This window comes from Trichosurus vulpecula, chromosome 5 (assembly GCF_011100635.1).
Source record: "Trichosurus vulpecula isolate mTriVul1 chromosome 5, mTriVul1.pri, whole genome shotgun sequence".
Classification (NCBI taxonomy): domain Eukaryota; kingdom Metazoa; phylum Chordata; class Mammalia; order Diprotodontia; family Phalangeridae; genus Trichosurus; species Trichosurus vulpecula.
Window position 1 is genome coordinate 271,281,480 of NC_050577.1, and position 72,089 is coordinate 271,353,568.

General features: G+C 40.9%; 1 protein-coding gene across 1 annotated transcript; it reads right to left on the minus strand.

Moving 5' to 3' along the window:
- Positions 1–2,057: 2,057 nt before the first annotated feature.
- SP1 (Sp1 transcription factor) lies at positions 2,058–39,647 on the minus strand. The gene is made up of 6 exons (XM_036759001.1): positions 39,588–39,647; positions 38,449–38,585; positions 36,470–37,982; positions 8,370–8,538; positions 7,199–7,398; positions 2,058–6,058 (listed from the first exon to the last, which is right to left on the minus strand). The coding sequence occupies exons 1-6, from the start codon at positions 39,592–39,594 to the stop codon at positions 5,745–5,747; spliced, it is 2,340 nt and encodes a 779-aa protein (XP_036614896.1). The 5' UTR covers positions 39,595–39,647; the 3' UTR covers positions 2,058–5,744.
- Positions 39,648–72,089: the final 32,442 nt, after the last annotated feature.

Consider the following 72,089-nt stretch of genomic DNA (forward strand, 5'->3'; position numbering starts at 1 on the left):
TGGCCAAAGCAGAATTTTTCCTTATTTCCATTAATTTATGGAACCCTGAAATAGGCACATGATTACAGTTAAAGTCTGCCCAAATAAAATTAGGGGAGAGAAAGGGCAAGTCAGCTAGATTAGTTAATGTGCAATAAACTCTCTTGTTCATAACCATAAGCTTTTGGATGAGAAAATCCATTCAATACCCCATTCAACTCACTCCTCCACACACAGAGACATGGCTTTTTATTAAAAAATTTTTAATTGGTTTACAAAGGAGCTACAGACTACATTGAAACTAATCTTTGTACAAAAAGGCAAAAAAAAAAAGTTCCCTCCCCCACCCCACCCAACCCAGACAAGAACAAGGGGAAAGAGACAAGAAAATGAGACAAGAGAAATATGAGCAAAAGAGAGAAAAGATTGATGGACAAGAGATAAGAGGCAAGAGAAGAGGAAAATAACGAGTAAAAAAAGGGCAGGAGTTCTAGATGAAATATAGAGAGACTTAAAACCATATTTCCCCATAGAGCTCTGGTGGTAATCTGTTGGAAACCAACAGAAACAGCATGATATTGAGATTTTTTTTAAAGGCAGTTGTGTGGTGACTGGTTATTACCAGTGTTAGGAGATTAAAAAAATATCATCTAAAGTTGTAGGCACAAGAAGTTGAGTCACAGCCTTCACAGGTGATGGCTGAGACTCATGAAGAAGCAGGTCATCCTGGGACAACTACCACAAGCCCATCTCAGCAGGTCCACCCCCCCATCTTTCCTCCGTCCTTGGTGAAGGCGGGGGAAGCCATAGGGAGAGGGGCTAAGCAGCAGGATAGAGGCTTACCTATGCCAACCCTTCCCTGGGGAGAACATCAGGTATTGCATGGGAGAACAGCTGGGTAGCTGAAGCCTGCTTCTTGCTCCCCAGGGGGAAGAAGGCACAGTAGCATTTCTGAGCATCGGAAGGACAAACACAGTCAAATATACCCCTTTTCCCCTCACACCAAGGGGAACCAGCAAAATAAATTCAATTCCTTGTTCTTCCTCAGCAACCACAGCCCTAGACCCAGCCTTGCCTGTGACTGATCTTTCTAATCCTGAGGTGAGACCTAGAAGCATGGGGGAAAGCCAAACAGACCACCAACATCCTATAATCTCTAGAATCCCTAACAGTTGAAGGCTAAGGCTGTTTTGGGGGTAGGGAAAAAGAAAAGTGTTAGGTTACCCTGCAAAATATTGAGACTTCAGCTACTAAGCAATATGCCCTCCATCCCTGGGTTGACCAGACCATAGCCCAACACCCTAACCAGTTTTGTGGAGAGTGATAGGGCTTGGGGAAACTGGTTTGGTGTTGAAGAACTGGATCAATGCTCACCTCAGACTGAGGGAAGTAAGCCAGGGAGTCCTAAAGCCCAGGTCTCAGGAAAGGGAATTAAAGCTAGATTAAGAAATAGGAGAGAAGGATTTAAGCTTAAGGCAACTCACTTCTGCCCTGTGACCTTAGCTAGTGCCTGGGTGCTGGTGTTCAGAGGAGAACAGAGAAAAGAAAGTGAATCAACCTCAAAGCTGATCTGCTCATCCTCCTTGGAAGAGGTCTGTGGCCCGGGAGCAGAGCCAAAAGAGGCACCAGGGAGAGTTTGGGCTCCCAAACAAAAAGTAATAACCTGCCCATATTTTATCAGCAATTTTCAAAAGCAACCTTTTCCGGGGTTGGATAAATGCCACATCCTCCTCCCCCTTCCCAAGGCTACTGCTGCCACCTTTCATCCCCTGATAAACTAACCCCTCTCCTTCCAAGAGAGATGGAACAGATTTCACTTTCTACCTTCCATTACCAGAGGCTTCCCAGCCCAGGGTAGGGTAGGGGTCTAAATGAAGGGGTCCCACTCTAGACAGTCAGACCATCCTCACTCTTTTTTTTGGCACCTGCATCTCCAAGTGCTTACCTTCACCCCAAGGCTTGACAGGCACAAGGGATGATTGTAGCTGGGTGGAAACTTTAATCAAGTAGCACCTAGGCTCCCCCAGAGCATGACAGGGACGTGGATAGCACCCCCAACAAGGTCCCTCCAACACCTGTACCCCACCAAAAGGTATATAAATTTATTGCATTTCAGCAAAGATCTGCAGCTTCCAGTATTCACAATGTGAAGATATTAACAATACAAAATATATTCTGAAAGTCAAATACCTGCAGTTTATAGTGCTTTCTCAGATTTGTTAAAAAATACAATGCTTAAAGTTTCCTATATAAGATATACAAAAGCAAAAAATATATATATATAGTAGAAATAAATCAACCATATTAATTTACAGCTTTTGTACCCAACCTTCCCCCACTCCTAAGCCCCATGTCCATCACTTCTGTATTTCCTGAAGTTAAGGGGGGGGTGGGGTTGAGAGTGGGGGGGGACAGGTTGTTTATTCAGGTTTGGGCTGGGCTTGGAAATTACCCATTAAACTGCACTCTGTTCAGAACCCACAGGTCAGGGTGGAATAGGACAGCTAGAAGGTCCCTAAAAAGATAGTATGAGATCTCTTACTAATTTGAGGAACACGGGAGGAAGCCAAAAGGTACAAAGGCCAGGCAAGGGAACGAATGTTATTAACATCACCTCTCCTATCCTAACCCCTACACCAAAAAAAAGCAAAAGCAAAAACAAAAACCCCAAACCCCACAACAACAGGATTGGTCATGACAAAGAAATGATCATAACATCTCATGAAAGAGGGGAGATGAGTCTCAGGATCAGTCTGACAGCTGGATTAATCTCTGATGGCTAAAACCTTAGGGAAAAGGGACTTTCAGAAAAGACCTATAGCTCCTAACTAGGCACAGGACTCCCTACTCCCTACTCTGGAGTCCAGGGGACTCAAGCTGCCAAGGGCCAACTCTCAAAAGTGCATGGGCCAAACAACACTCCCACGTTGGAACTTCCTTGGTGGGTAGAAGGCAGAACAAAGGGAAAGATGGGTCTGTTGTAAATTGATCCAAGGCAAAAATAACATATGCTTTCCAAGGAGTAAACCCATAGCTGTCCACTCAATAAAGAACCAACCTCAAATACCTTTGCCAAAGGCTCCACTGCCCCCAGCAGCAGTGCTGAACTGGTTTTCCCTGTAATCCCACATTGCTAGGGGAGGAAACTGTGCCTTTTGAAATATTCATTGGGGTGTCCTGCCCCCTTCCTTTAACGGATCCAAAAGTACATGATTATAAATCTACATCGAAAGAATTTGCTGAGTCCTCTCCAGGAGCTGAGGGGAGGTGGGGAGGGGAGGATGGGATGGGATGGTAGAGGATGATAGGCTGGGGCACAAATTCCTTTGTTTCAGCATAAACAGGATTTGGTCTGGGAAACAATCTTAGGTTACCTAAGACCCTTGCAAATGATTCCTGAGTTTTGAAAACAGCATAAGTCCTCACAGAATGGAGCTGAACATGCTTCAAGTTAATCTTTAAGATATTAACAGTCATTGAGTTTCAGGTTAAAAAAACAAACAAACACCAAAACCCTAATCTTGCTGGATTTTATATAAAATATAAGGCAGAATCACAGCATCATCTATTTGTAGCAACAGTAAAAAGACAATTTATGAAAAGGTCGAGGCCTCTGCTTATGGACTGGAACACTGTTTTCACTTTCACACACACATATATAGAGTAATTCCCCTCAAAAAGTGCAGAAGGAGCTTAGTATGTTTTATGACCCCTTAACTTGCCCTGTTTCAAAGCATGACTGTTATAAGCAAAGAAGTGACCTCAGGGACACACTCAAGGGTACAGAGAAAAATGGATTTCTACGGAAGGGGTCTTGAGGTGTTTTGATTCTAGAGCTTTCTGATTATTTTCAACAATTTCAAAATAATTTCTTTTACGTGTATGTAGATATGAACACGCACACAGACATGCACACATGCATGCGCACACACACTTCACTAGCTATCAGCTCAGGGTAATTTTCATTTATTGCAGGTCTGCTTTAACAGTGGCTAACAGAAACTTATCCCCCAACCCAACAGATCCACACAGACACATCCATTTCTACACCTTGCTCACAGTGAGTGAAAAGCTCCCTGATGAGAAACCAAATGGTCAAAAGACACAAAGCTTCAGAGGCTGGACCTTGAGGCCAATTCTAGTTGCTTTTGGATCTCTCAATGACAAATGAACCAAGAGCTTCCTGTTGCTATCATTCCTGGACTCTCCTCTAGATCTGGGCCTAAAGGAAATGGGAATATTTTGTTTCTAAAGACACTGGCACCTCCACTGAAGCACAGGAGTCACTCCTTTCCTGAGGTGTCATCCCTACAATCTCTCAAAGCAGATAACAGTGTGAGGAGAAAAAGTTCTTCTGACCTCCCACTAGTTTACTGAATCCCAGAACAATCCTACTTTTGTCCCCAAACAATTCTGAAGGACTGAAATTAGGGGAAAAGCATCAAATCGTGATAATCCTTAATAATGGAGTCAGAGGGAAATTTCTAGGGATGTTCTAAATAAAGAGCAGTACTGCTTTTCAGGCAGTATGAAGTCCAGGCTCTAAGAAAAATCAACCTAGACCAAACCTGGAAGCAGGTGAAACAAATTTAACGAAGTCTCCAACTAACCCCCTGAGGCTGGTTATTCTGAGTACCCTCCTGGTCTGGGCACATCCTTCATCCCCTGGTCCACTCCTCACTCACAACCCTACCACCATCTTCTGATGTTTCATATGGTGTGTACAATCTCACCACCTCTCCATGGCCTACTATCCTTTTTCCTAGAACCACCTGTGATCCTGGATGCTTGAACATGACAAAAAGGCACTGCCTCTGACTCTCTGGCTCCAGGGTGGGAGGAAGTGAGGGGAATGCCTCCATCAGTAGTTTCTCTGAATGGCTCTCTGACCCTGCCACTTCAAGCACTGGCCCAGGGCTTCTTTTCCCCTTCTACTGTCAGGACCAAAGATTACTCAAAAATATTGGGAGCCCTGGTCCAAAGAATATCATCTAAAAGATAAACACTAAATGATGAGGTGGAAGAAGGAAAAAGGGGGTGGGGGGAGGAGACTGAAAGGTTGTGATTGAGAAAGGTAGTATAGAAAGCTGCTCCCAATTAAAATGACAAAATGAAGAAAAAAAACCATATATATATAAAACCTAAAAGCAGAGTATATGAATGCTTAATCTCATGGGAGGTCAGGACAGCATCTGCAGAAAGGCCTGGTGAGCCAGGCCAAGGCCCAGCCACAAGGAGATAAGGCATTATTATAAAACTGACCACGGTATTTTGGTCACAGGATGTTCCTCCTCCTCCCTCTGAGCCTGCTCCCCACTGTGAATGTCTTTTATATACTTTATATATACACATATATATAATATAGAATCTGTCTTTTGTTAAAAAGTATTTCAATGATCATATATATATTTATCAAGGCATGATGGCTTTAAGGAAGGGGAAAGAGGGAAGGATCCATCATGGGGGAGGTAAGATAAGTAAAGCAGAAAGGGAGAGGTTGGGGAAAGAAGTTTAAAAGGAAACCGTCTGGGGTCAAATGCTCCATGTAGGGTAGCGGGGTCACATCAATAGCTTTCACTCATGTGCCCCATTCCAGGTAGGGTACTAGGGCACCAACTCATCTCCTGGGTCCCCCCCACACTTCCCATTGCTGTGCATCTTTAATGCCTTGTGGCTCCCTCTCCCACATGTCTCTTGGACCCATGCTACCTTGTACCCCAGGGTTTGTGGGTACAGCCCGTGTCTCTGGCACCGGGCACCTGATCTCAGAAGCCATTGCCACTGATATTGATAGACTGCAGGTCAGCTACCTGCATGACGTTGATGCCACTGTTGGCAAGTCGGGCAATACCCTCTGGGCAGATAGCTTCCATAGCTACCATGTTGGTGGTAATGAGGGCAGAAGGAGTGGGAGTGCCACTGCCCTCTGAGCCTGCCCCACTGTCCAGGGGCATGGTGCCTACGCTCAGGGCCACTCCTGGGCCTCCTTTTTTATTCTGGTGGGTCTTGATGTGCTTCGACAAATGGTCACTCCTCATGAAGCGCTTGGGGCATTCAGGGCAGGCAAACTTCTTCTCACCTGGATGAACAGAGAGAATAAAGGTGAGGAGACCTAACTTTGAAAAGGAGGTAAACAGGAAGGGGTGGTTGAAAGACTAGGGACCTTGCCCAAGCCTCTATCTTAAAACATCATATTAGAAGTACCTAGTGAGACTATCCCAGGTCATGCCATATTTGTAGGGTTAGCCTGTGTTTTTCTCCAGGAGGCATCTCTATTTTACTCCGACCTCCAAAGAACTGTGCTACTAAATCCCTGAACACCCAGTACACCCTGACATTAAGTCCTTCCGTGAGATAAAGGTAATCAGCAATCCCTGAGGGAATCATTCTAGTATAATAAGTACTGTTAGGGGAGATGAGGAGCAGGAAACACAAGTACCAGAACAAATCTTTTGTTTATTTGTTTATTTTTGGAGAGGGGAAGGGAGAAGCACAGCAGTACTGTGGTTGTTCTATTAGGAGAGGGATGGGAACATAGGAGGAGGAAGAAGTGGTTCAAAGGTACTTCCTTTACCTCCAAACCAGGTCAAAACCTTGGTCCTCCGGTCCAACCTATAGCTCTTTTATAACACCCTAGATCAGTGAATCTCCTACTTGAAGACCTTTTGAATCAGGGGAACCCATTCCCTCCACAAGCATCCTATTCTCCACTTTGAGAGAACTTAATTGTTAGTAAGTTTTTCGTTGTCTCAAAATCTGTAACTTTCAGCCACTGGTCCTGGTTCTGTACTCTGAAGCCAATCATAAAAAGTCTAACTTCTCTTCCACATGAATTAGCCAATGTACTCAAGTTTGCTCTATGTCAATTTTTTTGAAGCTATATTTATACCTTTTGCTTTTATGTCACATTATTATCCTAACATACTCCCATCTCCCTTTCCCATCAAGCATCTCCTTATAAAAACCCCACATTTTCTAAAACTTCTATAAAAATAAGTTCAGTTATACTTTTCTAGAGTATTTGAACTAAAATTGTTAAGTTATTTACCAGGCTTATCAGTATGTGTATTTCCTGAATTCCCAACTAGACTGCAAGTTCACCAAAGACTAATACTGGAGCAGAAGCAGTCTTGGAACAGTAGATATCTGTTTCAGGATACAGTTCTGACCCCCTGACTGGCCTCTCAGTTCATCTGCCCCTTGACAGGTGCTCACTCACCAGTGTGTGTGCGTTTGTGCCGCTGGAGCTCATCTGAGCGGGTAAAGCGCTTTCCACAGTACAGCCAAGAACAGATAAAGGGCCTCTCGCCTGTGTGCCATCGTAGGTGTGCCCGAAGGTGGGAAGTCTTGCCATAAACTTTGCCACAACCTGGCATGTGGCAGATGTGTTGCTTCTTTTTACCAGGGTCCCCAGAGCCCCTGTCAGAGAAAACACAGGCACCACCTGTCATCTTTTGAGATACAAACAAGGTGACCTCCTACATATTCTCACTCTCTCTTTCTCAATAATGCAAACCCTTCGATCCGTGAGGAGCTGAGAAATCGCACAGCCGGGGGAGCACTCTGGCTTTCCCCTAGGAAACAAGCAAGATTCAAAGTCACGATGCTCGCTGTTTCCTTGTATCTTTCTCTGGATGCCAGCCCCTTCATGTCCTATGCCAGTTTCAGAAGGGCATCGAGGGGATGCCATCATGCAGAGAGCACTGGACCTGGAGTCAAGAAGAGCTGAGCTCAAATCCAGCCTCAGACCCTCACGAGCTGTGTGACCCTGAGCAAGTCACTTAACCACCGTCTGCCGGCGTCTCCTCAGCTGTAACATGAGGATGATAATAGCATGTGTGTCCTAGGGTTGTTGTGAGATCAGATGAGACGAAAACTGTAAAGAGCTTAGCACAGTGCTTGGCACGCAGTAAGTGCTATATAAATGTCAGTCATTATCATCATCAAGAAATGATCCTTGGTAAGTGATTTGTGCATCTAAAAGGCTGTTTGTAATGCCCAACTCTAGATATTACTCATGGAAAACACTAGGATTTGGCTGGTTATTTACACAGGGAGAAGGACTCTGCTCTCCTTAAGCCTTTGGAATATTCCATAATGAGGGCACAAGTACTCTCCTCGATGAAGATACAGCCAGGGAAAACTGAAAGCTGGAGGAACTGATTAAAGAAGGAACCAAGTAAAGAACTGATTTTCTGAAGGATGAAAAAATGAAGAGAATATAGCCCTTGATTCACATTCTAGATATGTGGAAAAGTTTTTGACATATTTTTAATTTTAGTCCCTTCCCTATATATCACTGTTTCCAACAACACTTTAGGTTGCCTTCCTATCTTTCTCTCCTCTAAAACAAATGAAATTTATTTTGAACTTCTAGGAAGATGACTCACCTCCCTTCACTGTCTTTACAATATGGGCAGGTGCAAGCCTCCCGACGCGTCCTCCGACCAGGCTGGGGCTGGGGGTCTGAGCTGGACTCTCCTTCCACCCCACCGGCTGCGTCATCATGTATTCCATCACCACTAGCCCCGTGAAGGCCAAGTTGAGCCCCATGGTCTCCTGGAAGAGAAAAAAAATAACTCTTATTCCTGTTATCACAACATTAGCTCTACCACCTTAGCAACATTTTAACTCCCTGAATTCATGACACATCCCTTGCTTCAAAATTCTGAGTAGTATTCAAAATTCTAATTACCCAGGTTTGAAACCTTATAGTCACTGAATGAGAAACTTAAAGTTGGGTGGTCACTCAGTCCAAGTCCTACTTGGTGGTAATGAAGAAATTTTGCATAACACAAGCGGCTCATTTAATTTTTGGACTACTCCAATTCTTCCTTAAACTAAACTGAGCTCTATGTACTAAAAATATCGATCCATTGTAAAGATTAAATCTAGGAAGGCTATATTAGGAAATAGAGGTGATATAAAAACAAAAGATAATGATAAAATTTTAAAGAAGAATGCCTATTATTTCACATAACCATCCTTCAAATATTTCAAGATTAGTTATGTTAATCTAGTCTTCTTTTTCTTTTCCACGCTATCTCTAATTCTTCCAAATGTTCCTCACATGAGCTTAGAATCCTCATAGTGCTCTCAGTTTACCTGTATGATCACTCCTTTGTTGGATCAACATCCATGACCTAGGGCACTCCAAGGCTGTTCAGAGCTCTCTTCTTTTCTCTTTATAGCCTCTCTCTCTTGTTAGGTTTATAAGCTACTATAAGTTCAGTTCTCACGTCTACACAAATGATTCCCAGACCCAATATGCAGCCCTGGTCTAAGATTCAGCCCCATGTCACCAACTGCCTAATGGATATTTAAAGCTTCTCCAAAACAGAATTCACTAGCTTTCCCCCAAAATCACCTCTTCTTCCTAACTTCCCTATTTCTGTCAAGGGCACCAACCATCTTTTACCCCTCACTTTCCCTCCTATTTATCTAATCAGTGTGAACTCATCGACTCTACCTCCATAGCTTCTCTTGCATCTTTCCTCATCTCTCTACTGACACAGTTACCACACTAGTTGAGGACCTCCTCACCTCTACCCTAGACTATCAGCCTCCCAACTGATCTCCCTGCCTCCAGTCTCTCCTCTCTCCAATTCTTCCCTTACACAGAATGCCAAAATGATACTCCTAAAGCACAGGTCTCACCATGTCATTCCCCAGCTGAAGAAATTCTAATGATTGCCTATTGTCTCTAGGATCATATACAAACTCATCAGGCAAGAATTTCAAGCTCTTTACAGCCGCAACCTACCTTTTCAAGCTCATCACACTTCAATCTCCTTTGTACCCTCTACAATCTAGCCAAACTGGTGTTCTTATGGTTCCTCATTCACCACACTCCTTCTCCCTTCTCAGTGCCTTTGCACAGGCTTTGGTTACCCCAGCCTAGAATGTGCTCCCTCTTCCCAACTCTGCTTCTCAGAATCTTAAGCTTCCTTCCTAAATTTTTCATGGTGCCCCCCATTCCACCCTACCTCATGTGCCAGGATCTCCTCCCAAACATCTTTCTTCTTTGTGTTTGGGAAGGAGGAAAGGAGAAGATGTATTTTGTACATGCTGAGTATGGGCCAGGCATTACACCAAGCACTTTACAATTCTCTTATTTGAGCCTCACTACAAGCCTGGTAGGTGCTATCATTATCTCCATTTTACGGCTAAGGAAACTGAGGCAAACAGAGGTGACTTGCTCCAGGTCACACAACTAGTAAATGTCTGAGGCTAGATTTGAATTCAGGTCTTAGTGGTTTACTTTTTTGTCTCATTATTCTTAGTACCTGGCATAGTGCTGGCAAACAGTAGGCATTGATTAAATGCTTCTTCATTGGAAGTGAACTCCTACTTCCTTGGTTCCTGATCCGTACTTCTGTAAAAGTTGCCTCAGGCAGCCCAGTTTTTCAAGCCTCTGAGTCAGGCCCTTTCTTCACACGCTGGAACTCGAAGGCCCTAGCCTCTTCACCTGAACTGGCACACTTAGAGAAGCCTCTTCTAAACCCCAGCTAATTTTTTAAATCTGAATTTAAAGCTTTTTACATTTTCCCTTAATGAATGTTGCCTTGTTAATTTCAGGCGACCCTCTGACCTCTGGGGACCTTTCTGGATCCTGTTCTTTAGTTGGTTTAGGATTTGAATTCATCTAAAATGACTGCTCTTATATCCTCATTCATCCTGGGCTTAAACTGGCTCTCAAATGTTTTTCTTCCTTTTCTGTTTGAATATCCTTCTAAGAAGGTCTGCTTCAGTGTCATCTGATAATATCACAACATCTGCCCTGAGCAAGGAGTTTGTTTATCCCTCCTAATTCATGGAATTTCAGCAGTTGGCACCCCAGACATCATCAAGGCTAGATGTTCTTAACCTGGTATCTTTGAATTTGTTTCACTTCCTCTTGTAATATTTTGATAGCTGTATCCCAATATGATTTGTTTTCTTTGCAACCCTGTGTGTTATATTCTATGCATTTAAAAACATAATTCTGAGGCAGGCTCCATAGGCTTCAACAGACTGACTGTCCAAGGGGTCCAAGAACACACACAAAAAGTTAAAAACTCCAGGTCTAGGTCAACCCATGCCTCAATAGTAATTCCATCTAAAGTATCCTGATGCCTTCCTTTTTATAAGGCTCCAAAACACTACAAAGGCTACTCAGGTGACAGCTATACACGTTCCTCCTGTTAAAATTCTATGGCTAAGTCAACTGGGGAGAATCCTTAAGCAATATAGACAGACGATGTTCCCCAAATCCAAGAACATGTACACCATGACTGGTGGTAGGAAAACAAGGATGACCACCAGAATAAATTCCTCTAATGACACTTCCTCTTCTGGAATACTTTATAAACCCAAACTGCTTTACAAAATTGCAAGCTCGAGTATTGTGTCTTATTTATTTATCTTTGTAAACCCAAAGAATCTATTTTCTCATAGCAGGAGCTGGCTGAATACTTACTACCAAAGAACCAATGAATTTTGCAAGCAAAGATAGGATATATGACTTATCTAGTCAGAAAGAGAAAATAAGCTTTCTTACAGAAAGAGAATGAGATTTCATTCTAAGAACCATAGTTCCTGCTTCTAATACTTCTTTTGACTTGTCTTTCTTTCACCTTTAAAGCCACATACTTCTCTAGGGCTAGACTACAACAGAAGCAATGGTGTCTTGAATAACTAAAATGAAATTTCCCGGGACCTTATTACCAGAAACCTCATTAAACCTAGGAAGCATTTAGAGTTTGGAGATTTTAAGAAGAAACTTGAAAACTATGCTCTCGGAACGCAAGCAATGCTGTGGTTGTATGGAGAAAATATCCTGGTCCAGTGAAGGGAAGAAGGAGATGGTATTAGTGACAATAACTAGAACTGAAAACAACTATGAAGTTACAATTCAGGGCCAACTACTTTTGTTGATACCATGGAAATTCAAGTCAGTTCAACACATATTTAATAAGCTTCTATTATGTGCAATGTACCATGGCAGAGAAGAAATTATCCAGGATATGTGGATGTGACAGATATATTATGTTACTTAATAGCACTTGTAATTAAAAACCAAATTTGTGAGAACTCATTACAATTTCTGAAATACACGTTCAAACAGGCCGTGAAGCTCCTAAACCAATGGAAATACCTGGCATTTTCTGAGATTGGATGACAGAAGCATGTAATATTAATGCTAAAAAGAACTTAAGAGATCCTTTGGTCCAGCCACTCATTTTACAAACACAGAAACTGAGGCCCAGAAAGGTCAGTTCGTGTCACAGTCTAAGGGGCACATGGTCATTCCATGTTGCTCAGCACAGTGCCTAGCATGTTATGAATAACTCAAATTGAAATAAATGCAGATGACATTTTTGGCACACTATAGTTCTGGCACAAACCAGATCAGAACTTACAGAGGATTCATCAGAAGGCATTCATGCTTCAGGTAGAGGTTAGACTAGCTGATCTGTTAGGTCTTTTTCTAACATTAGAATTCTAAGACTAAGTAACTTGCCCCAAGGTTACTAAATGAGCTGGTGGCAGAAGCAGGACTGGAGCCCAGGCCTTGTCCTCCACTTCAGTATTCTTTCCTTATATTAGGCTCTTTCCATCATTGTATTCATCCACAAAATAGTTTAGAGACAAATCAGGGACCCACAGTGATAATTCTATAAGGAAACAACAGTGGCTACTATTCTGGCTGCTCTCTCTGCTTTTCAAAAAAAAAAAATGGAGCGAGGAAAGTGAGGCCTACTTTAGTTCTGTCACTCATCCTGAGTCCTTTTCAAAACTAGCCTGCCCTTCCTTATGTTATCGATATCTTCAAGTCTTCCCTAGCTATTGTACTTAGCATTGCCAGACTTTTGAGATACAATGCCCAATATTTGTTTGGGCAGTTCTGTAAGTGCTGTAGGGCAGATTTTTAATTTGATTTGAATTTATTTATTTATTTAACATGTTTAGTTTTCAGCATTGATTTTCACAATAGTTTGAATTACAAATTTTCTCCCCATTTCTACCCTCCCCCCCACTCCAAGATGGCATATATTCTGGTTGCCCTGTTCCCCAGTCAGCCCTCCCCTCTATAACCCCTCTCCCCTCTCATCCCCCTTTCCCTTCCTTTCTTGTAGAGCAAGATAAATTTCTACACCCCACTGCCTGTGTATCTTATTTTCTAGTTGCATGCAAAAACTTTTTTTTTTTTGTTTTTGAACATCTGTTTTTAAAACTTTGAGTTCCAAATTCTCTCCCCTCTTCCCTTCCCACCCACCCTCCCTAAGAAGTCAAGCAATTCAACCTAGGCCACATGTGTATCATTATGTATAACCCTTCCACAATACTCATGTTGTGAAAGACTAACTATATTTTGCTCCTTCCCAACCCATCCCGCTTTATTGAATTTTCTCCCTTGACCCTGTCCCCTTTCCAAAGTGTTTGTTTTTGATTACCTCCACCCCCATCTGCCCTCCCCTCCATCATCCCCCCCCTTTTATTTTTTTTTTATCTTCCTCCCTCTTCTTTCCTGTGGGGTAAGATACCCAATTGAGTATGCATGGTATTCTGTAGGGCAGATTTTTAAAAATAAATTTACATGAAGTTTGTTTTTGGAATTTAAAACTTAATAAATAAATTCATACCTATGGATAAATGAAACACCCCCCCACCCCCGCATTAGAAAACAGGGCTGGAAGTCAATGTACCAGGTAAATAACATGTTATTAATTAGCCTTCTAAAATAGCTCAAGGAGATTGCTTTTGCTAATGAATAATGGCTCCCCCTCGTGGTGATATAGAGTTTGTCCTTGAAATAAGCATACGTGGCTCAAGAGATTTGCTGCTAGCACAAGTCATGGATAAACAAGCAAAAAGTTAACTTTGGAAGAGAAATTTTCCATGTGTTTGCAGAACTCTGTCTACTCTGAATCTTCGGTCAAGGAGAAATGAAGGATCTAAGTAAACCAACTTCTACATATCATTCCAAATCCCAATACTTCAATCTGAGAAGCTGGGTAAATAATTCCTTTTTCCTCAGTTTCCTCCCACCTCATGCCCAACCTTTACAATTTAATGGGAAATAATTTTCCACTGTTTTACTTAAATGTAATTACGGACTTTTGGACCCAGTGGAGAACATGACTTATACCTCTTCTCTATTCCCCTCCCCTTTCTTTTTCAAACAGATAGACAAGATAAGCAGCCAGATGATTCGGCCAATTAATTGCCCCTCACAATAATTTCAAACTTTTTTTTTGTTTGGAAGAACACTAAATTGCCACTTAATTAATTTAAAGCTAGGTGGGGTGAAATGCCAGCAAAGCACCAAATGAACTGTTTCCAACTCCCTTTAATAACTATTTCAGAAAGAGAATGGTTGTATCTTTAAATGTGGTATTGGTTAAAGACAGAAAAAGATTAAAGAATTTTCTTTCCATGATGAAAAAAGCTAGTAAACCAAAGGCACAATTTAATGACAGCTTTGCTCAGCCCAATGGTCCACCTCTAGCATCAGGCTATAGACATTACCCATACTTCTCAGTTTACTTGAAATGACAAAACGTGCCAAGGCCATGAACTTCCAAGGAAGACTACTATGCTAGGCCAGGCCAAGACAAATATATATTGTTCTCTGAGAAGGCATCTGTAAAAAAACACCATGGATAAGGGAAGGATATAGGAAGGCCACAGGGAAAACAGCAAAAATGGCTACAAAGTTTGGTTAAGATCCAAGTCACCCCCATATACTTCTAAAGTCACTGGCAGATCTAGCATCCTACCTTCCTACCCAACTGCCCATTACAACTGTTCACGGGCATCATCAGGAACACTTATGAACATTAAATGAGTACTATTTCTTTTTTTTTTAATTTATTTTTTTTAAATGAGTACTATTCCAACAAAGAATGAATTAAACCATGTACCACATTTATAAATACACATAGCACTGTACCAGCTCTATCATTTTGTATGTACTGTATCTCATTTTACAGAAGGATCCCTGAGGAGTAGCAATCATTCACTGGATACAACCTGCTCAAACCTGGTGCTGCACTGTGGAGCACAAAAATATTACACCACCATCCAATCTCACCTATGCAAAATATAGTCAAAAATAAAAACAAAAAAAGTGAGAAGTGAAAAACCAAAACAGACGTTGCAAAGTCCCAGCATCTAAGCACAGAAGCTCTGACTTAAGTTTATTTATTACTAAGTACAGTTGCTGACCTATAGGCTTAATGTTAGCTATCAATGTTCTTCAATAAAGGTTGGGGGGGAGAGAAAGAGGGGTTTTAGGAGAACTGAAAAGGAATAGCGTCCTGCCAGAGGCAAGTGCATTGACATCATAAAACAATTCAGGATGAGAGAGAGGAGACACAAAAAGACCCAGCAGCGTAGGGCTATTTAGTAAAAAAGCAGTCCTACATACTCAAAAAGCCCACATACTCTAAGAGTTCACAGCTGTACAGTGGTTGTTTCTCAGCCCCTTGGAAAGAGCCTGCTCTCCCACCACCCAGCCAGCTCTAGGAGAACCAATATACAGTGGACTCTCTTCCCTTTTGGGGGCTCCCCACCCCTAAGCCATCCACCACTGGGCCTGGAGAAGCAGTCAGATGACCAAGGAACAGCACCTCTGGTCTTTGCCCTCTGATAATTTCAGTCAGTGAAAATAGTGACTAGAAGTCATCCTGAATTTTCTGTTAAGATGGCATCTAGAAAGACTATAATAGAAGAGCCCAGCTTTCCCCACACATACTCCAGCAAGTATCTGAAATGGACCCCAGCTAGAACAATGATAAAGAAAACAGATTAAGTTCCACCACACAGTCCAGAACAGCACAAAAAGACTGCCAGAAGTCAGTGAAGGTTAGGAGGGACTTGTGCCAGGGTAAGCCCCAATGATCAGACCTGAAGACTGAAGTAAACAGAAGAAACCCTGGAAATATCATGAAATAATAATAGAAGCCCAAGAGAAAAACACCCATGGAAAGAGTAACTCTACAGCAAATACCAACAGAGTCTCAGAGAAGTAAAAATGGCTTGGCCACAAGTTCTATAAAAATGGATGGAAGAAATGAAACTGGAGATTTGAAAAAATAAAATTCGATTTGAGAAAAGAATTCTGGAGGGGAAAAAAACTGGAGAGATCTCAGAACAAAAAAGCTTATCCAACAATCACAACTCAATGATTCCAGGAGAACAATAAGAAATATTATAACAAAACCTAAAGATTGGGGAAAAAAGGAAAATGTCAATCTAATATCAAAAACAAATGACCAGTCAAATAGATTAAGGAGAGATATTCAAAAATCTTTGGAGCCCCTGAAAACCATGACCCAAAGACTTGGATACTGTATTTCAAGAAATCATGAAAGAAAACTGCCTAGCTCTATTCTTAAACAAAAAAACCCCATCAATTACCTACTGAAAGAAACCCCAAAACGAAAACACCCATGACTGTTAGAGCCAATGTCCAGAGCTTCAAAGTTTAAAAAACCATATGCACCAGGAAGAAAAAGTCCCAAGCACCGAGGAATATATAACCAAGGCATCTAGGTTATATAAAGACACAGCAGCCAACTACTAAAAAGTTAAGAAAATCTAGGAATACAATATTTTCCTAAGAAAAGATAATAGCTTACAACTAACTTACCCTCCACAACAATATCCTATCCTACAAAAGAAAAAAAGGACCTTTATGTACAAGATTTGTAAGCATTCTTGATAAAAAGATCAGGATTGAGTAGAAACTCTGAAAAGAAAAACAGAAATAAAGAGAATCCTGGATATGTAGTTAAATGAAGGTCAAAAGAAAGATTACGTTCCTCAGTTCCAATGAGAGAAGGATCTCTTGAGAATTCCACTGTTTTCAAAGGACACAAAGAGTTAAGTAACATACAAACACAAAGATTCACTGTGGTTTAAGATCTGTTTTGTTTATTTTAAGAAAGTAAAGAAAAGGACTAGGGAAAAAAGACTGTATCCAGGAAGAAATAAGGAAGGGCACTTACCATTTCCCATAACTGAAAGAAAACTGGTGAAAGATGGAAGAAATGGGTTTACAAATGGGGTTACAAGTGAATTCTATCAAACATAAGAAACAGAAACACAGAAAGAAAAATTACAAAACTACAAAATTAGGGAAAGGCAGGATCCTCCCAAATTCCTTTTATAAGACAAAGTCCAGATAACTAAACCAGAGAGGGATAAAACATAAAAACCTAAACCAGTATCTCTCCAATGAATACTGATGAAAAAATATTGAACAAAATAATAGCAATGAGGCTATAACAATATATTTAAAATATCACATACATTATGATCAGATAGGAAAAAAAATCATGATTATATCAGAACACACAGAAAATACTTAACAAAATAAACCACACTTTATGCTAAAAAAAAAAAAAAGGGAGGAGGGACACGGTTCTTAATTTGGTAAATTGTATCTAACCAAAACAAAGAACTAGAAGTATCTGTAGTGGAGAAATGCCTGAGGTTTATCCAATAAGATTAGGGGTAAACTAAGAATGTCCAGTGTCACCATTATTATTTGATATAATTCTAGAAATACTAGCTATGGCAATAAGACAGAAATAAAAGAAATTAAGGAATAAGAACAGACACAGTGAAAATAAAATTACCACTTCTTATAGATATTATGGTTTAGTTACAGATTCAACTAAAAAGACCTACTTGAAACAGTAACTTTAGTAAAAGGGCAGTATATAAAGTAAACCTGTATAAATCACTGGCCTTTCTGTAGAATACCAACAAAACCCAGGCAGAAAGAAGTGACGGAAAAAAAAATCCATTTGAGATAACTGAACAATGTATATAATACATGGGAATTCACCTACCAAGACACATAAGAAGTATATGAATATTAACTATGAAATCCAAATTACTGAAGATATAGAAAAGACAATACTACTTAAATTAACTTGCAGATTCAATATCAAATGATAAAATTCATCTGGAGTAACAGAAGGTCAAGAAAACACAAGGTAAATAATGAAAAGAGGAAAAGTTAGGGGACCTACCAGAGTACCAGATCTCAAAACTGTACTACAAAACAATAATCATCCAAGCAGTCTGGTACTATTTAAAAAATAGAAAAGTCAAAAAAAATGGAAGAGATCAGTTACCTAAGATTCAGAAGCAATCAAAAACAGTAGCATACTATTCAATAAACACAACAACTCCAGCTACTGGGGATTCCTAGAGGAAAACAAGAAAGCAGTCTGGAAAAAATTAGGCTTAGGCCAATATCTCACACTATTTACCATGATAAGATCCAAATGGATAAATGAACTAATTATAATTTATCCAAATGGACAAATGAACTAATTATAAAAGGTTATATCATATACCAATCAGGAGCTATCTTTAGGAACTATGAATAAATAAAGAAAAAGTTCTTGACCAAATAAATAGCAAGAAACATAGGAGATAAAATGGCGAATTCTGATTACATAAAACTGAGAAGGTTTTGTACGAATAACACCAATACAGTTAGAATTAGAAAGAGTTAACTGGGAAAAAATCTTTACAGTTTATTTCTCTAATCAAGGTCTACTATCCAGGATATATAGGAAATGTATTCCAAATGTATAAGAATAAGATCTGCATTCCCCAACAGCTAAAGAGTTGAAGGAAATGAACTGGTAAGTTCCCTAAAGGAAGAAATCCAAGCTATCAACAACCTTATCGTAAAATATTACAAATCACTAATAATAAGAGAAATTCAACTATGAAGTTTTACCTCACATGCATCAGATTGGCAAAGATTTTTGGAGGGACCTGTAAGAGGAAAAATACACTAATGCACCTCTAGTGAATATGTGAAATGGTCTAACGATTCTGAAAAAAGATTTTTTAATGTATCCAAAGTCACCAAGTTGCATCCCGTTTGATCAAGGGATTCCAATACTAGGCACATACACCTCAAAGACGGCATAGGACCAATATGTCCAAAAATATTCATAGAAGCACTTTTTATTGTGGTGTAAGTATTGGGAAAAACAGTACGGACCCAACAACTGGGGAATGGTTGAAAAAATTATGATATTAACATACTACAATTGCACTGTAAGAAATTATACAAGGGACAGATTCAGAGAAACCTAGGAAAACATGTATGAACTGATGCAGAGTGAAATGAGAGGAGTGGAAAAAATTATAAAATGACCACAAAACTGTAAAGGAAAACAGTAAAAGACTTAAGAACAATGATCAATGCAGTGATCAACCACAACCCCACAATACTGATGATGACTCATTCTTTCCATTTCTTGGCAGAGAGGTAATAAGACTTGTTTTGTGTGACTATATTTTTTTTGTTTTTTGGTAGTAGTGAGGGTGGGATGGGATAGTGGTGAATTAAGAGAGGTAATTACAGCAATTTGGAACTATGCCCAAAAGGGCAACCAAACTGTGCATACTCTTTGATCTATCAATACCACTACTAGGTCTGTATCCCAAAGGGATCATAAAAAAAGGAAAAGGACTTACATATATAAAAATATTTATTATTGTGGTGGCAAAGAATTGGAAATTGAGGGAATGTCCATCAATTGGAGAATGGCTGAACAAGTTGTGGCATGTGAATGTAACGGAATTTTTGTGCTATAAGAAATGATGAGCAGTATGATTTCAGAAAAACCTGGAAAAACTTACATGAACTGATGTTGAGTGAAGTGAGCAGAACCAGAGGAACATCATACACAGTGACGACAACATTGTGTGATGATCAACTATGATTGACTTAGCTCTTCTCAGCAATACAATGATCCAACACAATTACCTAAGACTCATAATGGAAAATGCTATCCACATCCAGAGAAAGAACTATGGAGTCTGAATGCAGATCGAAGGATACTATTATCACTTTTTTTGTTTTGTATGGCTTTTCCCTTTTGTTCTGATTCTTCTTTTACAACATGACTAATGTGGAAATATGTTTACATGACTACATATGTATATCCATCTTGGGGAGCGGGCATGGGAAGGAGAAAAAATTTGAAACTCAAAATCTTATACAAAATGAATGTTGAAAACTAGCTTTACATGTAATTGGAAAAAATAGAATACTATTTACCCAAAAAGAAAAAAAAGATGCTACAGTGAGATCAAAAAAAAAAAGAAAATATTAATGAAATATTTTTAAATACATAGAATGGGAAGTTTTCAGTAAGAATCAGGTGATTGGCAATGAGGTGGTCAAACTGGCTTTCTCCAGCAGGTGTCAGTGTCACCACGGGATAGATGAGCAGGGGTTTGGAACTGATCAACTAAAAGTTTCAACTGCAAGTTTGAGACAGTTTAAAAAGTTCATTCGAACAAAAAGGTTTGAAAAGTGGCTATTGACAAAAACAGGCCCAGATTAAAAATAAACAAAAAACAAACTGAAAAAGTCTGAGTTGTACTTAATCTATGTTTTGGAAAACACCAGAACTAAGTCAGCTATCCTAACACTCACTGTGCCTTGTGCTATTGGCCTTGGGCTAATTAATCGTAAGCCCAGAAAGGAACAATCGGATTCCTCCATTTTACCCTGCAGTTAAGATCTGAACATTAATTTTAATGTTCCAAAAATTAAATAAATACCAAGATTTTCAGTTTCCTCCATTTCCTGGAATTTTCTTCATCCTGAAAATTCCTTTCCCACATTTTAGCCTTTTCTTTCCTACAATCATATATCTGAACACTTGTCTGAAGAAATCCTTTCAGGTTAACATTCCTCCAAACTAGCTATAATTATTACTGTTTAAATGATTTATATTAAACACCTATGTGTTAAGAGGGTAAAGTCTGGCTTGGTGATAATTATCTTCAGGGGAAAAAAAGTCAAACTCATCTTTAATTTTGTATTCACATTTCCATCACTTACTAGGTTGTAAAAGTATGAAACATCTCAATTTCTCCCTAGGGAACTGAGATAGGGGTTTGATACTCAAATTCTTATAATTTAACATCCACATTAACTTCTGGAGTATTCAGCTTCATCAATTATAAATCAATTACTTAATATCTTCAAAGCAGAAAACATGTAAGTAGGAAAAAAGGGAAATTTAATGTGGTAGGAAGAAGACAGTTTCTGCTTATCCTTGCAATGTAAGTTAAAAGTGGAATGTTTCCAGGGTATAGGCTAGAAAAATGGTTTCCACATTACAGTAAAGGTGTCTAGTGGTATAAAAATGGTACCTGGAGTCAGGAGACCAAGGGTTTGAGTCCCAGTTTTATGACATACTAGCCTTGTAACACTGGGCAAGTTATGCTTTCTCCCTGGGACTCAGTTTCCTAAACTGAAAATAAAGAGGCTGTATTAGACGAGGTTCTCTTGCAGTATTAAAATCCTATAACAAGAGAGCCCAATAGAATCATAGTAATGGTTAAGTGACAATAGCTTCAAGAAAGGAAAACCTATTCAGCTGAAAAAAATAAAGGGAAGTGGGTCTATGCAAAATCCAGTTTTTTTCATGCCATATGGCCAAAATGAGAGAGAGAAGCTTCTTCTGAGTTTCCTCAGCATCCTGGCTTAGGGACTAAATTATTGCTAAAGTTCCTCCCATTTCATCTTGAAGAAACAAAAATATAGTTACAAAACATTTAACTAAAATATATTTGAAGTTAACTCATTAACAAATCAGGTCACCTGGTAGTCACACAGGATGCAATAAACTCTCTAGTCTACTATTTTCTCCCAACTTTCTTTTATGCTCAACCATCAAGAAACTGGATAATACAAGTTCAGCGAAGTTGGGAAGAGAAGTGAGATACACCACTTTAGCTTGAGTCATATGCCCCTACTAAGAAGGCCCAGAGGAAATAGAGTTCTAATTTATCCCTTCTCCATATACTATTTGGTTTCCCGGACACTGCATCATCCTTGTTCTCTTCCTACTTCTGACCTCCTACTTTTCCTGCTCCCTAAATGTGGAAGTCCCATAAAGGTTTTCTGATCAGCACCCTTCTATATCCTCTCTTTTGTGATCTTCACCCATTTCCGTGATTTCAACAATCATATCTAATCAAATTATTATTACATTTATATCTCTAGTCACAACAGAAGCAATAAGTGGCTTCTGGATCTCTCAACTCAGGTTCCTGTCAGTCACTCAAACTCATTATCTTCTACTATCCAACCAAGTCCTCCTACTCCTGCCTTCCCCATTTCTATTAATGGCACCACCATTCTTTCAGTTACGCTAAAACCTGTGGAAGCATTTTTTATTTCTCTCCTCTTGTCCCACCTCTTCCCATCCCCCAAATCCAAACGCTCTGAATCCTAACTCCCCAACTCCTTCTCATTGCCACTTCTACCACACTAATTCAGATAAAGTATTCACCAGACCACAGGATTTCTCAATAGAAGGACCTTAGAAAGTCGTAAGAATGTATGTATTTAAGAGCTGGAAAGAACTTTAGAGGTCACCTAGTCCAGGCTCCCACTTTACAGATTAGGAAAGTGAGGCCCCGAGAGTAAATTTCCTATTGGCTGAATTGATATTTAAACTCATATCACCCACTGACCTCCAAAATCAGGGCTCTTTCCACTGCACTGCACTGCACTGCTGGAAGGGACCATGATGGTCCGCTAGCCCAACCTCTTTATTTTTATTTCCTTTTACTTCTTAAATGTTTTATCCATTTTTTTAAACCTTACTATCCTTCCTCAATGACTATCATGCCCAACAGAACCCTCTCTCTTGTGACAAAAAAAAATCAGTTATGTAAAACAAGTCAATATATTAGCCATATCTGACAACATAGGCTGGTTCTGCACCTGTAGTCCACAACTTCTCTACCAAGAGGAAGGAACCATGCTTCATCTTAGTCCTCAAGTCATGAGCTGTCCCTGTGTTGAGCCAAGTTCTGATGTCTTTCGGTGCCTTTCTCCTTTATATTACTATGATCACTGTTCACCCTATTCTGGTGCTGCATCAGTTCATGCCAGTCTTCCCAAATTTCAATTATTCATAATTGCTGCTTCTCACAATTACTGTAATATTCAACTCCCTCATTTTACAGATGAGGAAACCGAAGCTACGAGGTGACAGTCACTCAGGCAATAAATAGCCAAAGCAGGATTTGAAATCGAGTCTTGATTTCACACTGAACTACCTTGCCTCTGGATCCACTGCTCCCTCCTGTTCTTGCTCTCTATCATCATGATGCAATTGCCTGCCTGCTTTCTCTCCCATTTCAAACTACTCTGTATACAGTTGACTGACTTCCTAAATCCAAACTCTGACCTGACCAATCACTGCCTGAGCTTAGAAGTCTTTGAAGACACAAACCCTTTTCTTAAACTCAAAGTTCAGCACATTACTCTGGAGAGCTGGAGTCCTGGCTCCTGGTACAACTACCTACTTCCCCCAGGGCCTCAAATGCACCAGACACTTAACATATCAGAATGGAATCAACAATCTAAATGGAGCTTTAGAACACATCAGCAGAAGTAACTCTGCAGAACTCGGCAGAAGCAGGGAACCTTTTGCTCTTAGCTAGAGTCAGCTCTTTAGTTTATTTTCATCCAGTCTGTGGCCTAAGAACTAAATGACAATTTATGCCCTGAGTTTCAAAATCACTAGAAGCCAAAGAATTCTGAGTTATCTGTCCTGCCTGCTTTCTGATTTTTTTTTTGGTGTATCATGTCTGTGTTGTCTGTTTTACCCTTTGTCTATTTCTTATCTGACCTCAAACATATGCTACCATACTGATTAGAATTTAAAGTTTCCAATTAAGGGTGGACAACTTTTAAGGGACATTGATCCCCAGAAAAATCCAGGACTATAAAATAACTTATTTAGCTTTGTTTTCCTTAATTTTTTCCCAAGGGGGAAAAATATAAACCTGCCTTTTCAAAGGACCAGAATGACCAAAACATTTCAAATTCTTTCCTATTCAAAAATATTCACTTCATATGTGGAACCGTGAGGTCAAGCAGAGTTCCCTGCTTGACAATCCACATTTAGGATCTAAAGCACTGACAGACACACCTACAATTGTACAAACACATGAGATGTTTTAAATATTTTAACAGACATTATGCGACACCTCCATGAGTAATAGGGCAAGTATCATTCTTATTTTACTCATAGGGAAACTAAAGCCCAGAAACTCCAAGCAAGGTAACCAAGTCCCTTGATAGGGAATTAAACAGATTACATTGCCTATCCAGTCTCTTCTACTTGACTGTAAATCCAATATTCAAAACCGTTCCTCCTACATACCCTGTCTATTGGGGAGAAGAATTACAGGAAAAGAGGTGAGCATAAGAGCAGACAAGGAGGAGAAAGGAGAAAAGGGATTCACATAATTTACAAATGGGAACATCAGTCCCAAATCAAGAAAGCTGAACATTTTATTTCCCCAGTAGAATGAAAACTTTCCTTGCTAGACACCAAATAAAACCTCACCCAATACAAGGCCTCTTCCCCACAGACGTTTGCCTACCAGCCACTGCCAGGCTCTGAGCCTTGGTTACCTCATTCTTCAATTTCAGAGAAAACATTATGTTCACAACTCAGCCACTCATTTAAAGGATGACCTTATGAGAAGTAATTCACAACAAAAAGTGTGCGAAAAGAGAATTGCAAGTACAAGATTCAATTTATGTTCATGTGTGATTTCACATCTAGGACAATGCAAAACAAATGGGGAACAGCCATTTGAAAAACAAACAAAAAAAACCCAGCAGCTTTTATCAGTTTTATATTACAAGTTCACAGAATGACTTTTCTTCACCACTGCCAGGTTAGGAGTGGGAGAGGTCCACAAAAAATTTTCACCAGCTCCTGATTTTGTTGGTAATAACCTGTCTCACATAACAGGATGGAGATTGGTAGAGAGGACTAGACAAAAACAGTTTTGATTCATTTATAAATAGAACTGTTCATACAGTTTCTAGGTTTCATCATCTGCTCCTATCTCAGCCTTTAGAAAACAGCTGCACAGATAGGCCTGGTGGGGGTTAGCATAAATCGGGCCAGAAAAGCTTCTGAACTCTTGACTTCCTGACTAAACAGCAAGCTTTTCTTTTCAAGTAGAACCTTTATATCTTCATGTTTTCTACAATTACAGTCTTGTAAAAAGTGCTGAACTGGGCATCAAAGCTGAATTTTCCATATCCCCTTCACTGGCTTGCTTTTAGATCCTAGATGTGTTACTTATGGGGAGCTGGTAGGACATCAATCCAAATGACTTTCCTGGAAAAGACTATATTAGTCCTGCCTTTTACTACCTATAGCTTTTGGGCAGGGGTTCTTAACCTGGGATCCCTGAACTTTTTTATCCTTATGGTTTGAGAACTGTATTTCAATATAATTTCCTATGTAACCCCACATGTTTTACTGTATATATTTAAAAACACTATATAAAAAGGAATCCATTGGTATTACCAGACTGCCAAAAGGGTCTAGGAAACAAAAAAAGCCAAGAACCCCTACTTTAAAGAGCTCTAAAGGACTAAAATAAACCATAGTAACTAAAGTATAATGGGAGACTGAATATTATTTTCATCTACAGAATTGGCTGAGTCTTCTGTGAGCAAAGCAATGCAGTTTGTTTTTTTTTTAATGTCAAAAAAGCAGAATGGCATAAATTTAAGGTCATTTAAGTGCTTGAGTTTTAAGTTATTATGGCAATCTGCAACTTAATACTCACTGTGAGGTTAATGTCTTTCCATTTTTTATATTTTTAAGACTAGCTGACAAAACAGCCAAATCAGAAAAAGGTCAGATAAGTAAGGATAATTAAAAATCTTGTGGCATCTGAATCTGCTTACCAGCCCATTTCAAAATACTATGTGAGAGCACATTAATGATTTTATTAAGATGGATATGACTTGCCTACATTTGAGTAAAAGCTTCACCATCAGTGCCAAGATGCTAGGCCACAATGTAGGTCCCTAAGCATCTAAACAATCTAGAGATGAGAGGTATCCATTGTCTGGGATGACAGGAGGATGAAATTCTCTGGGCCTCAGGGGGTCATTGAATAAATCCCAACAAGGGGAAATGCTTTCCAAGAACAATCCATCTTTGCTTTCTTTGGTTGTTTTATGCCTCAGTAATTAAAACAAGGCAAAAAGCAATTACCAGTTATGGAAGAATGATTTACTCTGAAAGCATGCTGAACACACATCATCCATCACAAGTATTCTTGTATAATTCAGGCTTGCAACAATCCTTATCCCAAACTTTGTGCTATATTAAACACTTCACTTATAGATATTCAGAATTTTTAAAAAAAATTTAAAGCTATATGCCAGATTTCACCAGTATCTATCTTCCTTAATCAAGCTAAGAAATATACACGTCTCCAAATTAGTCTAATGTTATTAAGCTAGCTTAAGATGCAATTTTGGTCACCATAAAATTGTTTTTAAAAGGATTAAAGATTCAAGAGAGGCATCTGCCAAGATTTACCCAGAGACTATTAAGTAAATCTAATTTATAAAATACTCTTTGAAAAATAAAGACCTAAATAATTGGAGAAACATTTAATTGTTCAAGGGTGGGTTGAGCTAATGTAATAAAAATGACAATACTAACTAATTGTAATACTACCTACTACTAATTTACTTATTCAATTACAATATTCAATGCTATACTAAACTCCCCAAAGAACATTTTATAAAGTTAGAAAAAAATTATAAAATTCATATAGATGAACAAAAAGGTTAAGAATCTCAAGGGTAATAATGAAATTAAGTGGTCTGTCAGTACCAGATCACAAACCGTACAAAACAGTAATCATTAAAATGATTTGGTATAGGTTTAAAAAAAGGAGGTCAAACAGTGGGACAGATTAGGCACAACAAACAACAGTAGTACAAAGACCTCAGTTAATGGGGGAAAACTCACTACTTGTCAAAAACAGCTGGGAAAATCAGACAGGAGTTCTGGCAAAAATTAGATTCAGATGGAAAACCTCAAACAATGCACCGAGATAAGCCAAGTGGCCACATCATAAACAAATTAAAAGGGGCAAAGAAGAAATTACCTTTCAGAACTATGCCTGGAAGAAGAGTTCATGACTATACAAGTGACAGAGAGGATCGCATAAGATAAAATGGATAGTTTTGATTAAACAAAATAAAAACAAAACTAAGGTAATAAAAATTAGAAGGGAAATAGGTACTAAGGGAAAATATCCCTGCAACAAGTTTCTCTGAAAAAGGTCTCATTTTGAATATATATATAAGGAACTGATTCAATTTTATGAGACTGAGTGCCATTCTCCAATAGATGAATAACTAAAGGATAGGAATAAGTAGTTTTCAATTAAAAAAATGCTCCAAATCAATGATAAATTAGAGAAATGTAAAAACAGCCTTGATGTTCCACCTAACATCTATCAGATGACAAAAGAGAAAATGAAAAATGCCAGAAGGGAGGTGGAAAACAGGTATACAACCTCCCCGTTGGTAGAGCTGTGGAATGGTCTGGCCATTCTGGACAAGTGGAACTATGCCCAGAGAGTGTTACCAAACTGTTCATACCCTTTGACCCAGCTATACTACTACAGGGCTTATACCCCAAAGAAACCAAAGAAAGGAAAAGAATCTGTGTACAGAAATATTTATTGCAGCTTTTTGGGGGATATAAAAACAAATAAAATAAAACCCAGAAATTATAAGGAGGTTGGCTGTCTTCTCTTGGAAAATGACTGAATAACTGAATGTAGTGGAATATTATTGTGCTATAAGAGATGATGAAATGGACAGTTTCAGGAAACTGCTAACACCTTTACAAACTGGTATAGAGTGAGCAAAAGTAGAAAAACTTATGAAATAACCACATTATAAAGAAAAACAACTTTAAAAGATGTTAGAACTCCGAACACAGTGACAGACCACAAGCTCAAAAGAGTGAAGAGGAAAACATATCACTCACCTTCTGACAAGAGGTGATGAACTTAAAATGCAGAGAGAGATATATTTTCAAACATGGATCACACGAGAATCTGATTTGTCAGATCAGGTTGATATGTATTGAAAGATTTTTTTAAATTTGCTCAACAGGAGAAAGAAGTCGTGGGAGGGAAAAATTAATTTTAAAAACTTAATTACCTGAAAAATAAAAATAATAAACTTTGAAAAAAGGATTGTGGTAAAGATACTGAAAAGGCATCACAGCATTGTAGATAGTGAGTTGGATGATCAGGAGTCAGGAAGACCTGGGTTCTAATACTGAGTCCTACACTTACCAGCTGTGACTCTAGGCAAGTCACTTACCCTCTAAGCCTCAAATTCCTAATCAGCAAAATGAAGCCGCTGGACTGTGTCTTCTAGCTCTAAAGTTACGATTCTATGAAGCCAGAAAAACCAAATCCCTTGTTTGCTCTTACACCATTCAAGGGGAAAAGAATTATTTTTCAAACTGCAAAGTCAGAGTTTTGGTGCCCCTCGGCCTCTGCCTGCCATATTTCCCTTTCTCCTTTCACTAGAATACACTTGTCAATAAGGATTGCTTGAATGGATACCAGGAATATCCACTTTGAGGGCAGAAATATTTTTAACGAGAGAACTGAGAAAGGAATATACTGTGGTCCTTTCAACCACTTCATAATCATGAAAATGACTCTTAGGAGTTGAAACTCCAGGTTTAAAACGACAACTTTCTGCCACTTTGCTTTTAGCCTTTTTTACCACTGGTCCAATGGTGCTAGAAGTGGGGGACTCTAGGCATGAAATACTGCACACAGTGGGCAGCCAGGTGGCAAAGTGGATGGAGCACCAGGCTTGGAGTCAGGAAGACCTGAGTTCAAATCCAAGCTCAGACATCTGTTTGCCTCATTTCCCTCATCTATAAAATGGGGACGATAATAATAGTGCCTACCCCACCAAGCTTGTTGTGAAGACCAAATGAGATAACTGTAAAGTGCCTTAGCACAATGCCTGGCACATAGTATGCACTACATAAATGTTATAGTTGTTATTATTATTATTATGTCGGTAAATTTGCTAAACCGGGGGCAGCTAGGTGGCCCAGTGGATACAGCACCAGCCCTGGACCTGCGTCCAGGTAAGGTCTCAGGCAATTATTAGCTGTGTGACCCTGGGCAAGTCACTTAACAACCCAACTACCTACAAAAATAAATACATTTGCTGAGCCGCTTTTTCTCCCCTCTTTTAAAATCTTTTTAAAAGATAACTCACTGGCTTAGGAAGAGAAGGAAATGAATGTGATGTTTTTAAAAAGGAATCAATCAAAATTAGATTTAAAAAATGTTTAATATATAAAAATATAGAACAACGATTTTCATTAAAGAAATGAGTTGCAATTAGAACCTCTACTACTTAGTTGCCTAAAGCATTTTCGGATGATACTCTGATAAATGCCAAACTGTAGGTGGATAAAAAAAATGCTTGTTTAATTGAACCATGAGTATCCTGCAGCCTTATGGACTCCATTTAAAATGCAAAATGATTAAACTAAAAGAAATGTATGAATGCCCATAAATATTTAACAAATATTCAAATACTCTTAACAAAAATGGGTCTACAATAGTTGAAAACTATTTCCTAGAATTCTGAAAAAACACTTTACCTTCCCAAGATTGCTGCTGGTCTGGGCAAAACGTTTGTACCTTGAATTCAACAAACTGCCAAGTGAGTCTAAGCATGGTATTTTTATATCCACCACTATTTACCATAAACAACACACTTCACAGTTTTTATGTACAAGTCTGGATAAAACTGAATCTTGTGTACGCTCTGTTGGGACAGTTAAACCTTGTCTGTCCCCATCATTCCATTAGTAAGGGAAGAAAGCAGTTCTTAAGAGGAAAAAAAAGGAAGAATCTGGAAGGCCTTTCTAGAATGACATGAAAATCAACATGTGCAATGCAGACAAAGCCTGCTATGGATGTCTCAAGAGCACCTAAAAAATAACCCATGTTAAAAAAAGACATTTTTCTGAAATGCAAAAAGTTAAAATTCTTTACACAAAACATGGTAAACCCAAATTCAATTCTGCAGAAGTTTAATTTTTCTCAGTCCCAGATTTCTCTTTCACCATTCTGTGTAATCCTTCACCCCTCATGTTTGGGTCATTTTGATGATAAATTATATACATAAGTAGATGAGAGTATGACCATAAAATTAGGCCATTTATGTTTTAGATTAATGAGAGCATCCATACTCTGTGTTTCTCTGATTGCTCTTGTCTTTAGATCGAATGGCATTAATTAGGTAAACTGCTGTACAAACCTTAAAGCACTACATAAATATTGGCTATTATTATCAGACTATTTATTAGTATCTACAGTGTTAGGTAAGCAAGGGAAATAAAATGATCGCTTCCATTATTTGAAACACCAGGAGTCAGGAGACCTGAAGATTAGTCCTGGCTGTGCCACTCAATGAATGACCTTGGGCAAGACAACCTTTCTGAGCTTGTTTACTGATCTGTAAAAAAAAAAAAAAATTAGGGAGTTGAACAGGATAATCTATTGTTCAGGTCTCTTCCAAATCCAAAGAGCCTCTTTCTCTTACTCCATCACTATTTTAGGCTGTAGTTGTATATTTTTGGCATTGTAATTGAGTACTATTGACAAGCATTCAACAGTCACTCATCAGATCAAAGATTTTAGAGTTGTGAGTCCACCTCCCCATCCATTTAATATATGTAGAAACTAAGAGTGAGAAATGTGAAGTGACTTGTCAAAAGTCACCCAGAATTCACACCCAACTTTTCTGACTTCAAAACCAATACTGTTTTTTGCACTACACCTGACTGCCTTATCAATCTTTGAGGCCATATACTGAGCAAGTCATTCCTTAAAGTTCATGCTAAGCAATTTGCAAAGGTCTATTTCACGAGTATTCAAAATTCTTTATCCCACAGATTATTTGCAGCCAACACGCATCTGTAATTTCCCAGAGAAACCAGTTACTTGATCTTTCTTCAGCAATTTCTATGGTTTAAGCCAGTTTCCCAACTATTAAAGGGCAAGTGTTAATTTGGACTTAATGAATGAGGCATTTCATATTCTAACTCCTACCTCAAATAAGCTAATAGTACTGTTTGCTCAATACAGGAAATTTTGTTTTGTTTTGGGGGGAGAATGAAATTCATAGTAAATAATGCAGGCTACTTGAAGGGCACATCAAAACCTGTCAAACAAGTAATACTGCTCAATCTCCTAAGTCATACAAACCATACAAACTGAGTTTCTACATGGCAGCAGAGCAAAAGAACAAATTTAAATGCAGTCCAGGTTTACAAACAACCCTGAAAGACCCATTTGCCAGAGAAATTCAATCACGTTCTTCAAACACGTTCTTCAGGGTCTATCAGTTATCATCTGAAAATGGAAATAAGTGTGGTGCCTCACACACAGTGCTGTTGTGCAGCTTAGCCTAAAAGATATGTATATACAGCTCTTTGCAAACCTTAAACCTCTAAGTGCTAGTCTTGGTCGTCATGAACATTCTCTGCACATCATACTCACTGTCACTGTCATCCTCCTCCTTCTCCATTATTATTATGGCAAACAGTCTCTCCAAGGCTGGCACAGCATCAGAGACACAGTTACAGTGTAGACGATTATATTTTCAAAACAACAAAGCTAAGTCCTACAGGTTATTGCTAAATATTTGTGGTATTTTCCCAGAGTGTTCAAGAGAGAAATGAGAGAACACTGACATGACAAGCTTGTTTCATACAGAAAGAAAAGGTGTCCTTAGTGTCCCAGAGGGTTAAAAACAAACATTCCCATGACTAAATAGATGTTTTCTCAGATCAAGTGACAGTATGATGGCAAAGACTCTTCTCTGGTATCAATTTTACTATTTAAAAACATATTTAATCAATCAGCTAAGAGTTCTCCCAAGCAGTCTATAAACTACAAGCAAACTCTATAAAACCAAACCAAAATGACACAAGCTAGGAGAACTCTAGATGTGAGCCACGTCTTGAGCACGGTGCACACTTTGCATAACTGTGTGCTCTTGTCACTTAATAAGGAACTAAAATGGTCACATTACACAATGCAATATGCTTTAAAGATGATGTCATTTACCGGAAAGTCACTGGGAGTAAACAGGGCCAACAAAAAAGGTTTTACAGACTGAATTCTAGTCTATTCAACTCATTTTCAATCTGAATTAGGGCAACTAAATTTAGAGAAGTTTTCACTCTAACAAACCAAAAGCGATCTTAGGCTACCTGTTCATTGGGAACTAAGATGACCACCATAAGAAATATTCAGCATCAAGAGAGAAGTTGTTCAAGGAAGCTGTAAATTTCACTTGTTCAAATGAAGAAATATTTTCCTTTTAAAATAGAAAATCTTATGAAAAGCCACTCCCCACACCACTCTTTGCAGAGGTGGGAAGTCCAACGGTGTAGAAGATTGATTATATTTTTAGATTTTTTCAATGTTTTAATTCGTTTTACTGATTTCTTTTCTTCCTCTTTTTCTCTAATTAAAAAAAAAACTTATGCATGATGGCTAAGAAGGGAGAGGAAGAGGAATACAAAAAAAGATTTTTAAAATTATTTAAATAAAATAATTTATTTTAAATTTATTTTATAAATTTATAAATTTATTAATTTATTTTATAAAATTATTTAAAAGAATAAAAGCTTACATAAGAATGTACCCCGTTCCCTTTATTTGAGGGGGTAAAGGCCTATGGATGTTGAATACCATGTCAGATATGATTGACAAATTAGTTAATTTTGCTGACCTGCTTCCCCCATGCACAGACCTTTTTTATAGTATTTTGTTATAAGGAATGGCTCTCTATATAGAGGAAGGTATATATTGAGAAGTAAAGTAATGTTAAAAAAATCAATACCAAAAATCTTAACTATGGAAAATTTCTCAGTGTGTGACTTTTTGTAAGAGACTCAATCATGTAGACTATATTTTGGTATCTAAAATAACTTACCACTGAATGCTGAAATACAACTTTTTTTTAATTAAGTCTCAGCAATAGGACCAGTCTATTGACACCACTGGCAACCCAGCTTCTAGTATCATGTTCTTTAACTTCCCTTGGAAAAGGGGCATTCTCCTGCTACTGATAAAATTAAGCAAATGTGAAAATTTTATTTTTAGTGTCTGAAATTTGCTTCTTACAGCCACTAATGAAACATGTTCTGCTGCCAGAGCCTAGCCCTGGAACGCTTTATAAGGCAGAACTCCCACGAAGACATCCAAAGTGTGTTGTACAGAAACCACAGGCCTAAGTAAACCTTCTCTCCAACCTGGAGCCATGCAACAGTTTTTAAGACTTAGCCGCAGCTGAGAAAAGACCAAGAGGTTCAAACTGAAAGAAAGAGACGACAATTTCTATATATAAGAACAGAGATGAGATGCTAGCTAAAATAACATTGTTTCTGAATAGAAAAAAAAATAGAGGAGAGGGCCCCACAGATCACTTCACTGTCTGGAAACTAACCCCAATTTAGCGGGTGATGCATCTGAGGCGTTTCCTTCCTCAACCACCACCCACCAGGGGCAGAGCAACCACAAGGACAGGAGGAGTGTTCTGGTCTGTGCCCTGTCTCTCTCTCTTTAGCACACACACAGATAAGCAAACTCGACAAGTTAACAGGAGAGCTGCGTCTTTCGGGTGATTTCACAGGGAGACTGTAAACAGACCAAGGGAAACCAGCTGCAAAGCTACAGCCCACCAACCAGGTAGGCAGCACACCACAAGGGAGCTAGCACAGCTTGATTTTCCAGCAAAACTACCAAATACCCTGGAAAGTAGGATAAAATAACCTAATTCACAGCAGCCAGGCAACATATGAACAACACTAGGCTATCAGGAAGTAACTTTATTATCCTTCCTGGGGGATAAAGTCAGATGAATTAGAGGTAACGAGAATGTTGCGCAATTATGACTAACCAGAAGGGAAGGGGGAGGAACCATTAGTGAAGCAAACTAAATCCTAGCAGCAACAAAATGGCCTTTGGGTGCTCCATTCTTTCATTAGGGATATCTAACGTGGCCTCTAGCTTTAGCTCAGAGACCATCAATAACACAGTAGCTCCGTCCGGTGGCAAAGGAATAGCAGATTTCCCTAGAGCAGGATTTAGCAATGACAAATCTCCATTACTGATATCCTCAGCATAAGCAGAAAACTTTTCAAAATTTCAAAGACAAAAATAACTATGCTTTTCCCTGAAGGCACTAGATAGAAAAGCCTAAGAATAAAGAAAATAAAACTTAACAGATGTTACCTGTAGATTTCTACACCAAGCTCAACTTTCCACATTTCCACTTCCACATTTTCTTACGTGTACTGCCAAGTAAAACACTAAAGTTCAGCTAGGTGGTGCAGTGGATAGAATGCCAGGCCTGGAGTCATGAAGACCCATCTTCCTGAGTTCAAATCCAGCCTCAGACACTTACTAGCTGTGTGACCCTGGGCAAGTCATTTAAACCCTATTTACCTCAGTTTCCTCATCTGTAAAATGAGCTGGAGAAGAAAATGGCAGACCACTCCAGTAATCTTTGCCAAGAAAACCCCAAATGTGGTCATGAAGATTTAACACAACTGAACAACAAACCAAAGGAGGTACATCATTTTGTAACCTGAACAACCTATTTGAAGTAAACGTAAAAGAGTTGAAATCAGTTTTTTTCCACTGGACAGAGGGGCAAGAGTGCAGGGTTCTAATCCCACCTCTTTGAGTATGACCTCTCTAGGCTTTAATCTTCTTATCTGTAAAACTGGTTTGGAGCAAGGGAAATTAAATGGGCTTTCAAAGAATTTTAAGAGCTGGGATGGCCCTGGGATTCAATTATTTTTTTAATAGAAAATGGCACCAGAGATTTGATCCCTCGCAATATCCAATTCACTGAGTAAAATAATCACACCTCACAGGCTTCTTAAGACGAACGATCCAGGCCTACTAAGCTTTAAGAGCTCTCTCCTGAGCCTCTCTCCAACTGCAAGACCTGTAATGGTCTACAGTAAGTAAATAATTTCAGGGGTACAGACTCAGCACGAGAACTTCCTCATGGGGAAATTCCCTCCACTACTGATGCAGATCAACAACTGGCGCATAACTCCTAGTGGTAGAGGGCTCCCTGGGGTCATGTGGCTAGGATGTTACAGAAAAGGACTTGAAACCGGGTCCTCAGTACTCCAAGGCCAGCCTTCCGTCCCCTACAGCACCTTTCCTCTTCTAAAGTAAATTGCGTAATGCATACAATACCTAACTATATTCCAAGTTGAGCCAAGAAGTTCAATAATTTGGAGGAATTTTGATATTTTTCATCCGTAATTTTTTTAAAATGAACATTCCCAACGATATACAAATAGGGGGTGAAACCATTCTTTTCTCTATTAAAGAGAACACCACTACAACTGAATACAAGTTAATGAATTCTATTCTAAACAGACCAATGTTCTCACCCACGGACCCCCTTAACATATTTAACTCCTAAGATGGGTTCAAAAACAACTGAACTTTGTTTTGATCGAGTTCCAATGAACACTGTAGCTTGTCTCCACCATTTCACCTTGTCTTACTCCCACCTAAGTCTCCTTCTGGGCAACCCAGAAGTCCCTAGAAGGGATCTCTACTAAATCACTAACCTACATTTAGATTGAGGAGAGACCTCTATAGGGCCCCACTTCTCCTCATAGGTGAAAATGCTAATGAAACCTTGATGAAAAGTTTACTAGTTAATTCTTTATTAACCAGGACATCTGGCAATGGCCCATACTAAAAAATATACACCATCTAAGAATGTGGGAATTTTTAACTAGATAGTCTAGTTAATTGTTAACTAATAAACACTTCATTGAAAATGCCTCTAAAAGGTATTAATGTACACTTTTTTTCCCTCCCTTAGTAGTATAGCACACCAAATAATCAATATATACAGTGGCACTCTACCATAAACGCTGAAAGTATAAGATGGGCTCAACCTCTACTGATGCCAGAAATTCCCTGGAAGTTTTTTAAAACTAAGTTCTTATATAGCATAATCTTTTTGTTATAGCTAACTCTCATTAAATGCTGGGGAAAAAAAAATCAGTTAACCAAGGAAAATGCACCAAAGTTGAGTCAGGAGACTTTTGTTCTGGTGCTGGCTTCTGCCATAACTAGTTGTATACCTGAGCAAGTCACTTCATTCTTGCCTTAGTTTCTGCAACTGTAAAATGAGACTGGACTAAACGATCTGAGGTCTCTTCTGGCTCTAGATGTCTTCATTTAAGATGCTATGATTTAGGGTTTCCAGGTAACTGAAGTTTTAGTCTAACAAAATGTATGACAATTGATAAACAGGAATCTAGGTGCACTGAGGGGAATGGAGAATGATTGTTAAAACTTAATTCCAAATTATTTGGAGACATCACTGTAAGCTCTCTGGTGTAGGCCTGCCTAGACAGAAGTGTTAGTCAGGCAGGTCTCTGCAAGCAGTTGGAAAATAGTCCTATCCCTAGGCTGGAGCTCTTCTGCTGATGTGCCAAGGTCAGTTCTACAACACAAACATCTCAGTCCTGTTCTGAACATTCCTTACCTGTGGCATTCGCTATGGTCAGTGGCAGGCCTGGAAGCTGGTGCACCTGGATTCCTGAAGCACCTAGTGCACTGAGGTTGATGGTCTGGAGTCCTGGCATCGATGAGAGCTGAGCAGCATTCACAGTGACCGTGCCAGCAGGGATGGAGGCAGCAGAGGCAATAGGTGTAAGGGTGGTGTTGCTGTTGCCAGTCTGTCCCAAAGAGACACCCTGCATTGGTGCCAGGGTGATTGTCTGAGCCTGTGGGTTCTGGACTTGAAGATTCTGCAGCTGAATAGTCTGCCAACTGACTTGCCCATTAGGCCCCACTGTTGGTGTCCGGATGATAATGGGGCCTGAGTTGGGAACAGCCTGAAGCTGGAGGTTCTGGAGACCATCTTGAGAAATAGCTTGGGTTGTAAAGGTCTGGCTTGACAGTGGTGCAGCCTGGAGGGCCTGAATAGCCTGTCCCCCTTGAACTAACTGAGGTTGGATGAGAATCTGTTGTTGCTGTGACTGCTGGTTTTGCTCTCCCTCCTTCTGTTGGCTGCCCTGGAGCGTACCCCCAGGTGTCTGGTTCTGCTGAACATTCAGAGAGTCAGATCCCTGAAGTCCACTGACCCTTTGTGGCGTCTGGACTTGAGTATTGGTCCCGGCTGTTCCGCTGGTGGAGAAATTCATAATGCCCATGTTGCTGGTGGTGGTTGTAGACGAGTAACTGCTGGCATTAGTGAAAAAGGATCCAGAACTAGCTTGTGAGGTTGCCAGGCTAGCAGAGCTAATAGTTGTCCCTGAGGTTGCCGGCTGTGAGCCACTCTCTTGAGAGCCTGAGCTACTGATTGTGACTGCCTGGGAACTGGGAGTCAGGGTGGCTGCAGCAACACTATTGACAGGCAGCAGGGTGATATTCCCATTCAGTGCCACTGGGACATTGGCCACATACTGAGTCTGTCCTGAGAGGACGTTATTGGCCAAGCCTTGGAGGGGAACAGCCTGCTGGAGCAGGTTTGGCATAGCAGCGATGATATTGCCCCCACTCCCTCTATTTGTAATAATCTGCTGGTTTGCCCCAGGTATTATCTGAATTTGACCAGAACCATCTTGCTGCACTTGGGCCCCGGTGGTGGCAAACTGCAGCTGTTGCCCATCAACAGTTTGGAACTGGGGGATTACTTGGTACTGAATGTTGGGCATCACTCCAGGAAGTCCTGTCAGAACTTGCTGGTTCTGTATATTGGGGGTGGTGGTAACAACATATTGCCCACCAGAGACTGGGCGGTTCTTGGAGGATTCACTACTACTGCTACCATTGCTATTGCTGCCACCCTGATCCTTTGAGGTAGGAGTAGCCGCAGAGGAGGAGATGATCTGCCAACCATTGGCACCTTGGGTGAGTTGTGTGGCGGCCGTGAGATCGAGCTCACCTGAGCCCCCTGACTGGCTTGGGCCCTGGGAGTTGTTGCTGTTTTCGTTGGGTGACTCGATTCTGCTGCAGGTGGCTGCTAGCAAAGCCAGTGGGGATGGCTGGGACTCCTGGTCAGAGAGGAAAAGGAGGAGGATTATTGATTTGTCACATGTCAGCCCTCACTCATGCACAAATATCAAAAAGGTAGGAGACAAAAAAACAACCAGACTACTGCAAGAAACATGCACAAAGATGTCACATGAGACAGGAAGTACAAAAAGAACACAGTAGGAGATGTAGAAGCAAACCAAGGAGTCTCTCAGGCACTACCACTGAACAACATAACCGGAGAGGCAAGAACCATTCACACTTGGTACTAAAAATACTCTATTTTCAAATATACTACCATTTGAAAGAAGATGCTATGAATCGCTCAATGTCCTATCCTTAATTCGTTACTGGAATTCCCATGTGAGAGGATGTCCCAATGACAAAATTTCTCTTACTTCCTCCACTTCAAGAGTCTTCCCCACTTCAAAAGAACTACTTTGGGGACTCAGCTATTTAGCAAAAGGTTTGCACATCCTTACTCACCTGGCCACCTCCTCCTCCACTGCTGCTGCTGCCTGTGCTGCTGCTCCGAGTCTGGGAAAAGCCACCACCACCATTGCTGCCAACTCCTTTCTCAATCTTCACCACAACAGGCATTTCATCCACAGAATGATCTTGGTCTGGAGAAGATTAAAGAAGCCAAAACATTCAGAGAGGCAGCAAGGGAGGGTGCTGGAGGTGCAAGCCGAGGGGGGGGGGGTGGGGGTGGTGAGGGAGAGGAAGGGGAGCAAGGCAGGGTGAAAGGGGGGAGCGGGGGAGTCCAAGCAGTTTCCTCTCAATCTCCAAGTCTTGGTCATCCTAGAATCGGCTGCGGCGCCGGGAGGGTCTTCGGGCATGCCGAGAGCAGGCGCCCCGGGCGCAGGGACTGAAATTGTTGGGAGGGAGGATGCGGGGATGCTGGGCATGGCAGCTATGGCCCAGCAGCCCTCCAGGAGATAGGGGGAAAAGATCGGGAAGGGGACCCGGGGCAGCCCAGGAGAAGAGGCCGCGGCGGCCGGGGGAGGGGACGGGGTGGGGGTCCCCAGGCGGGAGGAGAGAAGGCGGTTTCGGGGGCGGAGAGGAGGCGGGCCGAGGGGGGCCAGGGCGGTTTCGGAGGGATGGGCGGGGCGAGGGCGGGCCCGCGGGGGGGGCCCCGAAGGGGTGGGGGGGATCCACAGCGGGGTGGGGGAGGAGACCGGGGGCAGCGGCGGCGGTGGCGGCGGCATTGCCGGCGGCGGCCCCGAGGCGGGCGGGCGGGAGGCGTAGGGCCTAGGCGGTGTCGGCGGGGCTCCGGCGCCCCCGCTGGAGGAGCCTGGGGCGGGCGGGCCGCCCGGCGGGCGGGCGGCGGCCGGGGGAGGCCCGTCCCCCGTGGCCGGGGCGGGCAGGGGGCGGGCGAGGCCGCGCTGCCCCCTCCCCCGGGGCGGGCAGCCCATCCCCCCTCCCCCTCGGAGGCCCCGCCACTGCCCCGGCTCTCGCTCGCTCCCTCCCTCGTCCCTTCCCCTTCCCTCCGCCCCGGGCGGGACCAAGGCCGCCGCCGCCGCCTCCCGCCCGCCCCCCCTCTCGGCGGGGACCGCCCGGTTGGCCCGCGCGCGCGCCCCCTCACCCGCTTCCAAGCCCCCGGCGTGGAGGGCACGGATCCTTACCGCTCATGGTGGCAGCGCGGGCACGAGCTCTGGGAGGGGGGGTCCTGCAGCAGGGGGGGGGTTAGGGGGGGCCCGGGGAGAACGCGGACGCTGACGAGGCAAGCGAACCTGGACCGGACAGGGAGGGGGGGGTGAGGAGGAGGGAACAGCGCGCCACAAGCCCGGCCTAGGCCCGGCCCATCAGCCGCTGCCCCGCCCAATGAGGGAGGGGGAAAAGAGGGACTTACGGAAGAGAGGCAGATCGATCGGCCAATGGAAAGGATCACTGGCTCGCTAGGGCGGTACCCGCTGTGCAGAAGGGCGTTGCGTGGCTGGCGTTCGCCTCATAAGATCGGCCCTCCAGTTCGAAGGTCCAATAAGAAACGGGCTCGAAGGGAGGGGTGGGACCTTTTAAAGATGGACTTGAGAACTCGCCAATCAACAACCAGGCGGGCTCTCTACGCCACACGGATAGGGCAATTTTTGTAGAAATGACGAGAGGGTTGACCAATCAGAGTTTAGGACATGGCTCGGCAAAGTACAGGTTTGCGAGCAGGAGGCGGATCTATCTGAAGATAACCAATCATAAATCAAAAAGACTCCTAGGCAAACCATCATTGGAAGATTCCTAGAAGCAGACGGGACTAAATTTACATTGACGTGACGGGACAACCAATAAACCACCAAATAAGTTTTGTGAGGGAAGTCAGAGCTGGAGAGAGCGGAATCGGCCTCCCTCTGAATCCCATCCACCAATGAGGAAACAGATTTGGCCGGGCACCGCCCTAAATTGGCCAATGGGCGTTGGCCAGTGGCGCCTTGTACTGGGGAGGGAATGGGGGTTGTGCCAATAGTGCTCTGCCGCCATGTTGTTTTTTTACCTAGGCGTTTTCACGAGCCTTAAACTAGCCGGCGGCGGGGCTCTAGCCTCCGGGGGCGGAGTGTGGGGAGCCCACCCGCCCCCTTCCTCCTCCCCGCTCCGTCCCCCTTGCCCTCCTGCCCCGCCCCGGCCCGTGCGGAGAAGTTGGGACTGGAGCTCTGGGAAACTCCCCGCCCCCCCCCCCCCCCCCCCGCGCCTCACGCCTTGCCCTCCCGGGATGGGGGGAGGGGGAGGGGGAGGGGCAGCTGGAGGTCGCGCCTGGCGCGTGTTCCGTCCCCTTTTCTGCCTACCACAGCTTTACCCCTGGTTAGCCTCTGGGCAAGCGGGGCTCCCTCTTTACCCCGCCATTGAACAAGGTTAAGATCGAGTACCTGCAAAGAATAAGGCTTAGGGGTCACAGAAGCGTAGAGAAAAAACTGCCCCCTCTGCGAGTTTACACTCTAATTAGTCCAGGAGGCTATAACAAGCTGTGCAGAAAATCAGATACACAGGATTGCCAACTATAACGAAATTATTGGAGTTCATGCACTCTAAATTAGGGAAACCTCTGAATTAAGGGGGACCATATTTACTCAGATGGGTAAAATACACAGTAACTTGAGAGGGGAAAGAAGAAAAGGGGGGAAAGCGTATTAAGCACTTACTTTATGCCAGGTCCTGTACTAAGGAGGGGCTTAGAGAAGTGAGGAAGGGCTGCCCAGGGGAGGGGGCGAAGGAGTTGAGCTCCGAAGAATCTTAGGGAGGAAGCAATCGGAGGACATGGGGCAGTTCTGGGCCCGAAAGGGTCAGGAGGTGTAGCCTAGGCAAATGCAGGCAGCCCCTAGCAAGCCCCTTTGGCTAGGATGGAGGAAGGCAAAGCTACATAAATCTAGATTGGAACCGGCCGGCAAGTCTTTGGATGCTTTTTGTGATTTTATCCTAGAAGCAACAGGAAGATGCTGAAGACCTTAGAGAGTGCCTGGGTTAGGCTTGGAAAAAACAGAGCAGAAGGGATCAATTAGAAGGTTATTGCAAAAGTCCATAACTAGAGATGATTTAGGGCATGATCTGGTATGGCAGATTGCCTGTAGAAGAGCTTGGGACAGAAGTGTAAACACTGACAGTTGATAAGATTTTTGAGTGCTTTATCTTCTCAGTGCTTTATACTGGTACAAGTTTTCTCCCATCATGGAAAATAAACTCCTTAGAGAGGTCAGGAAGTATTTAACTTATAGTACTTAGCAGGTGCTTAATAAATACTTGTCTAAGGGTGGGATTCCTCTGATTAAGTAAAAACTGCTCAAAAAAAAAAAAAAAAGGATCACCCATAACCCAGTATGGGAGAGCCTGCATTCCTCCCCCCTGGCCTCCTGATTGTGTTCTACAGAATGGAGCAAGAGAAAATCACTCTCCCCATTTGACTAAAACTATTAGGAAAACTGGAAAGTAGTTTGACAGAAATTAAGGATAGACCACCATATAATATATGCTGAGATAAATTCCAAGTGGCTGTAGGATTAAAGCAGCCCAGAAGAAATTACCTTTCAAATATAGGGAGAGGGAAAGAGTTCGTGGTTAAACAATAAAGGATGATCACTTAAGATAAAATGGAGAAATTTGATTATATAAAATGTAAATGTTTTCACGCAAATCTAATGCAGTTAAAAGGGAAACGGGTAACTGTGGAAAATCTTTGTTGCAAGTTTCTCTGACAAAGGTCTCATATCCAAGATACATAAGGGATTGATTCAAATTTGTGAGCCATTCCTTAGTTGAAAAATAGTCAAAGGATAGGAACAAGAGGTTTCCAAAGAAAGAAATCCAAGCTTATCATAGCCATATAAGAATGCGACAGATCACTAATAATTAGAGAAATTAAAAAAAAAACTGGAGGCTCTTTCTCACACCAATCAAATTGGCAAGTAGAAGAGGACAATGACAAATATTGGAGACGCTTCTGTACAACAGGCATTCTAGGATGTTTTTAGTGTGGCTGCGACCTGGTTTAGCCATTCTGAACAGCAATTCAGAACTATGCCCAGAAAATTACCAAACTTCTTATGCCCTTTGAACCTAGCTGTACCAGCCAAGGCCTATACCCCAAAGAAATCCAAAAAAGAGTAAAAAGAATCTACATGTAAAAAAAATATTTATAACAGCTCTATTTGTAGTGGCCAAAGGTTAGGAGTCCACTTGTTGGGGAGTGGCTAAACAAATTATGGCATATGAATACAACAGACTATTATCTTGCCATAGGAGATAGTGAAATTGAAAGTGGAAACCGGAAAGATCTCTGTGACTGATACAGAGGAGAATGATTTATACATAATAGATAAAAGCAATTATGATAGACTTTGGAGGGCTGATCAATAATACACTGATAAACCTCTGCCTTTAGATGAAACACACCACAGCACCTCCAGCCATAGACTCTGTCCAGGACCCTCTTTTCCCAGTTAGTTTGGTGATCTCATTAGCTCTCATGGAGTTAAGTATCATCTCCATGCAGATGATTCTCATATCTATTCATCCAGGCCCAGCATTGCTCCTGACTTTCAGTCTCACATCTCCAAATGCCTACGGGGCAAAGAAAAACAGCCTCAGGAGCATTTTAAACTCAATTTGTCCAAAACTGAACCCATTACCTTTCAGGGGAGAAGGGGGTGGCCTTCCTAATTTTCCTATTACTGTCTAGGGTACCAAGGTCTTCCTAGGTCAACCTCTGTAGGATCCTTGACTCCTCACTCACTCTCACCCTATTCCCTATATCTAATCAATTGTCTCTCACCCTGGTGCAGGTTCACGTCACCCCATGCCAGGAATATTGTAATACCCTTGAGGGTGGTCTACCACCAAAAAGTATCTCAGAGAGTAGAGAGGTGGGGTGTTGTGGAGTAGTGGTGGGTGGGGAGGTGGGTGGAGTAGTCTGGGGAGCTGGGTGAGGTCGGAAGCCTGAGGGTAGGTAGATTGGGTGACCGGGGCCCGAGGCTGGCCAGCAGGCTCAACCCGTTCTCCGTTCAGCTGCCAAATGGATTTTCCTGAAGTGTAGATCGGACCCTGCCTCCACTGTCCTCAATCAAATGCAATGGCTCCCGGTTACCTCCAGGACCAAATATAAAATGCTTTTGGGCATTTAAAGCTTGTCACAACCCGGCCCCTTCCTACCTTCAGTGACTCAGGCCTCCTCCATTCTGACTCAGTGTCTGTTCATTGGCTGTCCCCAAAGGCTCCTGGAATGCTCTTCCTCCCTTACCTCTGCCTCCAATTTCCCTCAAGTCTCAACTAAAATCTAACCCTTCCGCTGGAGGTTTTCCCGGTCCCACCCACCACCACCACCACCACCCACATGACTAGTATCTTGCCTACAAGATCACCTTCCCCATAAACTACACAGATCTTAAGTCTGCACTGTTATTTGCAAGCCCGTCTCCCCATTAGAATGTAACCTCCTTGAGGGTAAGCCCTGATAGAAAGATGACCCCAGACGCCCCTCTATTTTCGCTTTTCTCTGTATCATGAGCACTTCACGCAATGCCTGACACATACTAAGCCACTGAGTAACTGAATATTTTAGTGTACATGCTAGCCTTCTTTCTTTCTGCTTTTGACCTACTTAAGATACATGCCTAGCAGTGGGATCTCTAGGTCAAAGTACATAAACATTTTAGTCATTTTACCCATAATTCTAAATTGCAGTAATAGTCCTAAAGTACTAGTATAACCATGTCAATCCCCACTTCAATAAACTCCAATGGCTAGATAGTACAGTGGATGGAGCATCAGACCTAGAGTCTAGAAGACCCGAGTTCAAATTCAGCCTCAGCTACTTACTAGCTCTGTGACTCTGGAGAAGTCACTTAACCTCTGCTTGCCTCAGTTTCCTTATCTGTAAAATGGGGATAATAATGTCATGGTGAGGATAAAATGAGATATTGGGGGCTTAGATTTAATTTTTATTTTATTTTTTTCTCAGGTACATGTAAATAAAACATTCTTTTTTCTCTTTAGTTCCCTATTTTTTCCCTCTCTCTTTCCTCCCTCCTTGAGAAGGCCAGCAATTTGATATAGATTATATATGTGCAGTCATGCAAAACCAAAATGAAGTAATATTTGCAAAGTGTTTTGCAAACCTTAAAATGCTATATACGTGCTAGCTATGATTATTATTATCATAAAACAAACTCCTCCAATTGGTTTAGGCTAAAGCCATTCACAAACTGGCCTGAACCTGCCTTTCCAGGCTAACTCCTCCCATTCGTGCACTCTGTGACATAGCCAAACTGGCTTTCTTAATGTTGCAGGTGCCTGGCACCCTATCTCTTCTTGTTCCTGTAACTTTGTACTGGTTGTCCCTCTTAACTGCAACGTGGACTCCCTTTTCACCTCTGCCTCTAAAAAGCCCACGTTTAACTCCAAGGCTCATTTTAGTTGCCAGTTCCTTCCTGATTTCCCCCACCTGCTGATGTCTCCCTCCTACCTTACCCTGTATTGATTTTGTTTATATTTATGTGGCACATTTCTCCCAGGGCAGAATGTCAGCTCATTGATGGCTACCTGGACTGTTTCATTTTGTCCTTATGTCGATAGCACCTAACACAGTACCTAGCTCATGGTAGGAACTTAATAAAAACTCGTTGATTGGGAAAGATCACCCTCTGACCTTCCAGGGATTTGCATAAACAGAAAGTGCTTCCACAAATATTTTTTGTATATGGCCCCACTTGGTACAAAGAAAAGAGTCCTGAATTTGGAATGGGAGGACCCTAGGTTCAAGTGATGGGCCATGCCTATCCACAGGCAGGTTAGAATAAGCTGCTGCTTTATCCCATAGAGAGGTCAGGGGTTAACCTGAGATAGCTATAAATGTTAATTTAGGCTGAGAGCCCAGTCTGATGGCATCTAATGAGGAAGTTGAGGAAAGAGTAGTGCTTTTCTTCCTGCTTCCCTTGGGCTCTTCCTATACTGCTAGGACCTTCCCAGATGAGATTTTGTTGTGGTTCGGTCATTTCAGTCTTACCAGACCCTCCATGATCCCATCCCCATTTGGGGTTTTCTTAGCAGAGATATTGGAATGATTTGCCATTTCCTTCTCCAGTTCATTTTACCGATGAGGAAACTGAGGCAAACAGGGTTAAGTGACTTGCCCAGGGTCACACAGCTAGTAAGTGTCTGAAGCAGGATTTGAACTCAGGAAGAGGAGTCTTCCTGACTTCAAGCTCGGCACTCAATCCACTTCAACACCTAGTTGAGATTACTTTCCACTTAACCTGTATATGTCTTGTATATACATAGTTGCTTGCATGTTGTCTCTCCCATTAGAATATGAACTCATCGAGCTCAGGAACCATGTTTTTTTGCTTTTTTGTATCCCCCAGAATTTAACACAGTGCCTGGCCCACAGTAAATACATAATAAGTGCTTGTTGACTTGACTAGAATTAATCAAAACCATTGCTTGAGAGACTCTATCACACTCAAAGGGATTTGTATAAATGGGAGGAAATATCTCAGAACCAAAAAGAAGGACTGAGAGGGGCAGGGAAGGGTCTAAAATCAGATAGGACCTAGGAGAATCGCTTAGAGTACAGCCAAGAGTCCATGGCCCTGAGGCAACTACCAAAAGTTGAAAGAGAAGGTTGGTAGGAGTGAGCCAAGGCAAAGGAGGGAGATACTGAGGAGGACCACTATTTCTACAAGCATCTCTGAGCAGAATATTTGGGTTGGGGCTACCAGTGTACCCATCTACTCAACAATATCATCTCCTTCATCACGGCCCTGGAATTCCTTAGGCCCCTCCTGCTCCTGGTGTATAAAGAGTACACAGACCTACTGTGATCCGAAATTTAGATCTGGGATTTGGTCATGTGTTAGGAGGGTGGGGCAGGGCCTGGGATTTGGCGTCTTCCCTCTCCCACACTGGGTCACCCCTTCAGGGAATCATTTCATTGTCTGTTGACTTTTGGTTTTGAAATCATTCTTGGCTTCTTTTTTCTCCCCAGTGCTGCTACCTATGACAAGCTTCTTGCAGCCCTGAGATCAGAGTTGTCCAGTAATAATGTCCCTGAAGCTATTTAAGGGATAGAGTGCTCAATAGAAGAACCTTGCCATCAAGAGGAAGGATATAGGAATATCCTAATGACCAAGCATCGTGCCTAGTATACAGCCGGTGCTTAATGAATCCTTACAATATCTACCCCAATCCCTTGCCTTGTAGGTTGGGCTAGTTTGTTTTCCTTAAAGGCATTGAAATTGTTCTGGAGACTTAATTGGCTCTAGGGGCAAAGTTCAGCTGAATGACATAATTTCTTAACTTCCTGGTTTCCTGAGTACAGAAAGATCCAGAGACACCAGGAATTCCAGCTCCTCCCTCACACCTCTGACTGGTAGGACAACAGCGTCCCCCACCCAGGCCGCAGGAAAGCTGGTCTCTGCTGAATCAAAACCATCCTCTCACTACTCGTACTTCCTATGGTTAACTTCTGTTTGCTAAATGTTAAATGGACTAGCAGGTCCATTTTATTCCAGGTATTAGACCGACTTGTTTAGCCCCTTCTTCAAGAAGAAGAAGAAGTTGGATTTATATAGCTCTTTAGAGTTTATAAAGTGGGCCTAGGTGGTGTAGTGAGTAGAGCACAGGCCCTGGAGTCAGGAGGACCTGAGTTCAAATCCGGTCTCAGATGCTTGACGTATTTACTAGCTGTGTGACCTTGGGTAAGTCACTTAACCTCAATTGCCCTGCCAAAAACAAACAAACAAACAAAAATTTCATAAATATTCTCATTTGATCCTCAAAACAACCCTAAGAGGTAGGTACTATTATTATCCTCATTTTACAAAAGGCAGGTGACTCGCTCAGAGTCACAAAGCTGGGGCAAAATTTGAATTCAGGTCCGGCATAGCATCCACTGAACCATCTAGACTCTAACTGGCTATTGTAAGATATATTAAAAATATAAGGTTCAGTTTCCACACAGATGGAGTCATAGGGCCCCTCTTGTGAAACAAGTTTCCATACAGAGGGCCTGACCTTGTGACAACCTAAGGGTTGCTGAGATAAGAGAAATAATTTGACCTCTCAGCAATTTATGGGGGCGGGGGGGGGGACCTCAAAAACCTTGGTCAGCAACTGTTTGATAGCTAAAATGGGCCTATAGGGGATCATGTAACTGGGGAGGATCAGGACCAATCTTAGGACCAATCCTGATCCAGAGGGGAGGGGTCACTACTAATCTGACCTAGAGGGGAGGGGTAGCACTAACCCTATAAAACTCACTCTTGCTTCTGTACCCAGTGCACTCTTCCTTTCTGAGGGGTTCTATCTGCTTCCCCCAAGAATTGAAGGGGGAGAACCTTCAGTCTCTTGAATAAAACAGTTGACACTCCAACTTTGAGTCTGGGGTCTTCCTTATATCACCACTGAGCCAGGAAGAGTAGGCTACTCGGTAGTCCTTCAAAGGAGACGAAGTCTGCTGTTCTCTCTTTCCCTCTATTCCAAACACGTGACTTGATTTAGCACCTGGCTCCTTCTACTTTGTGGTTTTACTTTTGTATTCTCTGAGCCGAGATCCTGACATGGTTGTTTCTAGCCTTGGAGGCTCCCTCGTGGGCTCTAGAGTCTTACAAGTTTCAAAATCCAGTGCTGACTAAAGGTAGGAATTACTACTTCCTTCACCTTCTTGGGAGATGAATTGTTGAGGTCAGGGAACCACATGTTGAGGTTAGGGGCTTAGGGGACCCCGAAATGAATGAATTTGACTCAAGCCTCCTCAGCCAAAGAAAAATAAAGTTTATTAAAGATTCGCCATGTTAGGGGGCCTGAGCATTCGTGATGGCATTAGCCAGTGGGCCAGATTGAATCTGAGCTGAGCTAGATTGGATCTGAGGGCCTTCATGGAGGCAAGATGGATCTTATATGCAGAAAGATTGTGGGAGGGATCTAGGGGTGGTCAAGTACTAGAGGAGCAGTTCAGGGAGGGTCTTGAGGAGGAGTCTAAGGGGAATCTAGATGGGGCTGGGGTGACTAGAGGTCAGATTTTGATGGGATCAAGGGTAGGAAGCCCCTGAAGGCAATCCGGAAGTAACAGACAATGCTGTACTAGGCTAGTTTCAGGGTAACAGATATTTGGGCCTAGTGATAATGGAAGGCTTATGGCCTCAGGCAAAGGCCAGATCAAGTGGGAAGAGTCAAGGAGAGTTCAAGGGGGCTCCCACAGCCTGCACCCCATCAGAACCACCAGTGGTGGGGTCATCCAAGGACCTAAAGGCTTTCTGGGAGTCCAAAAAAACCCTGGTCTTTAGTTGCTGCTTTGACAATAAAAACTGAGGTGAAAGTAAAATCTATTATCTGGATTATACTACATCCTTCCCATCGGCCTTCTCTAAAACCCAACCCAAAGGCAAGAGAAAGAAACCTGAGGCCTCCAAAGTGTCCAAGCAAACTGGAAAAAGCCCCAGAAATTCCTCATCCGAGTCAGCCAGCAAGAAAGCTAAATGAAGTGCAAAAGGTTAGTTGGCCCAGGATGGGGCTCTAACAGGGAACTTGGTTTGGAAATATATGGACTTGTTTCCCACACCCACTCTCTAGCCCCCCCTCATGTTTTGTCTTCCCACTTTAGAATGAAAGCTGCTCAAGGGTGGGGAACACCATCTTGTTTTCTTGCATTTGTATTCCCAGGGCTTAGTGCGAGGCCTGACACCCAAGTGCTTAATAGATGCTTTGTCTGTCTCTCTGTCTATCTATCCATCTGTCTGTCTATTCAGCAGTCCCCCAATTCTCCTAGGAGTCTTTGCTCATGGGAAAGTATAATAAAGGGAATAGGTAACATGTGTTTCTGTGGCTTATTATGGGCTTCTCTGAGTCCTTTGAATTCTTTTTGTGTTTCCTGTGTATGTTTATGGGTTCCAGCGAGTCCTTTGAGATAGATTACTGTTTCATGTCTTAAGCATTTTTCGGTTTATGCTTTTGAGATTTTTTTTTGTGTTTTAAGCATTTATTTTGTGGTGAAAGAAAATAAGATAGTTGTCTTATACCTGACATCTGCTGTTTGGTACAGTTTCTGGAAAGGACCCTACTTATTTCTTCTGGGAAAATCCTAGATATAAGCCAGACTTAAATTTGAAAAGATATTCCCTGGGACTCCAGGACGAAGACATCATCATCATAGCTGGTGTTTATAGAGTGCTTTAAAGTTTATAAAACACCTTACCAATATTATTTCATTTTATAAAAAAAAACCCTAGTAAGTAATGATAATTATAATAGCTAATTTTTTATATAAGCTTACTATGTCTAAACACTTTACAATTATCTCATTTGACCCTCACAACAACCCTGGTTGCTAAGTGATATTTCCATTTTGCAGATGGGAAAATGGAGGCAAAGAATGGTTGCCATAACTTTCCCAGGGTCATACAGCTAGTAAGTGTCTGAGAAGGGATTTGAACACAGGTCTTCCTGACTCCAGGTGGTGCAGTAGATAGAGGGAGTCAGAAAGACAAGTTCAAATCCAGGTTCAAACATTTACTCTATGTGTGGTCCTGAGAAGGTAATTTAACCCTTCCCTGCCTCGTGTGTAAAATAGGGATAGCACCCAGGGTTATTGTGAGGATCAGATGAGATAATACTTGCAAAGTGTTTTGTAAGCTTTAAAGCACCCTAAATGCTAGCTGTTGTCATTGTTATCATTAATTATTATGATCATTGTCATCTGTGCCATCTAAGTGCCTCTGGTGTTTGAGAGACAACATGAGAAAAGCCCAGTCTCTTCCCTTTGGCATTGAGCTTCCTCAGAGTTGAACTTGGCCTGTATGAGTACAAAGTAGGATCCCTTTGCGGATGACAGTCCTAAATTGGAAGGAAAAAATCAGTGACAGCAAAGTCAGGGTACTGGAGTTCAAACCCTGCCTCTAATACTTATATGCCTGGGTGAGCTTAGGTGAGACACTTAACTTCCCTAGACCATAACTTTCCTCATCTGTAAAGTAAAGGGAAGGACTAAATGACCTCGGAAATCTCTTTATGATCTGATAATCCAGTCCACCAATCACTAGTTCTTTCAAAGTTGTAAAGGTATTTTCATCAAGGTTTCTCATTAGGATGACTGAAATGCCATAGTCCTTCCAAATCTATTGTCCAATACAACTATGCCTTCCAACTTAATCTGACAGATCTGTGCAGGTCCCTATGAATCCTGGTGGGACAGACTCACAAGTAACTGATGACGAGTCCATCCAGACTTCCATCCCTAGTCTCATCCCCATTTCCTGATGCTGGTTCCTCATCAGTCCATTCATTTGACAGTTAAAGCATAAGATTGTTAACGCCTCTTTGCTGGTTCTCAGCTAGGTAATGCTCTTGCATCAGACTGTTGTGACCTTTGTTCTCTTGGCCAATCAATCAATCCACAAGCATTTATTAAATAAACATCTGCCACATACCAGGCCTAGAGAGATAAAAAGACAAAAATTTAAAAGTCTCTGCTCTCAAGGAACTGATTGTGTGTGTGTGTGTGTGTGTGTGTGTGTACGTACATTACCCTATGTATATATGTGTATGTGTGTATATATATATGTATATATATATGTGTGTGTGTGTATATATATATATATATATATGTTTGTAATGAATAAAAAAAGAAGGGAGAACATTAGTGACTGGCACAGAAATGAGGCAGAGGTGGTTCAGGAAAGGCTTCATATAACAGGTCAAGGCTTCAACAGAGTCGGTCAATCAATAGACATTCATTAAGAGCCTACTATGTGCCAGCACTGTGGGGATACAAAAAGAGGCAAAAGGAAGTCCTCAAGCAGCTCACAATGTACTGGGGGAGACAAAAGACAAACAGATATGTACAAATAAGCTATATACAAGATAAATAGGAAATCATTAACAGAGGGAAGGCACTAGAATTAAGAGGTGCTTGTTGGGAAAAAGCTTCCTTCCTGTAGAAGATGAGATTTTAGTTAGGACTTGCAGGAAGCCTGGGGAGTCCATACTCAGAGATGAGGAGGAAAAGCATTCCAGGCATGAGGGGATGGGTGACTTGGTTAAAGGCAGACCCTGAAGAAAGAGTGGCCTGTGTGAGAAACGGTACAAAGCCAAGTTTGGCTATGGAGTGAGGGAAGGCATGTATTATATAATGAGGATGGAACAGTAGGTTGAGGGACCTAGTCATGAGGAACTTTAAAAGCCAACCAGCTGCTTCTGTTTTATTCTAAAAGTAGTTAATATTGAGCCACTGGAATTTATCTAGTAAGAAACTGACTTGGTCATACCTGTGCTTAGAGAAAAGCACTTTTGCAGTTCTGTGGAAGGTGGGTTAGAGTGAGGAGACACTCAAAGAAGGGAGCCCAAGCCTATTGCAATAGTTGGAGGTGAGGGCCTTAACCACAACGGTGCTGTATGTGGTAGAGAGAAGGGGATCGAGATGACTGATATCACAGAAAGAGAAAGGGCAAGATGTGGTGACTGATTGGAATCTCAGGAGCTGAGGAACCGAGGTCTGAGGGACAGCAGCAGCATGAATGTTGAAGTCTTCTAGTATAAGGGCAGGAGAGGAGGAAAAGTGGAAAAGCGATTTCATGACTTCACTTGTCTAATGGGTATCATATTGTCTGCCTTCTCAATGGGTGGAGGAGGGTCTGGGAGGAGGAAGAGAATTTGGAACACCAAAAAAAAAAGAATGTAAAAAAATTAAATTAAAATTTTTAAAAGTGAGAAACAAACTCTTTTTTTTGGTTCTTTGTTTTTAAAATAATTTTTTTTGTTGTTGTTCTGAACACCAGAAACACCAACAGGAATGTTTCCATATACAAAGGACAGGAAAGGAGGATTGTATCTGAAACAGTGACTCTATTACGTACAACTTACTTTAAAATATTTGTATGTGTGTGTTTAGATGCAACAGTTTGAAGGGTCTCCTACTCATGTGAGTTTCCCTGTGAACTTCCTTCTGTGTGGGACAAAAGACCACTGGCTCAAGTAAAAAAAAACAGATGTCTCGGTTTCTCAAGGTAGAAAAAAAACCAGAAGCTTTATTTGATCAAGTCTCGAGAATTGGGCATCTCTCACTACCAGGGCGGAGATAGCAATGAAAAGAGGCAAGGGGGGGAAGGCAAGCAGGGAGATATATACCCTTGTACAAACAACTCTAAGAAATCCCACCCCAGAGGCTGGACCCCCGTCCCCATTTGCGGAGACGAGTGGCCTCACAATCTAACCAGGAATAAGTTTTTTACCCAACACAAGCACAGAAACTACAGAATTACCTTATAGGGAAACTTTAATGCTAAAATGGCCATTTGTAAGTAGGCTAGGGGAGGGGGAGAGGGGAATATCATCTGGTTTCCCTGAAATCATACGATTTACAGGAAAACAAAACTCAGGCCTGGTGAGGTTCACATCCTAACTAAATTTGTACTATCTCTATTTGAATATTGCCTTACATGAGTTATTCATAGGGAAGCTTTCACAATCTTGTATTCCATTCACAGCTGAGGTGACATCTATAAATCTAAAGAAGAGGGAGAAAGACATTCCTAAAGGCTAAATAATCAGATTCCCACAGACTCAAATTTATCCCATTTCCCTTTTCTCTAAATATTGATTCTCAAACATTTTAGGTATAAATACATATATATATATGTATATATATATATGTATATATATATACATATACCCTGTGAAGTCTTCACACTTTATTCTCTCACTACCTCACACACTTCTATCCTCTTATGTGTATTTTATTAAAAGCACTTTTTCTAGCATTACCATTGCTCCTTCTTATTCTCTCTCAATCCACTCCCCTCAAAAAAAACCAAAACAACCACAAAAAAAACTCCTCTCCTTTGTAACAAATAAATGTAAAGTAGATTTGGAATTGCTGGTTAGCAAAAGCAAAGTTTATAAAATTTATATCTGATACTGCATTCATAGTCCATCACCTCTCTGTCAGAAGAAAGAGATGATTCATCTGAAGTTCTGGCTTTTCTTACCATTGATCGAAGTTAAGTCTTTCAATGATGTTTTCCTTCACAGAGATGCAGTTTACCACATACATTGTTTTCCTGGTTCTGCTTACTTCACTTTGCATTAGTTCATAAGTTCTTCCATTTCTCATTTCTTATAAGATAATAATCTATTACATTAATGTGCAAATACTTGTTTCCTCAGTATGGCCCTTTAAAAGTTTGCAACACTATTATGCATTATTTCATTTGATCATTACAAGTCTAGGAAATAACTCCCCCATATTACAGATGAGGAAACTGAGGCTGAGAAAGGTTAAATGTCTTGCCCAGGAATGCACAGATGGTTAGTGACTGAAGCAATATTTGAACTGTAATCTTCAGAACTCCAAAGCCAGCTGTCTAACCATTGTACCATCCAGCTGCCTGTACCTGACATTTTGGGTATAGTTTCAATTTGCTTTCCAGAATGATTTGACTAATTCACAGCTCTAACAATGGCACATTCCTATTCCTGTGCTCCAAAAATTCTTTTTCCTTTTTGTCATCTTTGCCAATCAGATGTGTGTAATGGGAAATTTCAGAATTATTTTAACTTGCATTTCTCTTATTAATAGGGATTTGGAGCATTTTTCTGTACTAATCAGGTCCTTTAAGTATTTGTTTATCTACTGGGGAATGGGTATTGTTCTTATGTATTTCAATAAATTCCCTATATAGTTTTGATGTCAGACCTTTATCAATAAAGTTCACTGCAGAAAAAAAAAATTCCCTCCATTTTGCTGTTTCCCTTCTATCTGCATTGGGTAGAAATTTGGGCATTTTTTTTTCAATTTTATAGAATCAAAATTATCTGCCTGGTCTTCTATGATCCTCTTTTTCTTGTTTAGTTGGGAACTCTTTCCCTACCCAAAGTTGTGAAAAGGGAAGTTTGGGCCTGCTCCTGGTACTCTAATTTATTATATAACGTTTCATATCTAGGTCATGTATCCATTTGAAGGATATTACAGTTTATATTGTGAGTTATTGGTTTAAACCTAATTTCTGGCAAAAAAAAATGTTTTCTAGTTTTTGCCAGATATTGAGTCCTTACTGCAGTAGTTTGGAGTCCTTGGGGTTATCAAACACAATGCTACCATGTCTGTTTGCTTTTGAATCTTATATACCTAATGTGTTCCACTTATTGACTTATCTGTTTATTTAACCAGTACAATATTGTTTTCTTCCTTCCTTCTTTCCTTCCTTCCTTCCTTCCTTCTTTTCTGGCAATCAGGATTAAGTGACTTGCCCAGGCTTACACAGCTAGTAAGTGTCTGACGTCACATTTAAACTTGGTCCTCCTGACTCCAGGACCACCTAGCTGCACTCACACACACACACACACACACACACACACAATTTTTTTTTCAAAATTGCTGATTTGAAATATAATTTGGGATTTGGAAATGCTTGACCCCCTTTGCCCCCACTTTTTCAATTGAGTTTCTTTTATTCTTTCAGATAAATTTTGTTATTTTTTTCCTTGTTCTATAAAATACAGCTTTGGTAGTTTGGGATGGCGCAGAATAAATAAATTAATTTAGGTATAGTGTCATTCTTATATTGGCACAGGCCAATCATGAGCAATTGTTTCTCTGTCTTTATTTTCCAAAGATCTGTTTGTGGTTGTAGTCTTGTACTACTTGTGTCTCTATGGTTATTTTGAATGGCATTTCTCTCTGTAGCTCTTCTTGCTGGTTGATTGTATACAGAAAGGCCTGTGAATTATGTGCTTTGTTTTATGGTCTGCTACTTTGCTGAGGTTATTAATTGTTAAATTAATTTTTAATTGTCTCTGGGATTCTCTAAGTAAGCCATCCTGTCATCAGTAAAAAGTGGTCGTTTTGTTTCCTCTTTGCTTATGCTTCTGCCCCCAATTTATTTTCTTTGTCTTATGGATATAGCCAGCATTTATAAAACTATATCGTTAGATTGCAAGCTTCCTGAGGGCAAGGCCTATCTCTTGCCTCTTTTTGTATCCCCAGTGCTTAGTAGAGTGCCTGGCACATAGTAGGTATTTAATAAATAAATATAGATATTGATATCAAAAATAGTGACAATAATGATTTAAACCAGGGGTGGGGAACTTGTAGGCTTGAGGCCACCTGTGGCTTTGTAGGTCCCTTGGTTTTCAGAACAAATCCTTTTATTAAGGGGATTTGTTCTGTGAAGTTTGGATTCAGTCAAAGGGCCATCCTGGAGGACCTAAAGGACCACACGTGACCTTGAGGCCATAGGTTCCCCATCCCTGGCTTAAACCCACAGAAGGCATTTGGACATATTTGGGATGGGGAAGAAAGTCTGTTTTCAAGATATGTAGGGATTTGATTCAAATATATAAAAACAAGAGCCATTCCCTGACAGACAAATAAATAGTCAAAAGATATAAACTGATAATTCTCAAGGGAAAAAAAAATGCAAACTATTAACAACCATATGGAAAAATGCTCCAAAACACCGACTAAGAGAAATACAGATTAAAATAATTCTGAGGTTCCATTTCACATATATCAAACTGACAAAATGGACAAAAATGGAAAATGACATTCATTGGAGTAGCTAAGCAAGGACAGGTACACTAATACATGTCCCCTGCAGCCTTCTCATCCTGGAATCCACCTCCGTGTTAGCACCCTTCTCTCATTGGTGAGTGCCTCCATTTAGAGACTTGGCAAAGGCTAGCCAACCTTCATTCCCCTCGTGGCTCTGCTTCTGAATTTCTGCACTTTGCCACTGTGCCTTGGCTGCCCTCTTACCCCAGAACTTCCATTAGTTCCTGCAGCCTTTTCACCTTGAGATATCCTTCCACCATGATCACCTTCTCTCCGGCGAGTTCTTCTCAGAGCCTCCATTTTGGAGGAAAGCCCAGGCCAGCCAGTCTTTCAGCATTTCAGTCTCAGTGCAGGTATCTTCAGCTCCCTTTTTGTGTGTTTGTCTCCCTCCATTAAAAAGTAAACTCCTTGGGCGTGGGATTGCCATTCTTTGTCCTTGTATTTGTATTCCTAGCACTTAGCAGTGCCTGACACATAGAAAGTACCTAACACATGGTTTTTACCTAAACTTACCTTACCTGATAGAGCTATAAATTAGCACAGCCATCCTGGAAAGCAGTAAGTTGGAGCTATGGAAGTTTAGTAAATACTCCTTTTTCAGTTTCTCTAGGAAATATTAAGAAAATTTTTTTTCCAGTGGATGGAATAAAGGCCAGGTCCCAAGTAATGAATCAAAGGTAGAAACTAAACTTAACTCTTATCTAGATAAAATCTTTGCCTCACCACCCCCTGGAAGTGATTAGTGACTCACCTAAGGTCAGTATCTTCTTTTGCATTCAGGGTTAAGATATTGATCTTGCAAAATTCTTTAGTCAAAGGAGAGATTGTATTGTGGCTTGGATATAGAGTAATGTTTTTTAAAAAGTGTTGTGGCAGACTTGTGTTTAAAACAGTACCATGTTAGTATTTTTTCTAAAACAGAACTGTGCCTCCAATTCATTACATTATGCATATCCTTTAGCCCAGTGATACCCACTTGTTATTCAGTTATGTCTGACTCTTTATGACCCTATGGACCACAGCACCCCATTTCTTGGCAAACATACTGGAGTGGTCTACCATTTCCTTCTGCAGTGGATTAAGGCAAACAGAGGTGAAATGACTTAGCCAGGGTCACACAGCTAGTAAGTATCAGAGGCTGCACTTGAACTTGGGTCTTCCTGACTCCAGGCCCAGCACTCCATCCACTGAGCCATCTAGATACCACTAGCAGGCTTATTCCCCAAAGAGATCAAAGAGAGGACTCATGAATTTACAGTAACATTTTTTATTGTAGTAAAAAGAAAAAAAAATGAAAACAAAGGAGGTGCCCATCAAAATGGACAAATTATAACAAAAATGTCATGGATTGTTTATTGCTCTATAAGAAATTATAAGAGATGGATTCAAAGAAACCCAGATGACTTTATGAACACAGTAAAATAAGCGAACAAGACAGTTTATACACAACATCACCAAGAAAAGAAAAACTCATGAAAGACCAAGTACTCTGGTTGGTGCTACGACCAATCATGATTCCAAAAGACGGATGATGAATCACACTTTCCACCTCTTGATACAGAAATAATGGACTAGATGTGCAGAATGAGACACACTTTCTGACCCAACCAATGTGTGGGTCTATTTTGCTTGACTATACGTTTTTCAAGAGGGAGGGTTTTTGTGTGGTTTGGTAGTGTTTATATTGAGAAGAGGAGAATGAAAATAGTAATGGGCCAGAAAGAAAAGAACATTAAAAAAGCACAAAATATATAGGAAAGAGTAGAAAGGAATTCAAAGAGACACAGACAAACAGGAGAGTATTAGAAATATGATGTTAAATTTGATATGTATGTGAAACAATTCTAAGCCATAAGTGACTGAAATTCACAGTTTTAGATGTAGTTCTCTCATTCTGTTCTTTGTATATGGAAGAGATCAGGTTTGTTGATGTCTGCCAAGTCCATAATAATAATTTTAGAAAGCAAGGTTTACAGAAGTAGGTTGCAATAATACAGTAATAATGCAAAAAAGCCAGAGTTGAATTTTCTCTTTTTCCCCACCTCTTTTTTCTAGTTGGTCTGAGAGGAGCAAGACTTTGATTCTGGGTGGGAATTCCCCCAGCACTGTGCTCTGGGGAAGTAGAGGGAGAAAGAAACTGTGGGCCGGACTCCACTTGTTCTCCCTAACCAGTTCTTACTAGTCAGAGCTCCTTCCCCCTTAGTTACAGCCTCATTCCCACCTTCATAGCCACTTCTACCTTCTCTGGTTGTGTCCAACCTCTTCCCAGTCTGGTTAGCACCTCACCTAGGCTTCCAGTATTTCTTTCCCCTCCTTGTAGTACACCCGTTTGCCATTTCCTACCCCATGGCAGGGCATTCATGGAATATGGCACTACTGTTCCTTCCTCCTTCTCCAATCCTACAGTTCTTCCCCCTAAGTCCCAGCTAGAAATGCCTTCAAGGACAATGAAGCCAGCAACACCCTGATTCTGGTTAATGTGACCCACTACTTACCAAGCTTCTATGCCTTTTAGTCTTCCAAAATATCTAAGATCTAAGGAATGGGGATGGGATTTGCACAACATTACCCTCCCCAGGTTTCACAGATGAAAAAAACTGAATTTGAGAGTTAAAGTGATTTACTTATGATTACAGCTAATGTTTAGGGTTGGGATTTAAACCAAGGGTCATCACTTATTCCAGCACTGTGTCCTGTACTCTTTCACTATCTCATTAGTATTTCAAGAAAGAGAATTGAAGACTTAAGAAAGAAGGACGCAAGGAAAGTCAAAACTCAAAAGAGGGCCTTGACTTTCCAAATTCATACAGGATAGGGCCCATAAACTAGCTTTTTTTTTGCTATTTTGATAACTGGATTTCAATATGTTTTTTTCCTTTATAATACTATCATTTTATTTTACCCACTGAAAAACATTATTCCAAAAAGAGGTCTTCAACAGTCTGTTGATGGGGGTCCATGACATAAAAAGTTAAAGACTGTTGCTCTGGAGGGAAATCCGTACTCACCTCTTCCCCAGACCTTTTACAAAGGATATAAAAAGGGCTCTTGGCTCTTTTCCAGTCTTTCTCAAGGACTATCAGCTTATTGCACAGTTTTTCTAGTCCCAGCAGCTTAATTTCTCCCCCAAATATATGGAAAGGCAGAAAGACAAAATTCTGCAGATTAGGAGAGGAGATTATCGCCCAGAGGCAGAACAGCTGGTAGACCCGACCAGCTGCCTACATGATCAACACAACACACACCTGTACTTGCTGGGACTGGTCTACACCAAAGACAGGAACTAAGGCTGGATTTATATCCTAAGGAGAAAAAAAAGGGGTTGAGATAGTACTGAAATTGTAATTCCGGAATACTTGGCCAGTAATCCAATAATTTCTGTGCATCTCTGATTCACAATTCTGACTTCTGCCTCCCCCGCCATTCCTATTCCACTTTTTCCCTTTTCTCAGCTGCTTCATACTGGGATTAAGCATAGATAACCCAAAGTACAGACTGACCCCAGTTTGGGAGAATTACCTGAGGCCCCATGAATTTAAGGGCCTTCATCCCTACCCCGAAGCTAGTTCAGATCTTAGACAGGACTTGAATCTAACCCATCTGACCCAAAGCCTCGCCTTTGATATATTTTCGTGCTTGGAGTATGAGGACCTGGAAGCTGAGTAGATTAAAGAAAAAAAAGTCAATTCTGCTCCTCACCAGCTCCCTTGGAAGGTCACAGGATTAGATGGGAATGAACCAAACAGTAAAAAGAAATGGACTTTGAATTGGGAACTCCTCAACAACTTCATCTTTGTCTCTGAAATGGTGTCTTCTACATAGAAGGCACTTGGGAAATTGGGCCAACTGAATTATTTGCTATGTTTATCAATACAACCAGCACTGAGAAATATCCAAGCACATTGTAACTTGTAAAGTTTTGATTGTTGGAGTGTTTCTTCCAACTATTTGTATTAATTTCTTTGGGGGAGGGGGGGGGTTGAGCAAGGCAGTTGGGGTTAAGTGACTTGCCCAGGTCACACAACTAGTAACTGAGGCTGGATTTGAACTCAAGTCCTTTCGACGCCAGGGCCTGTGCTTTATCCACTACACCACCTAGCTGCCCCTTGTATGAATTTCTTTATTATTTACCTAAGGAGAGAAAGAAAGGCTCAATGGCTAGGGAGCCAGCTTTGAAGATCTGGCTTTAAGTTCGGTTCAGGACACTAAGCTATGACCCTGGGTAAGTCATTTAACTTCTCATGGCCCCAGGAAATTTATTTAAGAAAAAATTGCCAAGCATTTACAGACCTGCCTTCTGGATAGAGGGAGTTTCCTTAGCCAGAACTCCCTTTGTCAATGAAATCACAGATTCAGGTCTAAAAAAAAGATTTATCTAATGAAGCCCTACCTTAGGACTAAAGACCATTGTTAAATTTTATGCCTTTCATGAATTGCTTGAACTTAGGAGGCAAGACCGTTGCCCTGGTTAGTCAGTTAGTCAAAAAACATTTTTTAAGCACTTCCTGTGTGCCATGCCCTGTGCTAAACTCTAGGGATATAACCAGAGGTAAAAGACAACCCGTGTTCACCAGGGGATCACAATGAAATGGTGGAGACAACCAACTAATATGTTCAGTCAATCTATTTACAAGATAATTAAGCGATAATTAACAAAGGGATTAACACTGGAATTAAGAGGGGTTGGGAAAAGCTTCCTGTAGAAGGTAGGACTTTTGTTCTGACTTAAAGGAAGTCTGGGAGGTCAGTAGTTGGAGAAGGGAGCAGATTCCAGGCATGGGGGAACAACCAGAGAAAATACCTAGAACCCTCTTACTTGTGGAATAGCCAGGAGGCCAAAGTCACTGGATTAAAGAGTTCGTACTGGAGACTAAAGTATAAGAAGGCTGGAAAGGTAGGTGGGGTTATGAAGATTATGAAGGGCTTTGAATGTCAAACAGAGCATTTTGTATTTCTTTCTAGAGGGAATAGGGAGCCAATGAAGTTTATTGAGTGGAGGAGTGATGTGATCAAACCTGCAGTTTTGGAAAATGACTTTAGTGGCTAGATGGAGGATGGACTGGAGTGAGGAGAGACTGATGCACAGCCTCTGCAGGCCCCTTGAACTCCTTGAATCTTCCCACTAGATAAGGTATTTGCCTAAGGCCATAAGCCTTTCATTATCACTAGGCCCAAATCTCTAGGTTATTCTTTGTTGGTTTTTTTTGGGTGGGGGGCAGGGCAATTGGGGTTAAGTGACTTGCCCAAGGTCACACAGCTAAGTACATGTGTCAAGTGTCTGAGGTCTGATTTGAACTCAGGTCCTCCTGACTCCAGGACCGGTGCTCTGCTCACTGCACCACCTAGCTGCCCCTTTCTAGGTCATTCTTAACCTAGCCTAGCCCTCCAGAGTCCGGCTACTTCCCACCCTAGATCCTAAAAAAATGTCTACGCCCAAATTTGTTAACCTTAAACTAGCCTAGCCCTATTAAATCTGTTAAGTCCACGTAGTTTACAGCTACTTCCCACCCTTAATCCCATTCTCTTGGTTCCTGGAATCTGACCTCACCCAGGTCCCATCGAGATCCTCCTTAGACTCCTCCTCAAGACCCTCCCTAAACCACATCACCCCAGGACCACCCTAGATCCCTCCCACAATCTTTCTGTATATAAGTTTCATCTTGCCTCCACGAAGGGGCTCAGATTCAACCTTCTTCAGATCGGATCTGGCCCGCTTGTGAAAACGAGTGTCACAAATGGTGAAATTTTTCAAGACTACCCATTTGGGGAATCTTTAATAAACTTTGTTTTTCTCTTTGCCTGTGTGGAAAATATTATACTATTTTATATCATTTTTGTAATTTCAATAAGAGTCAGGGCCTGAACTACTTAACCAGAAGAAAAGCCTGATCCTAACAGTCTCTTTGTTCTCTGAGTAAGCTCAGAGACATCTCTATCTTGTATCAACAAATCCAGATGGAGTATTCCTTGCTCTGTCCATGGCCATTAAGGGTGAAAACCTTGAGCCCAGACACTATCTTGAATTATGTGACTTTTCCTTATCCTAATATTTTATGGGCATATACTATGTTGTGGAATGTTAATGGCCAATTAAACACAGAGATCCTGGGGCTACAAATCCAATTGACACTTTGACAACTATCTAATTTGTTGTATTTACAATCTATTCCATTAAGGAAAATACTCTTCTTGTATCATGGTTAAACATACATGGGGGTCATAAAAATGAGGTCATACAGGCTTGCTAGCTCTGCTAAAATAACGTATATAAGTTTTCTCATTGCTTTGTTCAGGCAGCCAGAGTTATACTCTGACTCCTTGTACGTACAAGTAAGCTAGCTCCGCTATGCTTTAAGGGAAAATAATAAACAACATGGATTTTTCTATCACCTAGCTCTGTTGTTTCCTTCAACCAAATTTTCAGGTTTAACAGTTATGGTGCCGTGACTTTCGGATGGAAATGATGGAAACAGGACAACGCAGCCCAACCTTGCCAATGCTTTTGGGCGCCATAGGATTAATTTTTCCTGGAATTTTGGCCTTGACAAGGTGGGGTAAGTTGTCTCTCTTCCCAGCTTCCAAAAAGAACTCCCACAAAATTGGTTGAAGTCTGGAAATTCCCTTTAAGCTAGCTCTGGGGGCAGGGATCAAATCTGTGGTAAAACACAGATCTGCGGTCAAACGCACATAGATCCCCTGGAAACACTGATTGATCTAGAAAATTAACTATGGATCAGTCAAAAACTAGAATTAGAAGTCCAACTGTTCCTCCACTCCCTCTCTTCCTTCGCTTGGAGGCTCTGGTCCTGGGGAGAAAAACTGCACTTTGCTTTTTCCCTCCCCTTCTGCCTCCCAGGAAGGGCTCTGATCCTGAGAGAGGTAACTCTGTTCTGCTACCGTTGCCTCCTCTCTCTCTTCCCTCCCCGCCCCTTTCCCCCTTTCCCTTAAGGGCTCTGTTTTTGCCTTCTGCCCTATTCCTGCTTCCTTCCCTTGAAGGCTCTGATTACGGGGAGGATAAATGCATTTTATCCTTACTCCTCGCCTTCTTTTACCTGTCCTAGTCCTCCTCCATTTCCCGTTTCCCCCTTCCTAAGGGATAGGATAGGAGAGTCAGAAAAATCAGGAACGCCAAGGCTTCCCCAAAGACCATAGGGATGCTAATAGCCAACTCATGAAAGCTTCTAATTCTCTGTTGTTTGAACTCTGAGCTCAGTCTGTATTTGTTCTGTATTTGTTTTGTTAATTGTCTGTTAACTGTCTGTGTGAGAGCGTGTGCTGTGAAATGTCTATACCGTGTAAAATCTGAAACGCAGGTAGCCAGAGAATTCTAAGGCTGCAGTTAGGGAAACAGAGACTCTATTTCCTTTTTCAATGTTTGGCCTGGCCAGCCGAACTTGAAGAAAAAAATAGAGCTGAAACATTTTAGCATATTCTGGGATTGATTATTCATTAAAAGTTTGGAAATTGGTTAGTTGGATTTTGGGACGGAACTCCTGAGACTGTAAAATCCCTCCAGGAGCTCACTCTTGCTGATCACTTTGGTGAAGTTACTTGAGTTACAATCATTGGGATCTTTCACCATTGTCCTGTCTCTGACCGAGCCAGAGCTGCAGTAAAAGTTAGAGCAGCTAAACAAACTCCTTTCCTCCCAAATCAGATTAGGAGAAGAGAATGCAGGAGAACTGTAGGGAAAACTTAAATCACCTTTCCCCACCTGGCAAAAGGAGGAGAAGGACAGAAATTCACAGACTGACAGTATTCTGACAGTCCTGTGCCCTGGGTACCTTTGTAGCCCATTCTTTTTGGCAAAGTTTGGAATTGTCACCCAGGTCCTATGCATTCTGCCCACTCTGTCCCAGCAGCTGCAAACTGCCCTAGGCTCAGTAACTTCTGCAGTTGTGGGGGAAGGGTGAGGTAGATGGATTTGGACTTTCTGCCTCCCAGAATTGTCACCACTGGGATACTAGCTTCTGCTCTAGGTAACTGCTCTAGGTAACTTCACACTTCTTGTTCCAACTGCAAAACTGTATTTTAATCTCTGTTTGACCTGTTTCCTGAGTTTTAAAGGGAAAGTAATAATGATGGTTGTTACGGGATCAAAATGATAATGATTGTAAAATGCATAACATAAAGTCTGGTATATGTTAGATACAACGTTATTATTATCTCTCTCTGATTTAATGTAATTGTTAACTTATGAAGTGGTTTTTAAATACCAAAAGTAATAAGCTGAATAATTTCTATATGTGGTAATCTGGAAATGCAATAGACATCATTTGAAAATTATTGTTTCTGTGTTTCTAAACTTGCATTGTGTTCCCAAAATTCTCTTAGATTGTGGAATATGAGAAGACCATTGTGTGGTAAGAAATGATATTATAGCAATTTTAAGCTGATTTTGATTTTGATATATGTGAATTGGGTTTTTAAAGGGATGTGATAAAATTTGGAACTGTTACATGTGGTTATAACAAGTAAATAATTAATAATACTGATATTTAACCATGAGAACAGACTTTCTGTGTGAAAAATTTTCTATTATGAGAATATATCTGGGGATTTAAAGTTATAGTTTCAAATGATGAGATGAAAGATTCTCTGTGCAAGGAGATTTGGGAATATGTTCACCTAACTGATAAATGGGTTGTTTCAAGTTTTAAAATGCATAATTATGTTTAGGGCGCTGTTACATTTCTAAATTGTGTAATTTGACAAACAGATGTATCAGCAATATTGAAAAATGTGGTAATCTTTTACAATGCTAAGAGTATTGGGCCTTAGAAATTAAAATGTTACCACCAGTGGTTATGAATCAGATTTGATTTGCTTATCCAACTCAGTTATGATCACTAGATTGGTAATTAATTGGAATCTGTTTCAAGTCTTAGACACATGATAATTGCTTGTGGTATACTTATTTCTAAGTTAGTTATTATATACAAATTGGTTAACATCGCATTACCTGTGCTGTTAGAGAATAATTTCTCTTATAATCTGGATGTTGTTAGATTAAGAATCGTAGTTAATTAAGAAATTGAGGTTTTTAACTGAAACAAGAACTTTTGAAACCATCTAGTCATGAATTCTTATCAATCTTGTGTGGTTTTCAGTGTAGAGGAATTACTCTGGAAAAAGCTTTTTAAAGTCCTGGTAAACTTTGTTATTGTGATAGGGTTAATTTAATTGAGTATGTAATTTATAGAAATTAAGTGTCCTCCCATTATAACACTTTTTGACTAAGGAACTTTGTAATATCTAAGAATTCTGGGCAATATTTGAGAATGAGGACATTTGGTACCAACTTAGTTAATGAATTCCAGCATTTAAGGATTAATTTGCTTTAAGGAAAATATTTTTGGAAAATGTTCTGTAAAATCTTTTTGTGTAATTTTGGAAGGCCCGCTGAATTTCCACCTGTAAGCCAATTGGTTGCAGTTCAAACCTATTGTGAGTTCTCGGAGTTTCTGGGTGAGAACCTAATTAGAATTATTAGAATTAATGCTTATCTATAGAAGTGCCCATTCAATGTCTTATTCAAGGTTCTTTTTTGAGTAAGGAGGTTAGAAACGACAGTCTGAATTCCTTATTCCTCCCCGCCCTTAGTTTAGATAAGAAGATTCACCTTAGCCCACCTGTCAGAAGGGAAGGAAAGGGGAGGGGCAACAATTACTGGGATTTGAGTTTTTACTGAAAGAAAGAACAGTAGGGGTCTCAAACCTGGCTTTTTAAAGTCAGCAAAGGTGATGTTTTTAGGATAAGATTAGGTTTCGAGGAGGATGTGGGTCTTAAGGATACAGTTCTTATTAGTGAAGCTTGCCATCTGATGGGAAAGAACCCACCCTCAGGGGGAGATGATGTGGCAGATCTCTTTAATCAGAAATAAGCAGGTAGTAACAAAAGGGAAGTTATCTGCCAGAATCTGTTACCATTGTGAAAAAAGTTGTTTTTTTGAAAAAATGGGAAATTGGATAAATGCAAATATGTAAAATCTTGTAGTTTTAATCAAATGACTGGTTATATTGGTACTCTTGTATAGTCAAATGAAAGATAATATGGTTTCTAAAGTGTTAATGAGAATAATTAGAAAAGGAAGAGAAGTTTTATGATGTAGGGTTGAATCATTATCCCGTGGACTAAGATTGGGATTTTAAAGTTGTATTGTATTTATGTGAAATAGAGTTCTTGGATGTTGTGAAGTGATAGAAGAGCAATTGGGTATTGACACAAATAGTGTAATTAATTACTGCGACTAAATCAGAGACATCTTCAGTTTAGGTAAACAATTCTAGAAGTATTTTGGAAAATGTTTTTGTGATTTTAAGCGAGAGTTATTGCTTAACAATGTGTATAAGACTCAATTCCTGAAGTGTTCTTTTTTTCCCTCCAGAAGGAATTAACAGGGACAAATCCATTGACTTGTGAGGTCAGTCATTAACCTCTTTTGTTTGTTTAAGCAAGCTGGAATGGGATTCCAGTATACACAGTTATGTCAGTAAAAGGTACTAACTTATGAGTTGTTTTGTGTTATGGTTGAAATGTAAAGTGACACTGAGTAATAGGTTGGAAAGGTAAATAAAAGCTTGAGGGGATACAAAAGGCAGATGAGAAAGTTAGGGGACAAATGGGAGTTAGCTAAGCCTCCCCTGTCCTGAGAATGATAGTTTCAAATGGTTTAAGTTAAGTTGAGAGTGTGAGAAAGTATTTTAGAAGACAGAAAAGTTATGTAGCTTGACTTGTTAATTATTAGCTCAATGAAATTTGGGACAGTCCTATCTGAAGGATATTTATTTGCTATTTAAGATTTTATGGGACTACAATTTAATATTGTTTTAAGCTCTGATTACAGGTATAGGTCACATGAAGCCAGTAGTGGAATGGCAGGCATTACAGACTGAGAATTCTTAAAGGTGGATGTCTATGCCTGGAAAAAAGTCTTGAAGACGACCTTGGACACAACCTAGGTAGGATCTTCCTGACTCTATTTCCCAGTTCTGCTATTTCCTTTCTGAAAAGGAAAATCCCCACCTGATTACTCCTAAGCCCTGCTTTCAGCATCTAGTGACTATATGATTGGCTATCAGATATGACTCATGCCTGGAATCAAACAGAGCTGAGGAAGTTCTTTCCTTCTAGATATATGAAATTGTCCCTCTTTTCTTCATAGCAAATTTATATTATCAAGAAGTTTTGTAAGCACAATGCTAAATCTATTAGGTAATAGATGAATATTGGAATCTCTGAGTTATTATAATAGGATACAGGAATGGATAGCTTACAATTTTAACCTATGTTCATGGCCAGATAAAGATCAGAAGGATATAGAGATAACATCCTCCAAAAGGAGGAAATGATTAGACACAGTAATAAGACAAAGATGTAATGTGATAAATGTCTAATTAAATAGGATAGCAAATTTTGAGAGGAAAAGGCAATAGGACCAAATTGATTCCTCTAAGAATTATATACAGATGTGTATGATTGGCTCCAAAATTCATCAGTCATGGAAATTCAAGCTAGTAAGTGTGTTTAAGTAGTAAGATCTTAAATGTGGATTTTTGTACAAGAAAATTGTATGAGATAGTACAAGTGAAATTATATCTCCTTATTTAAAGTATCTGTCTGATGATTTTAAAAGGAAGATGAATTCAATTTATGGTTGGACCTTTATATTTTAAAGGACTCTTATACCAGGTACAAAATTTAGGTAAGGACAGAAACAGTAGATGATATATGAACTGAAATACTCTGAAGTTAAAAGGAGAGCCAAATTTAAGTGATTAAGTTATATTAAGTTAGAATTGTCTGAGGATTTCTAGATCTGAACCAGAGAAGCAGAACTCTCTTTTACTATCTAGGAACCAGATAACCACAATCAGGCATCTGAAAAAAAAATTTTTTTTTGCCTTAAATGGACATTGGAAATATGTAACTGGGATTTAAAGCTACTTTGTATTTGTACTGTTTGAACTTAGCCCTGAGTAGCTGGGACCTATGTTGTGCTGTTTTTCTCTCAATTATCAAATTACATGTGTTCTGAGAGCTCCTGTCAGATCTGACTACTTCTACAGCTGCCAACTTGTGGATATGGACTCCTTGATCCTTCTATCATATCTGATGATTGCCTGTGCTCCTGAGTGGACATCTGAGCCCATAGGACACCTTGCCCTCCGGTTTCAAAGAGCCTGAAGGGGACAGCATCAGACGCAGGCAACCTTCCCAAGAGCCTGGACCAGAACCTGAACGAAGAACTGCTCTTTCCCTTTCTGAGTCCCTTGCGTTCCCAAGACTGTTTACTTGTACCTTTGGTGTCTTAGCTTATTTTACTTAGGTGTTCTAGTTTCCCCATTATGCTCCCTACTGATACCCCTTGCCACTTGCTCCCCCTGCTTGTTTACAAGTAGTTTATAATTACTGTGCATCTCTGGGGATGTCCAAACACAGAAAGCAAAGAAAAAAAAAAACCTGAATCCACCTAGATAAGGATTTTTACAACTTTACCCCTGAGGAAGATAGAGGTTTTTCCATACCTTAATTGGTCTTCAGGTGAAGCTTTCAGCTTACCTTTGACCAAAAGGAGGAAATGTGGAAAATATTATACTATTTTATATCATTTTTGTAATTTCAATAAGAGTCAGGGCCTGAACTACTTAACCAGAAGAAAAGCCTGATCCTAACAGTCTCTTTGTTCTCTGAGTAAGCTCAGAGACATCTCTATCTTGTATCAACAAATCCAGATGGAGTATTCCTTGCTCTGTCCATGGCCATTAAGGGTGAAAACCTTGAGCCCAGACACTATCTTGAATTATGTGACTTTTCCTTATCCTAATATTTTATGGGCATATACTATGTTGTGGAATGTTAATGGCCAATTAAACACAGAGATCCTGGGGCTACAAATCCAATTGACACTTTGACAACTATCTAATTTGTTGTATTTACAATCTATTCCATTAAGGAAAATACTCTTCTTGTATCATGGTTAAACATACATGGGGGTCATAAAAATGAGGTCATACAGGCTTGCTAGCTCTGCTAAAATAACGTATATAAGTTTTCTCATTGCTTTGTTCAGGCAGCCAGAGTTATACTCTGACTCCTTGTACGTACAAGTAAGCTAGCTCCGCTATGCTTTAAGGGAAAATAATAAACAACATGGATTTTTCTATCACCTAGCTCTGTTGTTTCCTTCAACCAAATTTTCAGGTTTAACACCTGAAAGGCTTGAGTTGAATTCATTTGGCAGGACTCGGAGCGACGGTATTTTGGGGTCTTGAGCACCCCTAAACCTCATCACCTGGTTCCCTGACCTCATCAGAACTACCAGCAGGTTATTGCAATAGTCCAGGCACGAGGTGATGAGGGCTTGTACTAGAATGGTGGCAGTGTCGGAGCAGGGAAGGGGGTACCTTTGAGACATGCTGCAAAGGTGAAATCGGCAGGCCTTGACAATAGCTTGGATATGAGGGGTGAGAGATATTGAGGAGTCCAAGATGACTCCTAGGTTGTGAGCCTGAGGGATGGGAAGGATGGTGTTGCCATGATAGTAATAGGGAAGATGAGGGGCAAGGGTAGGGAGGGTTTAGGGGAAAAGAGATTAAGTTTAATTTTAGACACATTGAGTTTAAGATGTCTATTGAATATCCAATTTGAGATGTCAGAAAGGTATACTAGACTAGAGGTCTGCAGAGAGGTTTGGGCTGGGGAGGTAGATTTATTAATAATCAGCACAGAAATGGTAATTAAATCCCTGGAAGCTGGTGAGATCAGCTGTGAAATGAAGGGAGAGGCTGCGAGAAAAGGCCCAAGAGAGAACCCTGGAGAGTGTTTATGGTTAGAGAGCATGACCTGGGTGAGGATCCAGCAAAGGAGGCTGAGAAGGAGTAGTCAGATAGGGAGGGAGAGAACCAGGAGAGAATGGTGTCCCCAAAACCTAAAGAGAGCATCAAGGAGTATACTGGTGATCAGCAGCATCAAAGGCTGCAGAGTGGTCAAGGAGATTGAGCGTTGAGGAAAGGCCCCTGGATTTGGCAATTAAGAGATTTTTGGAAACCATCACCAGTTCCCGTAGGTCCCCAGGAAAAATTTTCTCAGGCCTATTCAACTAGCCTCTTCAGACTTGATAATATTTCAAGAATTCAGTTCAGCAGATGTGTATTCAATAAACTGGCACTGTGTTAAGCATTGGGGATACAAAGAAAAGCAAAAGACAGTACTTGCCTTCCAGGAGCTTACTATCTAATGGGGGAGGACAGCTTGTAAAAAGAAGCTGAGAAGAGGTGGGGGGAAGGGTAGCCAGACTGAGGGCATGATGAGGTCTAGAGGAGTGCAGCTAATAAGAAATGATGAGGTGGCTGCCCTGGGCACCTTAAATAGAGGATCTGGGAGCAAGTCTCCAATCGATGTCCACCCTCTGTAATAAGAGGAGGGAGGCTGAGGTACTGAGCAGATCTGATTATCACACACACACACACACACACACACACACACACACACACACACACACACACACACACACACAATGTCTCCCTCTTGCCTCCAGGAACAAAATGTTCTGGTTTGGCATTCAAAGCCTTTCACATCCTAGCCCCCTCCTGCCTTTCCAGTCTTCTTACACTTTACTCTCCAACACAAACTCTTCAATTCAGTGACACCAGCCTCCTGGCTGTTGCGCAAGTAAGACACTCCATCTCTCAGTTCTGAATGTTTTCTCTGGCTGCCCCCCAGCCTGGAATGCTCTCCCTGCTCCAATCCAACTACTGACCCCAACCAGGCTTCCCTTTAGTCCCAGCCTTCTACAGGAAGCCTTCCCCAACCCCTCTTACTTCCAGTGCCTTCCCTTTCTTACTCATTTCCTATTCTTCTGGTATATAACTTATTTTGTACATATTTGTTTGCTTACTGTCTGCTCCATTAGATTGTAAACCTGAGGCCAGGTACTGTCTTTCACCTCTTTTTGTATCCCCATCCATAGTTTAGCACAGTGCTTGTCACTTAGTAGGTGCTTAATAAATGCTTGTTAATTGATTGATCGATGTGATCTTGCAGGATGAGTTTCTGGAGACCATGATGAAGTTCAACAGTGAAATCTGGGAAATGACAAGGAGGTACCTACACTATTCAGTGCCTCCTACTTATATGCAAGAAAGGCGCTGTGCTAGGCACAAAGAGATAAAAAGATTTCTTTAAAATTAACAAAGGTCAATCTTAGTTGTCAAGGAATTTACAATTAAAAGTTTATTTCTTTTTGCTATTGGTTTATTCCTCTTTAATCCTCCAACCTTCAAAGGAAGCTGCTGAGTAACAAAATAGGCACTGATTTCTATTTAATTTGCTTTAATCTACTCAATTCATGCTACACTCCTCCAAGATATTAACAGGCCAGAAGAAATAAGCAATAGAAACAAAAGAGACAGTATCAGAAATAGGTGATATTTTCTGTTTCTTCCCCACTTCCTTTCAAAAATATTCTTCCTTCAATTCCAGAATTGAACTACAAGATTCAATATCTAACATGGTTTTTCCAAGGCCTTGGTGAACACACAGGTTTTAGGGAGGGGTGGCTATTTTCTTCCCACCTGCCAAGGGCTCACACAGACCTGGGTTCATTCCCTGAGAGCCTGATCTTTAAGGAAAGGGGATAGTGGTATACTAATACACATGGAATGTACACAGGACATAATTTTAAATTTAATCTGTATTATTAACATTTTCTCTAAAGCTTTTCTAGGTCTAGAGCCTAGACTACATGTCAGTAAACTACACCCTCTAGGCCAAATCCAATCTCATGCCAGTTTTTATACAGCCTGAGCTATGTCTGGCCAGATCTTAGCTTGAAGGTCTACAAAAACAGAACAGGTTAGATCTGACACATAAGCCTGTAGTTTGCTAACCCTTGGTCTAGACAATCAACAAGATACATTAAGCCCTGATTTGTAGTGTTTCTGATACCTGAAGTATAAATACTCAGGCTTAAAATTGAAAACCTGCTTGTGAGCAGGTTTGTACTGGCTTCAGCATACTCCTGAAAGGAGAAAATCTGAATGTTCTCAAATACTCTGCCTCCCTTTGTCCCCATTCAGATAGACCTTTGTGGGGGGGAAGATCTTAA

Excerpts from the sequence above, each read along its gene's own strand:
- SP1 (XM_036759001.1), bottom strand. Across the intron at positions 37,983-38,448 it reads GTGGAGGAGGAGGTGGCCAG|GAGTCCCAGCCATCCCCACT; the intron begins GTGAGTAAGGAT and ends CTCTCTGACCAG. Across the intron at positions 8,539-36,469 it reads GACCATAGCGAATGCCACAG|GAGACCATGGGGCTCAACTT; the intron begins GTAAGGAATGTT and ends TTTCTCTTCCAG.